General features: G+C 44.7%; 2 protein-coding genes across 2 annotated transcripts; one reads left to right on the top strand and one right to left on the bottom strand.

The window, feature by feature from the left end:
* The first annotated feature begins 15,382 nt into the window (after window positions 1-15,382).
* Window positions 15,383-42,146, top strand: LOC144609976 (nodal-like). The gene is given in 5 exon segments (XM_078428389.1): window positions 15,383-15,400; window positions 15,402-15,427; window positions 15,429-15,748; window positions 25,172-25,971; window positions 41,994-42,146. Coding segments are annotated over 5 exon segments (1,317 nt in total).
* Window positions 42,147-52,702: 10,556 nt separating this feature from the next.
* On the bottom strand, window positions 52,703-66,911 carry eif4ebp2 (eukaryotic translation initiation factor 4E binding protein 2). The gene is made up of 3 exons (XM_078428318.1): window positions 66,632-66,911; window positions 58,290-58,478; window positions 52,703-53,966 (listed from the first exon to the last, which is right to left on the bottom strand). Exons 1-3 carry the CDS (start codon window positions 66,762-66,764, stop codon window positions 53,935-53,937), a joined length of 354 nt encoding a protein of 117 aa, XP_078284444.1. The 5' UTR covers window positions 66,765-66,911; the 3' UTR covers window positions 52,703-53,934.
* Window positions 66,912-72,089: the final 5,178 nt, after the last annotated feature.

Below are 72,089 nucleotides of genomic sequence, written 5' to 3'. Positions count from 1 at the left end.
GTGAAGAAAGATCCCGACCCAAAACATCGCCCAGAAAATGTCCTCCAGAGATTTCAAAGAGAGGTGGAGGGTACTGGAAGGGAGAGAATAGTTAACAACATCAGTTAAAGTGGGGTTTCATGGATCATTGAGTGACTGGTTAAGCAGATGTTCCCGGAATGTCTGCAGATATTGGATAACTCTTTGAAGTTTTGCTCCGGTTCTGTGGAAGAATCAGCCTCATGCAGTGTTAACTGGCTATAATTAGTCAGCCTTTAGAAAACCACCTCACTCAGTTATCACGCTCCCCAGTGGCAGTGAAAGGATTATCTCTGAATGTTACAAGGTGCAAATTCAATTAACGCCTGTTTCGACTGAAGGACAGCAAAGCACTTCAAACAGATGCCAGCAGTCCCTTCTGCAAGAGTCCTTTCTATAACAACTGACCTATTGTCAGTCAAGGAATATCGTGAATTAACCAAACATTTCCCTCATCCGACATCTAAAACAGTACTGATACTTCATTGTAAAAGTAGTATGAGAAAATAACTGCAGATGCTGGTACAAATCGAAGGTATTTATTCACAAAATGCTGGAGTAACTCAGCAGGTCAGGCAGCATCTCAGGGGAGAAGGAATGGGTGACGTTTCGGGTCGAGACCCTTCTTCAGACTGATGTGTGTCATGGGCTCATTGAGTTGCATGATAATTTGTTTTAGGCAACGTAAAAAACAACCTTTTGCATTAACACAGCACCTTTAACTTTATCAAGGTGTTCCAGGTGATCATAACCAGATAAACGTTTTCACCTTTAAGCAGAGATATAGAAAAGGTTTGACGCAATAGATAAATTTTAAGGTGCATCTGAAAGGAAGAGAGACAGAACACCTAAGGGAGGTATAAGAAAATAACTGCAGATGCTGGTACAAATCGATTTATTCACAAAATCAGTTTAAGAATAAGGGGTAGGCCATTTAGAACATAGATGAGGAAAAACTTTTTTAGTCAGAGAGTTGTGAATCTGTGGAATTCTCTGCCTCAGAGGGCAGTGGAGGCCAATTCTCTGAATACATTCAAGAGAGAGCTAGATAGAGCTCTTAAGGATAGCGGAGTCAGGGGGTATGGGGAGAAAGCAGGATCGGGGTACTGATTGAGAATGATCAGCCATGATCACATTGAATGGCGGTGTTGGCTCGAAGGGCCGAATGGCCTACTCCTACACCTATTGTCTATTGTCTATTGTCTATAAAATGCTGGAGTAACTCAGCAGGTCAGGCAGCATCTCGGGAGAGAAGGAATGGGTGACGTTTCGGGTCGAGACCCTTCTTCAGTTCTTCAAACGTCACCCATTCCTTCTCTCCCGAGATGCTGCCTGACCTGCTGAGTTACTCCAGCATTTTGTGAATAAACCTAAGGGAGGTCATTGGAAATAGCCTCCCACCCCCACTCCACCCCCTCTCATTCCCCCACCTCCCCTTTCCCAACACCCCATCTCCCTGTAGCAATGGGTAAAACATCACCCATTCCTTCTCTCCAGAGAAGATGCCTGTCCCGCTGAATTACTCTACCATTTTGTGTATACCTTCAGCGTATTCGTTTAGTCAGTTTAGTTTAGTTTACTTTCGTTTATTGTCACTCACAACTGGATTTTTTAAGCATTGTTACAGGACAGAAAGAGATGATTTATTCCATTAAATCTATACTGACACTAATTAGAGCCATCTCCATAAATTCTCTCCCCTGCACAGTTCCCGTAACATTACAAATTATTCGATCTCAAGTACCTATTTAATTTCCTTCCATTGTTGATTCTGGTTCCACCATCCTTCAGACTGTGAATTCCAGTATGCAGTATATCCACAGTTCCCATTACTACGCTGGTCTTGCTATCTTTAGCCCAGACTGTCTTTGATCTTTGAAGCCTGAATCACCTGCTAACAGGTTATGTGAGCTTGTATCCATCGTTCCATCTCTTTTCAGCCGTCTTTGCTCTGAGTAGACAACCGCAGGTGCTCAGGTCTGTTCTCGCAGGGAGATGAAATTCCCACACTCTCGAAATAATCTCCTTTGGCTTTTGTCTCCTTTTCGCCTCCAGTCTTTATCACTGACTCCACCCACCTGCCTATCAAACCCCTCTCACCTGTATCCACCTATCACTTGTCAGACTTTGTCCTGCCCCATCTCTTTTTTCCAGCTTTCTCTCCCCTACTAAAATCAATCTGAAGAAAGGACCCAGCCCAAAACGTCGCTTACCCTCCATAGATGCCGCCTGTCCCACAGAAGTCCTCCAGCACTTCGTGTTTAGATCTAGATAGAGCGAGATAGAGCTCTTAAGGATAGCGGAGTCAGGGGGTATGGGGAGAAGGCAGGAACGGGGTACTGATTGAGAATGATCAGCCAGGATCACATTGAATGGTGGTGCTGGCTCGAAGGGCCGAATGGCCTCCTCCTGCACCTATTGTCTATTGTCTATCTTTTCTGAACCCTGTCTACATTCTTCAACATTTGATTGCCAGAATTATTGTATATACATTCAAAGGTATTTATTTTACAAAATGCTGGAGTAACTCAGCAGGTCAGGCAGCATCTCAGGAGAGAAGGAATGGGTGACGTTTCGGGTCGAGACCCTTCTTCAGACTGATGTCAGGAGGGCGGGACAAAGAAAGGATATAGGTGGAGACAGGAAGATAGAGGGAGAACTGGGAATATACATTCAACATACATTTTATATTTTTGTATATGATATAGCTCTGGTATGAATGCCAGATCAGATCCTATGCATTATGAACTTTTCAATGTTCAAGATTTCTGCACATATATACCAGGTACTTCTGCTCCTGTAGTACTTGAGCTCTGCCATTTAGTTGAGATTGTCTATTCTGGCATGTACTTCATCGTAAAGACACAAGAACATAAGAGCCAAAAGCAAGAGTAGGTCATTGAGTCCCGAGTGATTGCTCCATTACTTGAATTATTTACAAGATACTGCATTGAAACAGGACTATCAGTCCACCAAATCCGTGCTGACCATCGATCACCTGTTCACACTAGTTCTCTGTTGTCCCACTTTCGCAATCCCCTCCCAACGCATTAGGGCCAATTAACCTCCAAGCTCGCATGTCTTTGGGATGTGGGAGGAAACTGGAGCACCCGGAGGACAGGCGTATAGTAGTCACAAGGAGATAGGTACAAAAAGCTGGAGTAACTCAGCGGGACAGGCAGCATCTCTGGAGAGAAGGAATGGGTGACGTTTCGGGTCGAGACGTCTACCTGGTCATATGGAGAACATCCAAACTCCACGCAGACAGCACCTGAGGTCAGGATCTAACCTGGGTCTCTGACGCTGTGAGACAGCAGCACTACCAGCTGCATCACTGTGTTACCCTGTATGTGTTCAATAAGATCACAACTTATCTAAGACCACAGTACTAATCCAACGTGCGTTGAATCTCTTCATAGCTGTTGATCTTCGTCTTGAACACACTCAGCACATTTGTAAATTGAGTCGGCACAGAAATCCAAAGTTTATCCTCTGATTGACAAATGTGCCTCTCATTTCTGTCAGGAATTACCATCCTCTTCTGAAATTATAACCCCTGGTTTTGGACTCCTCCCCCAGTAGAAACATTTTCACTGCATCTACCCTATCAAACCCATTAAGAATTTTGCATATTTCCACAATATTGATTCTCGTTCTTCTAAACTCTGGGGAATATGGCCAGAGTTGGATTAATCTCTCAACACAAAGAAATCTCCCATCTCAGGGATCAACCAGGTGAATTTTCATTATAGAAGGTACACTGCACACGATGCACATAATATACCTAAAATATTCTTCCCAGAGTCAATCCTGGGAATGTGTGAATAAAACATTTATTACTACTCTGCTGATACTTAACTTTTAAGTATTAAGGCCTTACTTTTCTTAGTAGGAAAAAAAACTGCAGATGCTGGTCAAAATCGAAGGTAGACACAAAATGCTGGAGTAACTCACTAGTCTTCCTGCCTCCGACTAATTCTATCTTTGTCCCGCCCCTCCCCCTGACATCAGGCTGAAGAAGGGTCTCGACCCGAAACGTCACCCATTCCTTCTCTCCCGAGATGCTGCCTGACCTGCTGAGTTACTCCAGCATTTTGTGTCTACCTTACTTTTCCTAGCTGCTGTATTTTGAGAGACTATCAATGCTGTCCAATGCTATTGGGTTGCCCCAATACAAGGATGGATGTGAAGCTTTGGAGAGGGTGCAGAAGAGATTCACCAGAATGCTGCCTGCATTAGGGCGCGTTAGCTACAAGGAGACATTATTCAGTTTCCCCTGGAGGTTGAGGGGATACCTGATAGAAGTATATAACATTCTGAGAGGTATAGGTAGGGTTGACAATCAAACCTTATTACCCAGGTTGGAAATGTCAAAAACCCGAGGACATAGCGTTAAGGTAAAAGGGTCAACATTAGAGGAGATGTGCGGGACACGTTTTTTTACACAGAGTTTGGCGGTTGCCGGGTACGTGTTGCCAGGGGTTGTGGTGGGGGCAGATATAGTGGCATTTAAGAAGCCTTTAGATATTCACATAAATATGCAGGGAATGAAGGGACATGGATCATAAACGGACAGATGAGATTAGTTTACCTTGGCATCGTGCTTGGCATGGACATTGTGGGCCAGAGGGCCTGTTCCTGTGCTGTATTCTTCTATGTTTTAATGCCTGGACCCACCCACCGGATACCATGCTTGCCCCACCTCTTTCCCTCACCTCTCCCCACCAGTCGTCCCCCCCCTCTGCCCCACTCCAGTCTTGAAGAAGTGGCCCAACCAGAAACGTCCTCTGTCCAGTTCACTCACCGACGCTTTGATGCACGGGTTATTGATCGTGGATGATCAGCCGTGATCACAATGAATGGCGGTGCTGGCTCGAAGGGCCAAGTGGCCTCCTCCTGCACCTATTTTCTATGTTTCTGCGTTTCTACGCTGCGTGACTTGCTGAACTCCTCCAGTGGTTTATCATTTGCTCATGTATCGACGTTTGGCATGGTATAAGGGAAGTGGTCATTTTGGGGATTCCGTGGGAGGACTTCCTACGGGCCTGCGACTCCAGACTGTCAAAGCCGCCACAGCCGGACATAAAAACAGTTTTTTTTCCACGAGCAGCGGCTCTACTCAACAACAAAAAGTCTGCAGCCTCCTTTTGCTCTGGTACTTTATCTCATTTTTCACATGGTTAAATTATAATGTTTTATTCTTAATTGTTTACTGTATGTCGTGTTGTTACTTGCGAGCAAAGCACCAAGGCAAATTCCTTGTATGTACACCGATCAGCCACAACATTATGACCACTGACAGGCGAAGTGAATAACATTGGTTATCTTGTTACAATGGCACCTGTCAAGGGGTGGGATATATTAGGCAGCAAGTGAACAGTCAGTTCTTGAAGTTGATGTGTTGGATGCAGGAGAAATGGGCAGGAGTAAAGACCTGAGCGACTTTGACAAGGGCCAAATTGTTATGGCCAGACGACTGGGTCAGAGCATCTCTGAAACGGCAAGGCTTGTGGGGTGCTCCCGGTCAGCAGTGGTGAGTACCTACCGACAGTGGTCCGAGGAGGGACAAACCACAAACCGGCGACAGACAGGGTGTTGGGCGCCCAAGGCTCATTGATGTGCGAGGGCAACGAAGGTTATCCCGTCTGGTCCGAACCGACAGAAGGTCGACTGTGGCACAAGTCACAGAAAATTTTAATGGTGGTCACGGGAGGAATGTGTCACAATACACAGTGCATCGCACCCTGCTGCGTATGGGGCTGCACACGGAGGACCAACAGCATATTAGGCAGGTGGTCATAATGTTTTGGCTCTTCAGGTCATAATGTTTTGGCTGATCGGTGTATACATACTTGACTAATAAAATGTATTCAATTCAATTCTTTGCTCAGGCAAAGATGTGTACAGCGCAAGGGCGGCACGGTGGCGCAGCGGTAGAGTTGCTGCCTTACAGCGAATGCAGCGCTGGAGACTCAGGTTCGATCCTGACTACGGGCGCCGTCTGTACGGAGTTTGTACGTTCTTCCCGTGACCTGCGTGGGTTTTCTCCGAGATCTTCGGTTTCCTCCCACACTCCAAAGACATACAGGTAATGTAGGTTAATTGGCTGGCCAAATGTAAAAATTGTCCCTAGTGGGTGTAGGATAGTGTTAATGTGCGGGGATCGCTGGGCGGCGCGGACCCGGTGGGCCGAAGGGCCTGTTTCTGCGCTGTATCTCTAAATCTAAAGCCGGTGCTATATCATAAGGTTTCTTGCCATTTCACAAAATAAAGTCTTCTCATCATCCTGACCCATAAACAGCCTCCTCTATGGCGCACCCTGAAAAATCATCAGTAAACTTCAATACATTCAAAACTCCGCTGCCCGTCTACTCACCCACACTCCGATCCGTGACCATATCACCCCCGTCCTTTACAAACTCCACTGGCTCCCCATCCCCCAGAGAATCCAGTACAAAATCCTCCTCATAACCTACAAAGCCCTCCATAACCTGGCCCCATCCTACCTGACCGACCTCCTCCACAGGCACACTCCCACCTGCACCCTCCGCTCTGCTGCTGCCAATCTCCTATCCCCCCACATCCGGACCAAACTCAGATCCTGGGGGGACAGGGCTTTCTCCATCGCTGCTCCCACCCTATGGAACGCACTACCCCAAACCGTTAGAGACTCCTCCACACTCACCACATTCAAAACATCGCTGAAGTCTCACCTGTTCAGTACTGCCTTCAACCACTGAAGGTCACCTCACCTTCTGTCTCCTTTCTCTGTTCGTTTACTTATTTACTTATTTATCTATTTATTCATTTCCCTATGTTCTCAAAATCCCTGTAAAGCGTCTTTGAGTATATGAAAAGCGCTATATAAATGTAATTATTATGCATTATTATTATTATTATTATAAAGTACAACCCATAGCATCAACACAGTGGATTCTCAGAGGTTGTTTGAAAATGGTTGAGCTTTGATTCCAGCATTGTTTCACCTGGTGCAACCTGTTATTTACATTTTAAGAATCACACGCTTTGAACTTGGTAATGGTAAAGCTATAAATATGCAATAGTTTGTAAAATCTGACACTTAACAGCTAAATCTCTCCTTAGTCAAAACACTGGTGTTGTTTGTCCCTAGAATAAATAAATCAATGCAGCTGCACATTCCTTTTTGTCTGATGCAAACATTATTCAACCCCCTGCAGGTTCATAACCAGGCAGTAAAGCTTTGTTAGCATTCAATCCTTTAAGGTCTTATGATGCTGGTAATGCAGCCCTTAATAACCAATTTATCAATGCTTGTCATGGGTATCTCAGCTCTTATACAAAGATGTGTATTCTCTATATTTATGGGGGGGTTTTGTTGTGTATTTTGGACAGGGACAGAGAGGGAATCTTTCCCGTCAAAATATACGGCTGCTTGTGTCAGATGACTTCTTGTGGTTGTGACATACAAACTTTCACATTAAGAAGTGTTGGCCACACAATGCCTCAGCAAAGCCTGTTGAGCCATTGAATAAGAAGATCATGGGCTAAGTCAATGGTAATCTCAACTCTATATTCCCACCCACCTGTGACAACCTTTCACCCTCTGGTTTAGCGACAAAATAGGTACCTTAAAGGCTCTCCTTCCACCGTTCTTCGGCGAGGAGACCTCCGATGATACACAAGCCTCTGATAGATAAAATCCCACCTTCTGTCTTCAGTCTGAAGAAGGGTCTCGACCCGAAATGTCACCCATTCCTTCTCTCCCGAGATGCTGCCTGACCTGCTGAGTTACTCCAGCATTTTGTGAATAATAATAATAATAATAATAATAATGCATTACATTTATATAGCGCTTTTCTAACACTCAAAGATGCTTTACAGGGTTTACTAAAACATAAAAGAAAATAAATAGATAAATGAGTAAACGAAGAGAAAAGGAAAAAGAAGGTGAGGTTGAAGGCAGTGCTGAACAGATGAGACTTCAGTGTTGTTTTGAATGTGGTGAGTGAGGAGGAGTCTCTGATGGTTTGGGGTAGTGAGTTCCAGAGTGTGGGAGCAGCGATGGAGAAAGCCCTGTCCCCCCAGGATCTGAGTTTGGTCCGGATGGGGGGGGGGGGACAGGAGGTTAGCAGCAGCAGAGCGGAGGTTACGGGTGGGAGTGTGTCTGTGGAGGAGGTCAGTCAGGTAGGATGGGGCCAGGTTATGGAGGGCTTTGTATGTCATGAGGAGGATTTTGTACTGGATTCTCTGGGGGATGGGGAGCCAGTGGAGCTTGTAAAGGACGGGGGTGATATGGTCACGGATCGGGGAGTGGGTGAGTAGACGGGCAGCGGAGTTCTGGATGTGTTGGAGTTTGTTGATGATTTTTGAGGGTGAACCATAGAGGAGGCTGTTGCAGTAGTCCAGACGGGAGGTGATGAAGGCGTGGATGAGGGTTTCAGCAGCTGTGGAGGAGACGGACGGACGGAGACGGGCGATGTTTTTGAGGTGGAAGAAGGCTGTCTTGGTGATGTGTTTGATGTGTTTGTCGAAGGAGAGGGTTTGATCAAGGATGATTCCAAGATTCCGGATGTGAGGGGAGGTGGATACTGGGAAACCATCAATATTGAGGGTGAAGTTGTGGGTGGATTTGGTGAGGGTTTTTGGTCCAATGATGATGATTTCAGATTTGTTGCAATTGAGTTTGAGGAAATACCTTCTGTCTTCAATGATCGCTTCGTCTAGATTCTTGCAAAAGAGAGACACAAAATTTTCCTTATATTTTCAGTCATACAGTGTGGAAACAGGCCCTTCAGCCCAACTCACCCACACCGGCCAACATGTCCCAGCTACACTAGTCCCACTTGCCTGCGCTTGGTCCATATCCCTCCAAACCTGTCCTATCCATGTACCTGTCTAACTTTCTTAAACGATGAGATAGTCCCAGCCTCAACTATCTCCTCTGGCAGCTTGTTCCATACACCCACCACCCTTTGTGTGAAAAAGTTACCCCTCTGATTCCTATTAAATCTTTTCCACTTCACCTTGAACCTATGTCCTCTGGTCCTCGATTCCCCTACTCTAGGCAAAAGACTGTGTGCATCCACCCAATCTATTCCTTTCATGATTTTGATACCTCAATAAGGTCTCCCCTCATCCTGCGCTCCACTGAATAGAGACCCAGCCTACTCAACCTCTTCCTCTAGCTCACACCCTCTAGTCCTAGCAACATCCTTGTAAATCTTTTCTGGACCCTTTCAAGTTTGACAATATCTTTCCTATAGTCCTACGGAAACAGTCACGTTTTTTTATCAATCTCCTAAACTTCAGCAGGTAGAAACCTGTCTAACATTGCTCATGCCAGGTATCAGTTCAGTAAATCTTCCCGGAAATCTTCCTTAAAAAAGGAGACCCACATTATTAACAGCACAACAATGCCCTGTTTGAAACTTTATAAAGCACATGTCAGGCCACATTTAGATGTCAACTTATTTACATCAGCGAAACCAAGCGCAAGCTCGGCGATCACTTCGCTCAACACCTGCGCTCGGTCCGCATTGACCAAACTGATCTCCCGGTGGCTGAGCACTTCAACTCCCCCTCCCATTCCCAGTCTGACCTTCCTGTCATGGGCCTCCTCCAGTGCCACAGTGAGGCCCACCGGACATTGGAGGAACAGCACCTCATATTTCGCCTGGGCAGCTTGCAGCCCAGTGGTATGAACATCGACTTCTCCAACTTTAGATAGTTCCTCTGTCCCTCTCTTCCCCTCCTCCTTCCCAGATCTCCCTCTATCTTCCTGTCTCCACCTATATCCTTCCTTTGTCCTGCCCCCCTGACATCAGTCTGAAGAAGGGTCTCGACCCGAAACGTCACCCATTCCTTCTCCCCTGAGATGCTGCCTGACCTGCTGAGTTACTCCAGCATTTTGTGAATAAATACTTTAGAATAATATTGAGCAGTTTTAGGCCAATATCAGAGGAAAAATGTGCTGGCGTTGGAGAGGGTCCAGAAGAGGTTCATAAGAATGATCCCGGAGATGTTTGTGTTTACCTATGAGGAGCGTTTGATGGCTCAGGGCATGTACTTGCTAGAGTTTAGAAGGTTGAGGGGGAGTTTCATTGAAACTTACTGAATAATGAAAGGGCTAGATAGAATGGAGGGGGGGAGGGAGTTCCATTGAAATTGGAGTTATATTTTTAAAGTCATTCACATTTTAAAGTTTAAATCTATCTCCTAAGGGGGGGGAGGGAGGATAAGGGGGGTTGAGGGGGGTGGAGTGGGGGGGAGGGGAGGGGGATGAGGGCGTAGGGGGGTAGAAGGGAGGAGGAGGGAGAGGGGGAGAGGAGGGAGGGAGAGGGGGAGGGAGAGGGGGAGGGAGAGGGGGGGAGGGAGAGGTAGAGGGGGAAGGAGAGGGGGAGGGAGAGGGGGGGGGGAGAGGGGGTTGGGAGAGAGGGGGAGTTAGAGGAGGGGAGGGAGAGGTAGGGGGGAGGGAGAGGGGGAGAGGGGGGAGTGAGGGGGGAGTGAGGGGGAGGAAGATGGGGGAGGTAGAGGGGGGATGGAGGGGATGGAGTGGGAGGAGGGGAAGGGGATGGTGAGGGGAAGGGGAGGGGTGGAGGGAGGGAGAGGGGGGAGGGGAGGAGAGGGTGCTGCACCAATGCAGGAGAGTTTTGGGTCCAACAGGTCCACTTGGTCTAGTTATACATAAACCGTAAGACTGCCCAATATTCTTCCTTTAGTAAAGATGCAATGTATGCATTAACATTGACTCACTGGACAGCAAAATGTCAGAGGATTATTGGTTCCAATCCTGAATGAAAGATGTAATAATTAAACCCAACGTTCCACTTTAGAATCATTGTCTGAGATAATTGTTGATTAAAGTGAAAACCTATGGCAATGAGGGCCAAAATGTTGAGTGAATGAGGGAATGAATGAATGAATGAATGAATGAATGAATGAGTGAATGAATGAATGAATGAATGAATGAATGAATGAATGAATGAATGAATGAATGAATGAATGAATGAATGAATGAATGAATCAATGAATCAATGAATTAATGAATGAATGGCCACATGAAGGATTCTGGCAAAGTTACAGTATCCCATGCCAGGTCACCCTTTGTTTTCTCTCCCCCCTCCCTGCCCCCACACTGGCTCCCCTACATTGTTCTTGGCGGCGCGCCCATCCTCTGAGACTTACATGGCCCATCATTAACCGCCGGCCCCCTCAGAGACCGCCAACCTCATCCTATAATTGACGCAACCTTTACTTTTGCGAGCGTTGGAACGACCATGTGTGCTGGTTCCCTGTGTCCACTTAGAGATGATTGCTGGTGATCTGATTGATCAGGAGGTACAGGGGCTAATTTATCCACTTGCCTCAAGTGAAAAGAAAATGATCCTGAGGTTTCTGAAGGAAAATAACTGCAGATGCTGGTACAAATCGAAGGTATCACAAAAACCTGGAGTAACTCAGCGGGTCAGGCAGCATCTCAGGAGAGAAGGAATGGGTGACGTTTCGGGTCGAGGCCCTTCTTCAGATTGAGACCCCATCTCATCTTATATTCACTAAGATTCTCTGCTGACCTTGGTTTGGTTTCAGGTCCCAAATATATAACTACCTTTCATCTCTGAAGGTCCTTGTTAAAATGATACTTTCCTTAGTTATCCCTTTGGTCTTATTGTAGGAATAAAACACATAATACATGTTAGAACAAGGAAAGGCCCTTCAGCCCACAATGTCTCTGCTGACCCACAATATCTGTGCTGACATGTGTTCTTTCACTGTACCGGCCAGTTTTATTTTTCAAGCCTGTTTTCCCAATTTCTCTTTTAACTTCTCTCCTCACTTTCTATATTCGTCCAGGCTTCCTGCAGTAATGAAATCGCAATGTCTGATGTGACCAGGCTGGTGTGGGTCTTTGATGATGCTGGGTACCTTATTGAGCAGCACCTCCCATAGATCCCTTTAATGATGGAAATGTCAGTACCAGTGATGGATTGGGCAGTGTTCACCATTTTCTTGTGATCTCCTTCATTATAGACAATAGACAATAGTGGCAGGAGTGGGACATTCGGCCCTTCGAGCCAGCACCGCCATTCAACGTTATCACGGCTGATCATTCTCAATCAGTACCCCGTTCCTGCCTTCTCCCCATACCCCCTGACTCCGCTATCCTTAAGAGCTCTGTCTAGCTCTCTCTTGAATGCATTCAGAGAATTGGCCTCCACTGCCTTCTGAGGCAGAGAATTCCACAGATTCACAACTCTCTGACTGTAAAGGTTTTTCCTCATCTCCGTTCTAAATGGCCTACCCCTTATTCTTAAACTGTGGCCCCTGGTTCTGGACTCCCCCAACATTGGGAATATGTTTCCTGCCTCTAACGTGTCCAACCCATTAATAATCTTATATGTTTCGATAAGATCCCCTCTCATCCTTCTAAATTCCAGTGTATACAAGCCTAGTCGCTCCAGTCTTTCAACATATGACAGCCCCGCCATTCTGGGTATTAATCTAGTAATTAACCATTCTTGGGTATTCGAGTTGCCCAACCAGTCATGACACAACCAGTCAATATGCTCTCTGCCATGCACCTGTAGAAGTTCAAGAGAGTATTCATTAACAGACCAAACCTCCTCAATCTTCTAAAGAAGTAAAGGCATTGACAGGCTTTTGTTCTGATTCCATCAATGTGCTGGATCCTCAGGGATCACTACAGTTTAAGTCCTGCTTCTTAAACTCTTTCTTAACTCCTACGATTCTGCCTGCAGGACTTCATCTGCCGATGTTAATATAGACCACAATGTCTGGATGTTCATGCTGTATCTCATCTCCAGAATGACCACTAGCTGCCTGTTTATTCACAAAATGCTTGAGTAACTCAGCAGGTCAGGCAGCATCTCAGGAGAGAAGGAATGGGTGACGTTTCGGGTCGAGACCCTTCTTCAGTCTGGGTGGGGTCTTTCATAATGTTTTTGGCCTTGGTCAAAAGATAGTGAGGATTAGAAGGTATTATCTATAAGGAGAGATCAGGTTTTTTCCCCCCAGAACACTGGAGACTAAGGGGGGACCTGAGAGAAGTATACAAAAGTACGAGAGGCATAAACAGGATGGACAGTCGGAACCTTTTGCCCAGGATGCAACTACCAAAGAGTAGAGGGCACAGCTTTACGGTGATGGGGCAAAGCTTAAAGGAGGTGTGCACAACGGGCAAGATTTTTACACAGAGGGCGGTGGGTGCCTGTAAGCCACTGCCAAGGGTGGTGGTGGATGCAGGTACGATCGCTGCAGTTTGGATAAGCAAGGGTATGCAGGGAACGGAGGGATATGGATCAAGTGCAGGCAGAGGAGATTAGTTTTGATTAGTAAGGGAGTGAAAGGTTACAGGGAGAAGGCAGGAGAATGGGATTGACAGGGAAGAGTAGATCAGCCTTGATCAAATTGCAGAGCAGACTCGATGGGCCGAATGGCCTCCATCTGCCCTTATGTCTTATGATCAATGCTGAGAAGCTTAAACGTGCTTTGTCGGAGCTTACAATGTTCCTATTTATTTTGTTCTACCTAACGGGATTTGCAGAAAGAGACCATTTGGCTTAGAAGGCAATGATTGACCTTTCAAAGAGCTATATTCATTTGAAACCATTTCCTAGCTACCTCCCCCTCCACCCCCCCCCCCACCCCCCCCCCCCCCCCCACACCCCCACCACCCCCCCACCACACCCCCCCCACACCCACCCCCCCCACCCCCTCCCCCCCACCCCTCCCTGGACCTGCGACCATAAAATTATCTGATTTACCCAAATTTAAAATAAGATATATACATTTTTGTGACTTACGGAAATTAAGTAGTAATTTTACTTTCTTAAATAACTAAAATATTTTATTACATTCAAATTTTAAAATCACATTTTTTTTAAAAGGAAGTGCTAAAAATTGGCAGTGCAGTGTAATCATGACATTGCCAGATGGGTTTCCAAGAGCTTCTTGTTTCAATTCATCCCATGCAAACAAAATGGTCAAATTCTATTCTGTCAAACACTGTTTACTCCCAACACACAAAGGACGGCGGGTGTTTGGAAAGAGTTGCCAGAGCAGGTCGTCGCGGCAGGCACTGTGGCAACTTTTAAGCGATTAGACAGGTGGATGGATGGATAAGGCAGGTTGAGATGGATATGGCCAAACGCAGGGATTTTGGGACGAGTGCAGGTGGGACATGTTGGTCGGTGTGGGCAAGTTGGGCAGAAGGACCAGTTTCCACGCTGTATGGAAACATCAGTGACACGGTCAGGATTAATTTTGGGGGTACATGCTTCGATATTAGTTGCTAAATTTAACTGTTTGCAGTCCACATTAAAAAACAAAGATAGACACAAAGATTTTTTTCAAAAAAAGACTAATTCCAATGTCCGGTTGTTTCGGTTTATCACTGATTTTTCCAACGGTATAAATCCTTTTTAAACATGATTCTGTGATTTCAACGCAAAAAAAATAAATCCTGGGACATCGGTGGTGAACTTCATGCAGAATGTGTATTTTAGTGTGGGAATTAAGTGCCAATACTCTTAAATCACCAACCTGTGCATAAAATAGGTTTCCTCCAGAGGTTTTCTCCAGAGGTTTTCCCCAGAGGTTTTCTCCAGAGGTTTTCCCCAGAGATTTTCCCCAGAGATTTTCTCCAGAGGTTTTCTCCAGAGATTTTCTCCAGAGATTTTCTCCAGAGATTTTCCCCAGAGATTTTCTCCAGAGATTTTCTCCAGGGATGCTGTCTGACCCGCTAAATTACTCCAAGTTTTTGTGTCTATCCTCGGTTTAAATCAGATGCTGATTTAAACCGAGGATAGACACAAAAACCTGGAGTAATTTAGCAGGTCCGACAGCATCTCTGGAGAAACCTATTCCTTTTCTCCAGTCTGACCCGCTGAGTTACTCCAACTTTTTGTGTTAACCTGTGCATAAAACATTGTGTGTCGGGTTTGCAGCTGAGCCTCTGAGGGTCGATTACAACTGACCATGTCACGCAATGTAATTTCATCTGACCATGTCACGCAATGTAATTTCATCTGACCATGTCACGCAATGTAATTTCATCTCGTATCAAATCGATTTTGGTTCCTCGCGGTTGCAAATTGGCCCACAGTAACTCATTTTTTTCGCAAGAGTGCTATGTAGCAGTTTCGCGGCGTGTCTATCGCTTCTGCACTTCTAAGGCTCCATGAGAATTAAAACATCGAAACTCCCGAGTAACGCTGAATAATTGGACTGTCGGACAGACAAAAGAAACGGAGAGTACAAGTAACATTTCCCGTTGTCTTACAAAACTAATTACCACCTGTCATATTGATCGGGAATGGGCAGAATGAGTGAAATAATGACTTTCGATGTGTCTGGATGGGGCAGTATGTGGGTCGCTGCTCAGGGGAATGGTTCTGTATAAAGGGTGGGCCATCAAGCACATCAGTAGCCATGCAGTTGCCAAGCTCAGCGTTGCTGGCGGCTGTGATCATCTTACCAGCGGTGCTGGGCTACTCGCCCGCTAACTGGACCCGGCGGCTTGTGTTGGAGAGCAAAGCCGGCCCTCCGCCCACCAGGAGGGAAGTGGCGACTTTCATCCGCAGCCTGGAGGCTCGGAACATCAGCCTGAAGCTGCCCTCGCACATGATCAGCCTGTACCGCAGTTACAACTCGGGCAACTACACCGGACTCCCCACTCACGAGAGGCCCGTGCTGCCGGAGACCGACACCGTGCGCAGCCTGGTTGCGAAAAGTAAAGTATTTATCTTTCTGTAACTCCGTTCTTGGCGTGTAGTCTTTGGCGTGGCACGGGTTTCTATTTCAGTCGCCTTTTTCATGTGGCTGGCGAGATTGTGTCAAATCCCTCTCCCAGACACAGCCAATCTGATCCAATCCACATTGACGTTGTGATGGCTTTGATCAGGGATTGCCCCGGGGGGGTGGGTGGGTGGAGGCGAGTCGTGGTCTGGCTTGGAATGCACAATCTCTCCAATCTGTCTGTATTGCGGGGAAAACAAAATCCCAGCAATTGGCATTCCCCAATCCACATTCCAGTGAAAACCCCCTAACGCGATGAGGCCAGATTTGGTAACGAATTCCAGGTCCTATTGTGTTTGTTTGTTCTCCACAACCGCTTCTGAAAATGCAAAGCACTTCATTCAACCCGTGCTTTTTATAGGAAACTTCCATTTCTATAGAGCCATTCATACCCTCTGCTTTTGAAGTGCGTTTGAAGTATTGTTCCTGGTTAAATGTTCTCAATACTGCAACATGCTGGCGGCAAACAAACTCAGAGCGGGCTTGGCTGCCCGGTGTAACTTTGAAAGATGGTGCCTTTTGGGGGGATAGTATGGCGAGGAAGGGTTTGACGTTTCATATTACGTAGTGTAAGAAAATAACTGCAGATGCTGGTACAAATCGAAGGTATTTATTCACAAAATGCTGGAGTAACTCAGCAGGTCAGGCAGCATCTCAGGAGAGAAGGAATGGGTGAAACTTTCAGGTCGAGACCCTTCTGAAGGGTCTCGACCCGAAACGCCACCCATTCCTTCTCAGTCTGAAGAAGGGTCTCGACCCAAAACGTCACCCATTCCTTCTCTCCTGAGATGCTGCCTGACCTGCTGAGTTACTCCAGCATTTTGTTAATAAATACGTTTCATATTACGGTAAACTTGAAGAGCAGCCTGATTTTCATTGTGTGGGAAAATAACTGCAGATGCTGGTACAAATCGAAGGTATCACAAAATGCTGGAGTAACTTAGCAGGTCAGGCAGCGTCTCTGGAGAGAAGGAATGGGTGACGTTTCGGGCCGAGACCCTTCTTCAGACTGAAGAAGCGTCACCTATTCCTTCTCTCCAGAGATGCTGCCATTCTGTGACATCTGATTTTCATTTTTTCTCTTGTGAAAACTACTCCTAAATCTATCTCCATTTATCCGCTGGATTCGAATCCATTGGGTCCACCTACCTCCCACCCCGACCCACATCCCCGTCCTGAGTGTGTTCAAGGACAAGGGTTGCTGGAATATGTGGTCAGTTATGTGTTATCGTGTAGGAAGTTGCTGGTTTAAACCGTAGATAGACACACACAAAAAAAAACAGCTGGAGTAACTCAGCGGGTCAGGCAGCATCTCTGGAGAGAATGAACAGTTGGCGTTTCGGGTCGAGACCCTTCTTCATAAATCTGAAGCCTGAAGTCAGAAGCAATACTGGTCATATTGATCTAGTCACTAGACTCGTCTAGTCTGAAGAAGGGTCTCGACCCGAAACGTCGCCCTATTCCTTTCCTCCAGAGATGCTGCCTGACCCGCTGAGTTACTCCAGCGTTTCGTGTCTTATCTTTAGTTATGGGTTATTGTTGGGTTACAAGAGTGCAATTGTCCCTTCGGGAAAGGGAGTTGTTTACAGGAACAAATAACGCATGATCTCCATCCAGAGAGTGGTGAGTCTGTGGAGTTCTCTGCCACAGAAGGTAGTTGAGGCCAGTTCATTGGCTATATTTAAGAGGGAGTTAGATGTGGCCCTTGTGGCTAAAGGGATCAGGGGGTATGGAGAGAAGGCAGGTACAGGTTACTGAGCTGGATGATCAGCCATGATCATATTGAATGGCGGTGCAGGCTCGAAGGGCCGAATGGCCTCCTCCTGCACCTATTTTCTATGTTTTCTATGTCTATCCCACGAGTGAGAAATTGGGCCTCTTTTCAGTGTCGTTAGTAAAAGCGAAAAACTGTCCCTGGTGGGTGTGGGATAGTGTTAATGTGCGGGGATCGGTGGGCCGAAGGGCCTGTTTCCGCGCTGTATCTCTAAACCAAACTAACCAAGCTGCCTTGCCCGCTGAGTTACTTCAGCATTTCGTGTCTTCTTTTTAAACCAGTCTCTGTGGTTCCTTGTTTTGCAGATATTTCTCAATGTATGTTTGATAACATCAGTGACTTATTCTTGTGAGAGAAACTTAATGGAGCGCCTCCACCCTACCTAATGATGAGAACAAAACTGGTTGATAGATCTCTTAATGAGAGCTCTTAATGACAGTGGAGTCAGGGGGTATGGGGAGAGGGCAGGAACGGGGTACTGATTGTGGATGATCAGCCATGATCACATTGAATGGTGGTATTTATTCACAAAATGCTGGAGTAACTCAGCAGGTCAGGCAGCATCTCAGGAGAGAAGGGATGGGCGACGTTTCGGGCCGAGACCCTTCTTCAGACTGGATGGAGAGGGTAGGTGGGATTTGGTCATGCGAGATTTTTTTAAAGAAAGCATTCTTCCGATTTTCCTGAGTGTTTAGCAATTATAGAAGGGCGGATGGATCGTATAGGATAAAGGTAGCAAGGTTACATTAAAGTTTTTGATCGTACACCCTGCTGCCCAGAGGGAAAACAATCCGCTTACGAACAGAGACAGGCACCAGGAACTGAAAATGCCAGCTTACAGAAAAGGACTCAAAAGTGCTGGAGAAACTCAGCGGTCAGGCAGCATCTCCGGAGAACATGGATAGGTGACCTTTTCGGAAAGGGACGCTTCTTAGATCTGAAGAAGGGTCCCGACCCCAAACCGTCACCTACCCACATTCGTCAGAGATGCTGCCTGACCCTCTGAGTTTCTCCAGAACTTTGTGTCTTTTTTTCCCACTTAAAAAAGCTATCAATTGTCTTATTTAATGGGCAATATGAATACAACTTCTCAGAAACACGGTATAATTCCACAATGCGTTAACTGAATAGACAAGCGCTGTTCCTTTTACTTGCAAAGAGGCATTTCAAGTTCCTTTACTCCTGGTGAGACCATATCTGGAGTATTGTGTGCAGTTTTGGTCTCTTAATTTGTGGAAGGGCATCCTTGCTATTGAGAGAGTGCAACGTAGGTTCGCTAGGTTAATCCACCGGGATGGCGGGACTGTCAGATGAGGAAAGATTGGAAAGACTGGGCTTGTATTCACTGGAATTTACAAGGATGAGAAGGGATCTTACAGAAACATATACAATTAGAAAAGGACTGGACAAGCTAGATGCAGGAAAAATGTTCCCAATGTTGGGGGAGTGCAGAACCAGGGGCCACAGTCTAAGAATAAAGGAGAGGCCATTTAAAACTGAGATGAGAAAAAACCTTTCTCACCCAGAGAGTTGTGAATTTGTAGAATTCTCTGCCACAGAAGGCGGTGGAGGCCAAATTCACTGGATGGATTTAAACGATAGAGTTCCAGGGGCTAGCGGAATCAAGGGGTATGGGGAGAAGGCAGGCACGGGTTACTGATTGTGGATGATCAGCCATGATCACAATGAATGGCGGTGCTGGCTCGAAGGGCCGAATGGCCTCCTCCTGCAAGTATTCTCTATGTTTCTATGTTTCCAACTTCTACATTGCAGGGAAGAGCCTCTCGCGTTCTCTTCAATGATACACTAGAGTCTAGTATAAGAAAATAACTGCAGATGCTGGTACAAATAGACAATAGACAATAGAGAATAGGTGCAGGAGGAGGCCATTCGGACCTTCGAGCCAGCACCGCCATTCAATGTGATCATGGCTGATCATTCTCAATCAGTACCCCGTTCCTGCCTTCTCCCCATACCCCCTGACTCCGCTATCCTTAAGGGCTCTATCCAGCTCTCTCTTGAATGCATTCAGAGAATTGGCCTCCACTGCCTTCTGAGGCAGGTATCGAAGGTATTTATTCACAAAATGCTGGAGTAACTCAGCAGGTCAGGCAGCATCTCGGGAGAGAAGGAATGGGCGACGTTTCGGGTCGAGACCCTTCTTCAGACTAGACTAGAGTCTAGTGACTAGATCAACATGACCGGTAATCGATAACACTGCGTGCCTAGCCTAAAGTAAGGGTCAACCATTACTGAATTTGTTTGCCCAGCATTTACTCTATATGTTGTGAGCATTTCTTTCCCGAACGTATAGACGCGCAGAAACTGATTCCAGGCAAATCCGCGAGTTTATATTGAAACACAAATGGAAATGATGGAAGAGGTCTATTTTGCCAGTCCATGGCTGCTGCTTGACCATTGCTGGCATTTTCTAATTGTATTTCAGATTTACAGCATCAGTTTTTATTGACTTTTCATCCGCGTGTTTACATATACAGGAAGTTACAGCAATGATTAATCCATTGCGTACAGTTTTGGTCTCCTAATCTGAGGAAATACATTCTTGCCATAGAGGGAGTACAGAGAAGGTTCACCAGATTGATTCCTGGGATGGCAGGACTTTCATATGAAGAAAGACTGGATAGACTCGGCTTGTACTCGCTGGAATTTAGAAGACTGAGGGGGGATCTTATAGAAACTTACAAAATTCTTAAGGGGTTGGACAGGCTAGATACAGGAAGATTGTTCCCGATGTTGGGGAAGTCCAGAACCAGGGGTCACAGTTTAAGGATAAGGGGGGAGTCTTTTAGGACCGAGATGAGAAAGTTTTTTTTCACACAGAGAGTGGTGAATCTGTGGAATTCTCTGCCACAGAAGGTAGTTGAGGCCAGTTCATTGGCTATATTTAAGAGGGAGTTAGATGTGGCCCTTGTGGCTAAAGGGATCAGGGGGTTATGGAGAGAAGGCAGGTACCTGTTACTGAGTTGGATGATCAGCCATGATCATATTGAATGGCGATGCAGGCTCGAAGGGCCGAATGGCCTACTCCTGCACCTATTTTCTATGTTTCTATGTTTCTATATTGGCCTTAACCGTTCGTGTGTGGGAAGGAACTGCAGATGCTTCGATTACACCGAAGATAGACACAAAATACTGGAGTAACTCAGCAGGACAGGCAGCAACAAAGAAACTCGCCGCCGTTCGTGTATTCCGCAGGATTGGGCAGCCCGGACAAAATTTCACAAAAAAAAAAGCAACCGGATAACGAGCCTGAAGTGTCCCGACGGGGAACGTGCCCTGTCAGTTTCCCTCCACAGATGCTGCCCGACCCCGCTGAGTTACTCCAGTATTTTGTGTCTTATCTTCGCTGTAATCCGGCATCTGCAGTTCCTTCCTGCACACCTGAACGGTTAATAGAGTCATAGAGTCCTACAGCACAGAGAGGCCCTTCGGCCCATCGTGTCCGTGCCGCCCGTTACCAAGCACAGTCTAATTTTAATCCCATTTTCCCGCATTTGGACCGTAGCCCTGAATGTTGTAGCATTTCAAGTGCCCATCCAAATGCCTCTTAAACGTTGTGCGTGTTCCCGCCTCCACCACCACCCCAGGCAGTGAGTTCCAGACTCCAACCACCCTCTGGGTGAAAAAGTTCTTTCTCACATCCCCCTGAAACCAATATTTAAGGCCAATATGTAATGGATTAATCAATGTAATGCAATGGATCTTCCAGCACTTTTGGTGTTTTGCATCACGACCTAAAAAACTGGTTTGGTGGCGCGTTAGAGAATAAATACTGGGCAGGAAATTGTTCCAAGGTCGCTGCCTCTTCTGGGAGAATTGGGAAATCTTTCCGCTATTTGAGCACTCAGGTGGTTGTGATGGTCTCCTCGACATCTCAACCCAGGCCACGGCGCTCTGCTGCCTGGAGTGGTCGTTGACCCAGGACTAGTCCTTTATAGCTCATGGGACCGAGCATAATCTGCAGCCGAGCAGCGAAATTTCCGGGCACTGTCTCTGGAAGCGAGCCTTAAACAGAGTTCACACACACAAGTTTTCCTGACATTGTTATATGCAGTTTTAGGTTAGTTTATTGTCACGCGTACCGAAGTACAGTGAAGATATTGTTCTTGCGCGCTATCCAGTCTGCGAAGATAAACAAAGTGCCGGGGATATTCAGCGGGTCAGAAACGTATAAGATTATTAAGATTATTAAGGGGTTGGACACGTTAGAGGCAGGAAACAAGTTCCCAATGTTGGGGGAGTCCAGAACAAGGGGCCACCGTTTAAGAATAAGGGGTAGGCCATTTAGAACTGAGATGAGGAAAAACTTTTTTTAGTCAGAGAGTTGTGACCCTGTGGAATTCTCTGCCTCAGAAGGCAGTGGAGGCCAATTCTCTGAATGCATTCAAGAGAGAGCTAGATAGAGCTCTTAAGGATAGCGGAGTCAGGGGGTATGGGGAGAAGGCAGGAACGGGGTACTGATTGAGAATGATCAGCCATGATCACATTGAATGGCGGTGCTGGCTCGAAGGGCCGAATGGCCTCCTCCTGCACCTATTGTCCATTGTTTATTGTCTATCTCTGGAGCCAGAGTCAGACAGTATGGAAGCAGGCTCCTCTGGCCATTCCCGACCCATCTATACCAGTCCCATCTACATTCATCCCACTTGTCCACATTTGGTCCACATTTGGTCTGCATATCAAAACCATCCCTATCCGTGTACCTGTCCAAATGTATTTTCAATGTAGTGAAAAGGCGCAGTCCTCTTTCTTACAGTTTGTCTTTCTGCCCAAACAATTGTTCAAGCACTTTTGATTGCAACATGCCCTTAATTTAGTTCAACATAGAAACTGACAAGTTACTAAAGAACTGCCTCAACTACCACCTCTGACAGCTCATGCCATCTCCCCATCTCTCTGGAGGTCCTGGATAGGTGATTTTCGGGTCGGGACTCTTCAGGTAAATAGACAATAGGTGCAGGGAGGAGGCCATTCGGCCCTTTGAGCCAGCACCACCATTCAATGTGATCATGGCTGATCATTCTCAATCAGTACCCCGTTCCTGCCTTCTCCCCATACCCCCTGACTCCGCTATCCTTAAGAGCTCTATCTAGTTCTCTCTTGAATGCATTCAGAGAATTGGCCTCCACTGCCTTCTGAGGCAGAGAATTCCACAGATTCACAACTCTCTGACTGAAAAAGTTTTTCCTCATCTCAGTTCTAAATGGCCTACCCCTTATTCTTAAACTGTGGTCCCTTGTTCTGGACTCCCCCAACATTGGGAACACGTTTCCTGCCTCTAACGTGTCCAACCCCTTAATAATCTTGTAAGTTTCGATAAACTAATGAGGAAGGATATTCTTGCTATGGAGGGCGTGCAGCGTAGGTTCACTAGGTTAATTCCCGGAATGGCGGGACTGTCGTATGTTGAAAGGCTGGAGCGATTGGGCTTGTATACACTGGAATTTAGAAGGATGAGGGGGGATCTTATTGAAACATATAAGATAATTAGGGGATTGGACACATTAGAGGCAGGAAACATGTTCCCAATGTTGGGGGAGTCCAGAACAAGGGGCCACAGTTTAAGAATAAGGGGTAGGCCATTTAGAACGGAGATGAGGAAGAACTTTTTCAGTCAGAGAGTGGTGAAGGTGTGGAATTCTCTGCCTCAGAAGGCAGTGGAGGCCAGTTCGTTGGATGCTTTCAAGAGAGAGCTGGATAGAGCTCTTAAGGATAGCGGAGTGAGGGGGTATGGGGAGAAGGCAGGAACGGGGTACTGATTGAGAGTGATCAGCCATGATCGCATTGAATGGCGGTGCTGGCTCGAAGGGCTGAATGGCCTACTCCTGCACCTATTGTCTATTGTCTATTGTCTATCTGTTTGTTCATGATCCATATTCCCCCATTCTCTGCATGTCATGTGTCTGTTTAAAAGCCTCTTAAAAAAGCTACTGTCGTATTTTTCGCCACCACCCCTGGTATCGCGTTCCTGGCATTCACCGTCGTCTGCCCGCGCAACTCCATTTAGAAACAAGGAGCCACAGGTACTGGTAGGTATCACAAAAAACTGGAATAACTCAGTGGGTCTCGACCCGAAACGTCACCCATTCCTTCCCTCCTGAGATGCTGCCTGACCCGCTGAGTTACTCCAGCTTTTATGTGATACCTTCGATTTGTACCGGCATCTGCAGTTATTTTCCTACAGATGCTGGAGTATCTCAGTGGGTTGGGCAGCATGTGTAGGAAAGAACTGAACCATCCCATCACCAACTAGAGAGCGGCCCCGAGCTACCGTCTAACTCATTGGAGAGGGAAAAGAGAACTGCAGATGCTGGTTAAAATCGAAGGTAGACACAAAATGCTGGGGTAACTCAGTGGGACAGGCAGCGTCTCTGGAGAAAAGGAATGGGCGATGTTTCGGGTCGTGACCCTTCTTCAGACAGGGTCTCCAATGAGTTAAAGGTAGACACAAAATGCTGGAGTAACTCAGCGGGCCAGGCAGCATCTCGGGAGAGAAGGAATGGGTAATATTTCGGGTCTGAAGAAGGGTGTCGACCCGAAACGTCACCCATTCCTTCTCTCCCGAGATGCTGCCTGACCCACTGAGTTACTCCAGCATTTTGTGTCTACCTTCGATTTTAACCAGCATCTGCAGTTCTCTTTTCCCTCTCCAATGAGTTAGACGGTAGCTCGGGGCCGCTCTCTAGTTGGTGATGGGATGGTTCAGTTGCCTGATAACAGCTGGGAAGAACCTGTTCCTGAATCTGGAGGGAGGTGCGCGTATCCTTTAGGAACCTCTGTAATCGCTGTATTTATTCACAAAATGCTGGAGTAACTCAACAGGTTAGGCAGCATCTCAGGAGAGATGGGTGACGTTTCGGGTCGAGACCCTTCTTCAGACTGATGTCAGGGGGGTGGGACAAAGGAAGGATATAGGTGGAGACAGGAAGACAGAGGGAGATCTGGGAAGGAGGAGGGGAAGAGAGGGACAGAGGAACTATCTAAAGTTGGAGAAGTCGATGTTCATACCACTGGGCTGCAAACTGCCCAGGTGAAATATGAGGTGCTGTTCCTCCAATTTCCGGTGGGCCTCACTATGGCACTGGAGGAGGCCCATGACAGAAAGGTCAGACTGGGAATGGGAGGGGGAGTTGAAGTGCTCGGCCACCGGGAGGTCAGTTTGGTCAATGCGGACCGAGCGCAGGTGTTGAGCAAAGCGATCGCCGAGCCTGCGCTTGGTTTTGCCGATGTAAATAAGTTGACATCTAGAGCAGCGGATGCAATAGATGAGGTTGGAGGAGGTGCAGGTGGACCTTTGTCTCACCTGGAAAGACTGTTTGGGTCCTTGGATGGAGTTGAGGGGGGAGGTAAAGGGACAGGTGTTGCATCTCGTGCGGTTGCAGGGGAAAGTGCCCGGGGTTGGGGTGGTTTGGGTAGGAAGAGACGAGTGGACCAGGGAGTTATGGAGGGAACGGTCTCTGTAACAGAGGGAACAGACTGAAGTCAGGGGGGTGGGACAAAGGGAGGATATAGGTGGAGGACAGGTAGTATAAGAAAATAACGGCTGTTGTTCACCTTTCGCAGGTCTCAGTCACACGGGGAACCGCTGGGTTGTCACCTTTGACATGTCGACCCTCGCCCACAACGAGCAGCTTCAGTTCGCCGAGCTGAGGGTCAGGCTGCCCGGCTTGGCCGAGTCCTGCTCGCTGCTGGAGATCCGCCACCGCTCCCAGCGCCCGTGTGGCCCGGGCGCCTGCAGAGACCAGGTGGTGGTGGGATCCCTGCCCCCGGACTCTGCGCTGGAGGACTCGGCCGGCTGCTCGGTGTACAACGTTACAAACATCCTGCGGCGCTGGGTGCACCGTGGCCGGGCTGGGGAGGACGGCCAGGCCCCGAGGGCGGAGAGCCCGGTGTGCAAGAGGAGGAGGTCGCTGCCGGGGCCCTTCGCCCCGCCCAAGCCGGGCACCAAGGAGGTGGCCCTGCTGTTGGTGTTCACCCGCAGGGCAGGGCGCGGTTGCTCTGGGACGTCCTCGCTGCTGAAGGACGCCAGGGGGTCCAGGAGAGTGCGGGGGCCCCGCAGAAGGAAAGGGGGTCGGCCAAAGCAGAGCAGCAAGACTGGCCGGGGCAGGGGCAAGGGTAGAGACAGGGGCAAGGGTAAGGACAAGGGCAGAGCTGGGCGCAGCCACCGCCACCCCCGCCACCAAGCCAAGACGCCGGGCAGCTCCACTCTCTGCCGCAGGGTCAAGTTTGAGATTAAATTCGGCCGCATCGGCTGGGGCGCCTGGGTCATCTTCCCCAAGATGTACAACGCTTTCCGCTGCGAGGGCGACTGCCCGATTCCCACTGGAGAGGACGTCAAGCCCACCAATCATGCGTACATGCAGGTAAGCCCTCTAATAAACACCCACCTTAAACAAAAGCCGTTTTAGAGATACAACGCGAACACTGTCTTAGGCTTGTACACACTGGTCACCCATTCCTTCTCTCCTGAGCCTGACCTGCTGAGTTACTCCAGCATTTTGTGAATAAATACCTGGAATTTAGAAGGATGAGAGGGGATCTTATCGAAACGTATCAATATTATCAAGATTATTAAGGGGTTGGACACGTTAGAGGTAGGAAACATGTTCCCAATGTTGGGGGAAGTCCAGAACCAGGGGCCACAGTTTAAGAATAAGGGGTAGGCCATTTAGAACGGAGATGGGGAAAAACCTTTTCAGTCAGAGAGTTGTGAATCTGTGGAATTCTCTGCCTCAGAAGGCAGCGGAGGCCAATTCTCTGAATGCATTCAAGAGAGAGCTGGATAGAGCTCTTAAGGATAGCGGAGTCAGGGGGTATGGGGAGAAGGCAGGAACGGGGTACTGATTGAGAATGATCAGCCATGATCACATTGAATGGCGGTGCTGGCTCGAAGGGCCGAATGGCCTACTCCTGCACCTATTGTCTATTGTCTAAGAAAACGTCCCTGAATCTGGAAGTGCGCGTATTCCTTCAGGAATCCTCCTTTAGGAACTAGGATTAGCGATCCCCGCACAGCAACAATGTCCCCCACACACACACTTGGGACAATTTACAAATTCACTAATTGTCGTCAATTAGCCGACAAACCTCTAGGTCTTTGGGGAATGTGGGAGGAAACTGGAGCACCCGGAGAAACCCATGCTGGTCACTGGGCGAACGTACAAACTCCATAGTCGGGATCGAACCCGCCTCTCATAGGCCATAGATTCGGCCCATCCAGTCTATTCCGCCATTCATTCGTGGCTCATCCATCTCTCCCTCCTAACCCCATTCTCCCCAGAACCCCTGACACCCGTACTAATCAGGAATCTATCTCTGCCTTAAAGTATCCATTGACACGGCCTCCACATCCTTCTGTGGCAAAGAATTCCACAGATTCACCACCCTCTGACCAAAGAAATTCCTCCTCATCTCCTTCATAAAGGAACTTCCTTTGATACTGAGGCTGTGACCTCTAGTCTTAGACTCTCCCGCTAGTGGAAGCATACTCTCCACATCCACTCCATCCAAGTCTCTGGCGCTGTAAGGCAGCAACTCTACCGCTGCGCCGCCTTGACGTCCAACCACAGGTGCCAGCCGCACTTTGATGCGACTTTAGGAGGCTGAGCTTGTTGTGACTATCAACAGCAGCGGGCCTTGTATCAAGGCAGAGTATTCCACACAGTTCTGGATTCGCAAAAGACCAGAACCGTTTTTTACAAGTTTCCTGAAAACAAAAACCATGTAAAGTTTGGGGGAGGGGGGGGGGGGGGGGGGGGGGAGGATGCAAGAAGGGAAGCTGCAATAAAAGGTTATACTCATTGAAGATTAAATATAGAAACATAGAAAATAGGTGCAGGAGTAGGCCATTCGGCCCTTCGAGCCTGCACCGCCATTCAATATGATCATGGCTGATCATCCAACTCAGTATCCCGTACCTGCCTTCTCTCCATACCCCCTGATCTCTTTAGCCACAAGGGCCACATCTAACTCCCTCTTAAATATAGCCAATGGACTGGCCTCAACTACCTTCTGTGGCAGAGAATTCCACAGATTCTGGAAAGGCTAGAAAAGAGGCCGAGAGGTGGCTTAACGCAAGTATTTACAAAGATGAAGAACAATGATGGGCAGATGTAGTAATTAGACCGTTAGTGTCCAAAGCTAGAGATTGCAAATGTATGAAGGCCACTAGCGGCCAACAAGAGATTTAGAAGAACCTTTATCCAGTTGAGTCACACAGCAGCAAAACAAAGTGCTGGTGAAACTCAGTGGGCCAGGCAGCACCTGTGGAGGGAATTGGCCGGCGATATTTCGGGTCAGGACCCTTCTTCAGACTGGGATCCTGACACTAAACACCCTCTGTCATGGACCTCGAAAGATGCTGCCTGGCTGGCTGATGTTCTCCAACACTTGGGGTATTGCTTAAGATTCTAACATGTGTCAGAGGTTAATGAGGTTAGGAGGGAGAGATAGATTAGTCATGATTGATTGGCAGAGTAGGCCTAATTGTACTCCTATCACTTATTATCTTATGATCTGCAGTTCCTTGTGCCTCCATTCAATTGTACTATAGGACGTGCAGAGCGGGTGCATTAAACGTTAAGAGACACAGTATGGGAACAAGTCCATCCGCCCACCGGGTCCACGCCGACCACTGATCCTTCTCCATTCACACCAGTTCCATATTATCCCACTTTCTCAATCCATTCCCGACACACTGGGGGGGCAATTAAACTAGAAAACCGCACAACCCTGGGATGGGAGCAGCCGGAAACCCCCCGCACAGTCACAGGTAGAACGTGCAAACTCTACACAGACAGCACCCGAGGTCAGGATCGAATGCAAAACGGTGGCACCGTGAGGCAGCAGCTCTACCAGTTCCGATTGTGACTTTCTTCAACTCTTGTTGACTGTGAAGGTGCCCACTTTCTGTAACCGCCAAAGTGATATTGATGCAGAAGTGATATTGGTGCAGAACAAAGATGTTCTTTATTCATATATATATATATATAGACGGCATACACGTAACAAATATGTGACCATGCCAGGTCTTCAACTGGAGCTTTCACTTTTAATCTCATTTCCCTTTCCCATATACTTTTGTATCCTGTCTTTTCAAAATTACATCCAGTTCTTTAAAAATGCAGTCCATGGCCCAGTGTTCATAAGTTCATACATAAGTCATAGGAGCAGAATTAGGCCATTCGGCCCATCGAATCTACTCTACGTGCGGCACGGTGGCGCAGCGGTAGAGTTGCTGCCTTACAGCGAATGCAGCGCCGGAGACTCAGGTTCGATCCTGACTACGGGCGCCGTCTGTACGGAGTTTGTACGTTCTCCCCGTGACCTGCGTGGGTTTTCTCCGAGATCTTCGGTTTCCTCCCGCACTCCCAAGACGTACAGGTATGTAGGTTAATTGGCTGGGCAAATGTAAAAATTGTCCCTAGTGGGTGTAGGATAGTGTTAGTGTGCGGGGATCGCTGGGCGGCGCAGACCCGTTGGGCCGAAGGGCCTGTTTCTGAGCTGTATCTCTAAAAAAATCTACTCCGCCATTCAATCATGGCTGTTCTATCTTTCCCTCTCAACTCAATTTTCCTGCCTTCTCCCCATAACCCTTTACACCCCAACTAATCAAGAATCTGCCAATCTCCAAAAATCCCAATGCGAGAGCAAAAAAAGCCCAAAGACCTGGTGCAGTTCATTCATCTAACCCAGGGTACAGCAACTTATTCTGGCTTCCAGTTATGTAGTTGCAAACTTTTCTTCAAAGAATTTGTGGCTTCACCCCTCATTATCTCTTTTAACTAATTGTAGTCCTAACTCCTTTAGTTCAAGCCTTTTGCATCCTTTTCATTCTTATTCCTAATGGCAGTGCCCTCTGCCTGGTCGAGTATCAGCTTCCAGATTCTCTTCCTAAACATTTTACCTTTAAACAAACCAACAAGGTCTTCAGTCGCCCATCCTGTAAGCCCTGTGCTAGTTGTTTGAGCTTTCATTTTTCTAAACATTCTAATAATCGTAAATAAATAGGTAAACGCTTGACCTTTTAATAAATGTTACTGAATATCAGAAACGTTGAGCTATTGGCAGCTACAATGTGGGCTGGGTTTGTTCTCAGCAACAGTTTGGAGGTCATGTTATGGTTGGATAAGAAGAAATAGGGTGCGGCACGGTGGCGCAGCGGTAGAGTTGCTGCCTTACAGCGAATGCAGCGCCGGAGACTCAGGTTCGATCCTGACTATGGGCGCCGTCTGTACGGAGTTTGTACATTCTCCCAGTGACCTGCGTGGGTTTTCTCCGAGATCTTCGGTTTCCTCCCACACTCCAAAGACGTACAGGTTTGTAGGTTAATTGACTGGGTAATATGTAAAAATTGTCCCTAGTGGGTGTAGGATAGTGTTAATGTGCGGGGATCGCTGGGCGGCGCGGACTCGGTGGGCCGAAGGGCCTGTTTCCGCGCTGTATCTCTAAATCTAAAAAAATCTAATTCTAAAGGACAGACTTGGCGAGGCAGCCACTGTTGTGGCGCCACCTGGTGGAGGCTACATCTAAGAGTATTGTGTTCAGTTTTGGTCACCCTGTTGTAAGAAAGATATTGTTAAGCTGAAAAGGGGTGCAGAGAAGTTTTACAAGGATGTTGCCAGGTCACGTGGGCCTGAGCTGTAGGGAGAGGTTGAATTGGTTAGGATTTTATTTCTTGGAGCGCAGGAGGATGAGGGGTATCTTATAGAGAGTGTGTAAGATCAAGAGAGGAATAAGTAGGGTAAATTTTACTCAGAATAGGATATAGTTTTAAGGTGAGGGTGGAAAAGATTTAATAAACCCGAGGGTCAACATTTTTTACACAAAGAGTGGTAGGTGGATGGAATGAGCTTCCAGAGGAGGTAGTTGAGGCAGGTAAAATCACAAAGTTTAAAAAACATTTGGACAGGTAAATAGCGGTAGAACTGCTCCCTCACAGTGCCAGAGACCCGGGTTTAATCTTGACCTTGGCTGTTGTTTGTGTGGGGTTTTGTACGTTCTCCCTGTGACAGTGTGGGTTTTCTCCGGGTGCTCCGGTTTCCTCCCACGCTCCAAATACGCGCAGGTTTGGAGGTTAATTGGCTTTTGTACATTGTTTCTCGTGCATAGGATAAAACTAGTGTATGGGTGACAATAGACAATAGACAATAGACAATAGGTGCAGGAGTAGGCCATTCAGCCCTTCGAGCCAGCACCGCCATTCAATGCGATCATGGCTGATCACTCTCAATCAGTACCCCGTTCCTGCCTTCTCCCCATACCCCCTCACTCCGCTATCCTTAAGAGCTCTATCCAGCTCTCTCTTGAAAGCATCCAACGAACTGGCCTCCACTGCCTTCTGAGGCAGAGAATTCCACACCTTCACCACTCTCTGACTGAAAAAGTTCTTCCTCATCTCCGTTCCAAATGGCCTACCCCTTATTCTTAAACTGTGGCCCCTTGTTCTGGACTCCCCCAACATTGGGAACATGTTTCCTGCCTCTAATGTGTCCAATCCCCTAATTATCTTATATGTTTCAATAAGATCCCCCCTCATCCTTCTAAATTCCAGTGTATACAAGCCCAATCGCTCCAGCCTTTCAACATACGACAGTCCCTCCATTCCGGGAGCCCAATCGCTCCAGCCTTTCAACATACGACAGTCCCGTCATTCCGGGAATTAACCTAGTGAACCTGGTTGGTTGGCATGATAGCTGGTTGGCATGGACTCGGTGGGCTGAAGGGCCTATTTCCACGCCGTATCATTAAATTAAATTCCCTCCAGCATGTGTAGAGTATGATCCCATCCCATGCCTCGAGGCCTGTCCGTGAATGATGGAGCTTGGTTCTTCCCACCAGTTTCTGCTGGAGTAACAGCAAGAGTTCAATATGCACTGTTTTCATCGGTCATCGGTGACCCCAAATGGCTCACCACTGACCACAACTTCCAGCCCAACTGCTTGAGGTTCATTCTTATCTGATTGCAGTTCAGCCACATGATGTGTGTCATTTTTGAGGTTATTCACTTTGGAAGTAAGAATAGAAAGGCAGATTATTATCTGAATGGTGTCAAGTTAGGAAGAGGGGATGTTCAACGAGATCTGGGTGTCCTAGTGCATCAGTCACTGAAAGGAAGCATGCAGGTACAGCAGGCAGTGAAGAAAGCCAATGGAATGTTGGCCTTCATAACAAGAGGAGTTGAGTATAGGAACAAAGAGGTCCTTCTACAGTTGTACTGGGCCCTGGTGAGACCGCACCTGGAGTACTGTGTGCAGTTTTGGTCTCCAAATTTGAGGAAGGATATTCTTGCTATTGAGGGCGTGCAGCGTAGGTTCACTAGGTTAATTCCCGGAATGGCGGGACTGTCGTATGTTGAAAGGCTGGAGCAATTAGGCTTGTATACACTGGAATTTAGAAGGATGAGGGGGGATCTTATTTATTTATTTTTAAAAAAAATATTTTATTTCAGTTTTAACAGAACTCATACATTTTAAATTTCATAATAAACAATAATAACTACATTATAAATTCGATTATACACGTATTGTTCTGTCTTTTCTCCCCTCCCCCACCCCCCCCCTTCCCACCACCCCCCAGTTAAAAAGAAAGAAAAAGAAAAAGAAAGAGAGAAAGAGAGGAACCTGGAGTCCCGAGGGAGTCACTTCCGAGTACTTTCTTATTAAATTCTTATTAAAGTTAACAAAACAATCCTGAATTTAAATATTTCCAATTCTTAATCCTAGCTTTAAAATGAATGGGTTCCACACCTTCAAGAAGAAGTCATATCTATTTCTCAGATTATACGTTGCTTTTTCTAATGGGATACAACTACGCATTTCTGCATACCATCTTTCAAATCTTATTTCATTTTGATCTTTCCAAGTGACCGCTACACATTTTTTTGCTACTGCTATTGATATTTTGAGAAATCTTTCCTGATGTTTATCTAAAATTAGCTTTGGTACTATTCCTTTTGTGTCTCCCAATAAAAACAACCTTGAATCCATTGGTATGATCTTATTCATTAATTGTTCCAAATTTTTTTTTAGGTCTTTCCAAAAAGGAGTTACCTTCTGACATGCCCATGTAGCGTGTAAAAAATTACCCACGTCTTGGTTGCATCTAAAACAACTTTCAGATGAGTTTGGTTTAAAATTGTGTAATTTTTCCGGGGTTAAATATAGTTGATGTAGAAAGTTATATTGTACTAAACTATATCTCACATTAATAGTATTTTTCATACTATCTAAACACAGTCTTTCCCAACTTGGTTCATCAATAATAATATTAAGATCTGTTTCCCATCTTTGTCTTGATTTTTGAATTCCTATCTTCGGACTAGATTTTTGTAATAATTTATACATTGATGATATAATTTTTTTTATTCCCTTGCCCTGAGTCAAGGATTCCATTCCTTTAATCTGAAATAGAGACATTGAATTACCTAACTTTTCCCTTAAAAAAGATTGTAATTGATAATAGAAAAAAATACTATTCCCTGGAATTTGATATTTATTTCTCAATTGGGAAAATGTCAAAAATTTATTTCCTTCATAGCAATCTCCTATATTTTTAATACCCTTCTGTTCCCAGAGTTCTAGTATTTGATTATTCCAAGCAAACGGCAATAATCCATTTTTTACTAATGGAGTTTTAGCTGTTAAAAAAAATCTTTTATCATTAACTTTAACTGTTTTCAACAATGTATTAATTAAATGTTTTAGCAAAGGTGACTCTTTATCCTTAACTAATAGCTTCGTTTCCCATTTATATATAAATTCTTCTGGACATAACTCTTTTATTTTATCCATTTCAATTTTAACCCATGCTGTTTTTCCACCCTCTTGATAAAAGGATGAAATAAAACTCATTTGTGCTGCCAGATAGTAATTTTTAAAATTTGGTAATTGCAATCCACCTAATTCAAATTTCCATGTTAATTTTTCCAGAGACATTCTTGGCATTTTACCTTTCCAAAGAAAATTCCTCACAATTTTGTTCAATTCTTGAAAAAAATTATTTGGCAAAGGTATAGGCAGTGTTGAAAATAAATACTGTATCCTCGGAAAAATATTCATCTTAATACAATTCACTCTCCCTATCAATGTAATTGGAAGATTCATCCATTTCTTCAGGTCCTCATCTATTTTTTTCATTAGTGGTTTATAATTTAAGTTATACAAATTATTTAACTTATTATCTACTTTAACTCCTAAGAACTTAATGCCTTCTTTTTGCCATTTAAACTGACTTTCTCTTTTACATTGATCATAATTGCCTTCAAAGAGGCATTATTTCCGTTTTATCTTTATTAATTTTATATCCTGATACATTCCCATATTCTTCCAATCTGAAATATAATTTTCTTAAGGATTCCAATGGTCTAGTAAGACAAATTAAGACATCATCTGCAAATAAAGTAATTTTGTGATCTTCCTGATTAACTTTAAATCCTTTAATGTCTAAATCTGATCTTATTAGCTCTGCCAGAGGTTCAATGGCCAATACAAATAAAGCCGGTGACAAGGGACATCCCTGTCTACTAGATCTTTCCAAATTAAATGATTGAGAAGATTGGCCATTTGTCACCACTTTGGCTTTAGGTTGTTTATAAAGAGCTTTTACCCAGTTAATGAAACCATTTCCTAATCCGTACTTCTCTAATACTTTAAATAAAAAATCCCATTCTAACCTGTCAAACGCCTTTTCAGCATCTAAAGCAACTGCTACGCTCAATTCCTTTCTTTTCTGTGCTAAATGTAAAATACTTATAAATCTTGCTACATTATCAGATATTTTCCTTTTTTTGACAAATCCAGTTTGGTCCTCTTTAACCAGCTTCGGTAAATATTCTGCCAATCTCCTTGCCAAAAGTTTAGCAACTATTTTATAATCTGCATTCAACAATGATATTGGTCTATAAGAAGATGCATTTAAAGGGTCTTTCCCTTTTTTTAAAATTACGGTTATAATTGCCAGTGAGAAGGATTCTGGTAATGTAGAAGTTTTTTCCGCTTGATGTATCACTTCCATAAATAGTGGTAACAACAAATCTTTACATTTTTTATAGAACTCAGGCGGGAAACCATCTTCCCCTGGAGATTTATTACTTGGTAAAGAATATAATACTTCCTCCACCTCTCTCAAAGTAAAGGAGGCATTTAGTCCCATCTGCTCCTCATTAGATATTGTTGGTAATTGTATCTTGGATAAAAAATTATTTATCTTAATTTCATCCTTTTCAGATTCAGAATGGTACAGATTAGTGTAGAATTGCTTAAATACCTCATTGATTTCTCTAGGTTTATAAGTAATAATGTTTTGATCTGTTCTAATTGAATTTATTGTTCTTGATATTTGTTCTTCTTTCAGTTGCCATGCCAATACCTTGTGCGCTCTTTCTCCTAATTCATAATATCTTTGGTTAGTTCGTAATATTAGTTTTTCTGTTCTGTAAGTATGTAAAGTATTGTATTGAAATTTTTTATTTGCAAGTTGTGTTTTTTTCCTATCTGAAGAAGTTTTCTGTAAGTCTTTTTCTAATACGGTGATTTCTTTTTCTAGTCTTTCAGATTCCTTCCTATAGTCTTTCTTTATCTTAGATGAGTAGCTTATAATTTGGCCTCTCAAATAAGCCTTCATTGCATCCCATACAATAAATTTATCATCAACTGAATTTAAATTTGTTTCCAAATATAATTCAATTTGTCCTTGAATGAAATCACAAAAGTCTTGCCTTTTCAATAGTAAAGAGTTGAGTCTCCATCTATACACTGACTGTTCTTTATCTGGCATCGTAATTTTCATTAATAATGGTGAGTGATCCGATAACAATCTAGCCTTGTAATCTATTTGTATTATTCTACCCCTTAATTGAGCTGAAATCAAAAATAGATCTATTCTAGAATATGTATCATGTCTATTGGAATAAAAAGAGTAATCTCTTTCCTTGGGATGGCTTTTCCTCCAAACATCTATTAAATTTAAATTTTCCATTAAATTCAAGGTTGTCTTTGCTGCTCTTGTCCTTGTCGTTGTCCTTGATGATCTATCCATTTCTGGATCTAAACAAAAATTGAAATCTCCCCCTATCAATATATTTTCATGTGCTTCCGCTAGATTTAGAAAAGTATCCTGCACAAACTTCTCATCATCTGTGTTTGGTACATATATATTCATTAAAGTCCACAATTCTGAGAAAATTTGACAATGTACAATTATAAATCTACCTACTGGGTCACTTACAATATTTTGTATCTTAATTGGTAGCGTTTTCTTAAATAGGATAGCAACCCCTCTTGCTTTTGAATTAAAAGAAGATGCTACCATACTTCCTACCCAGTCTCTCTTTAACTTTTGATGTTCTTTTTCCGTTAGATGTGTTTCTTGTAAGAAAGCTATATCCACTTCCAATTTTTTCATCTGTGTTACAATTCTCTTCCTTTTTATCGGTCCATTTAACCCATTAACATTAAAACTCAAAAAGTTCAGTAATTTAACCATTATTCTTAACCAAATTACTCCTATCTATAACATTACTTAACACCTCGTTTCTCATGGTTCTTTGGGGAGTTTCCTTAAAATTCACCATGTTGCTGTACACCCCCCCCCCCCCCACCCCCCCAACATCCAGGCTAAAAGAAGAAAAAAAAGAAAAAGAAATAGTTAAAGAAACCCAAAATAACCCCCTACTAATGCTGTTTATAAAAAAGAAAACAGCATTACCTCCCTCCATTTTACGGGTCATGGCGCACGCCATGAATACACACATGAATCCCGCAGTCATCAATTGGTGGTTCTCCACCCCCCCCGAACTAGCATAACCTTTTCTCCCAATCATTATTCATTAAATCTTTACATTTCATATCCTTTATCTTCTCTCCGTTCATATCCGTTTCAATCCATGTCTCCTTGTCGTTCTTCTTGTATCTGTTGAGCCTTTGGAAGTTTTAAAGCAAATTCCTCAGCTTCCTGGTGATTAGTAAAAAATTTGTTTCCTTCTTTTTCTATAAAAATTTTCAATGTTGCAGGGTATCGCAGGTAAAATCGATAACCTTTTTGCCACAGGGCTTTTTTCGCAGGGTTGAATTCCTTCCTTCTCTTCAAAAGCTCATAACTTATATCAGGATAGAAAAAAAGTTTATTCTCTCCACTTTTCAGAGGAGTAGAATTCTTTTTGCATTGTGCAGCCGCCTTCAAAATTCTTTCTTTATCTTGATATCTCAATAATTTTATGAGAATTGATCTCGGAAACTGCCCCTGTTTTGGACTTGGTCTTAATGCCCTATGTGCCCTTTCAATTTCAATTTCACTTTTTTCCATTCCCAAAATATTCGGAATCCACTTTCGAAAGAATTCTATTGAGTCTTCTCCCTCTGCGCGTTCTTCAAGAACAACAATCTTTATATTGTTTCGTCTACTAGTATTCTCCAACAAGGCCAGTTTTTCAAATATCTGTTTCCTTTCTGTTATCCACGCAGTTACGTTGTCTTCGATCTTATTCACTCTTTCAATAGTATCTTCAGTCTTAACTTCCAGTTTTTTAACTTTTTTATCCAATTTATCCATTTTTTTTAAACTTCTGTTAATAGCGATGGTATTATTTTTTAATTGTTCACATACTTCTTGTAAGATCTCTTCCATACTTCCCCTATATTTTTTACTTTCAATTTTACCTTTAGGTCTATCAGGTAGGCAAGGTTCACCTTCTGATGAATCTTCTTGATCGTCTGTATGTTCTTGGTCCTGGTCCTGGTCGATGTCACTATCTGTGGCAGAGGCCTCCTGGGATTGTAGTTTCTTTAACTTCCCTTGTGACATTTCGCACATGCGCGGTTCCCCTTGTTCGCGCATGCGCGGTTCCCCGTATTCACGCGAGGGGGAATCTTATTGAAACATATAAGATAATTAGGGGATTGGACACATTAGAGGCAGGAAACATGTTCCCAATCATCATATCATATCATATATATACAGCCGGAAACAGGCCTTTTTGGCCCACCAAGTCCGTGCCGCCCAGCGATCCCCGTACATTAACACTATCCTACACCCACTAGGGACAATTTTTACATTTACCCAGCCAATTAACCTACATACCTGTACGTCTTTGGAGTGTGGGAGGAAACCGAAGATCTCGGAGAAAACCCACGCAGGTCACGGGGAGAACGTACAAACTCCGTACAGACAGCGCCCGTAGTCAGGATCGAACCTTGGGGGAGTCCAGAACAAGGGGCCACAGTTTAAGAATAAGGGGTAGGCCATTTAGAACGGAGATGAGGAAGAACTTTTTCAGTCAGAGAGTGGTGAAGGTGTGGAATTCTCTGCCTCAGAAGGCAGTGGAGGCCAGTTCGTTGGATGCTTTCAAGAGAGAGCTGGATAGAGCTCTTAAGGATAGCGGAGTGAGGGGGTATGGGGAGAAGGCAGGAACGGGGTACTGATTGAGAGTGATCAGCCATGATCACATTGAATGGTGGTGCTGGCTCGAAGGGCTGCATGGCCTACTCCTGCACCTATTGTCTATTGTCTATTTTTCTAAGTAAAGGTAGAAATAGTTTTGTGTAACCTCAGCTATGAGGATACTGTGCAGAATCTGGACATGGTGTGGAAGCATACTTGCGCATTGCTTTACACTAGGGGTGCCAACTATCTCATTCCCAAATACGGGACAAAGTGACGTCATTGCCCCGCGCCCCACATGACCTCACCCAGCCAGCAGCCACGTGCTCCCGCTCCACCAATGGTGGCCACCCGGGCTGGGAGGCGGGTTGCTACGCAACCTCTGTTAGGCGGCGCCCGGGCCTCCGGACCTAGACTGTGCGGAGCTAAAATGTCGGAAACCTACAGTGTCAGGACCTAAACTGTCATGGCCGACAGCGTCCGGGCCTACAGCGGGACAAGGGCGGTCCAGTACGGGACAAACCAATTTAGCCCAAAATAGCCCAGATAATATGGTAACCCTACTTTTACACTGATACAACATTATATATAACTCATTTATTAATACACGGCAGGCCCTTTAGCTCATTAGATTTTAGATTTAGATTTAGAGATACAGCGCAGAAACAGGCCCTTCGGCCCACTGGGTCCGCGCCGCCCAGCGGTCCCCGCACATTAACACTATCCTACACCCACTAGGGACAATTTTTACATTTTACCCAGCCAATTAACCTACATACCTGTACGTCTTTGGAGTGTGGGAGGAAACCGAAGATCTCGGAGATCTGTGCTGGTCAATAAAGAGCTACCACATTCTAATAACTCCCTGTAACCATGGTAATGAAACCTCCGTTTCTTTAAATGTGATGAAAATCTTCATCTTTGCCTCATTTCAGGTTGTAAATTCCAGATCACTATCATTCTTTAGGATCGCAAAACATTTTGTCAGTCTGAAGAAGGCTGCCAATCCGAAATGTCACCTATCGATGTTCTCCAGAGATGCTGCCCCACTTGCTGAGTTACTCCACCACTTTCGTGTCCTTTGCCTGACTTTAACTCCTCTGGTAAACTGCGCCCTTCATAGTTTTATGCACCATTAAGATTCCTTCCAGTCTCTACTGTGTCAAAGAAAACAACGCTGGCATTTCCAATCTTTCCACATAACAACAGCTTTCCAAGTCCTGCTGACATCCTCCAAAATCTTTCATGCAACATCATCAGTTTCTGTAAAGTTGTGACCAGAAATTCCTCCATCATAAAAGTGATACAGGGCAGCCCAGTGGCGGAAGAGTTGCTGCCTTACAGCGCCAGAGACCCGGATTCGATCCTGACTATGGATGCTGTCTGTATGGATTTTGTACGTTTTCCCTGTGACTGCGTGGGTTTTCTCCAGGTGCTCCAGTTTCCTCCCACTCCCCAAAGACAATTGGCTTCTGTAAATTGTCCTTAGCGTGTAGAATAGAACTAGTGTATGGGTGATCGCTGATCGGTGCTGACTTGGTGGGCCTAAGGGCCTGTTGCCACGCTGTATCTCTGAACTAACTAAAATCATAAGACCATAAGATGGTAGGAACAGAATTAAGCCATTTAGCCCATTGAGTCTGCTCTGCCATTCGATCATGGCTGAGCTATTTTCCCTCTCATCCCCATTCTCCTGCTTTCTTCCCCATAACTCTTGATACCCTGTTGAAGCAAGGACCTATTAATCCCCACTTTAAAAGTACCCAAAGACGGCCTCCACAGATTCACCACTCTTTACTGAAGAAATTATTCTTCATCTCCATTCTAAAGGTAGGTCCTTGTATTCTGTGGCAGTGCCCTCTGGTGTTAGATTCTCACACTACTGGAAACATACACTCCCACATGCTCTCCACATCCACACTATCTGGGCTTTTCATCATTCGGTAGGTTTCAATGAGATCACCCCCTTCATTTAGTTGCCAACTGTCCCGTATTAGCCGGGACATCCCGTATATTGGGCTAAATGGGTTTGTCCCATACGGGACCGCCCTTGTCCCGTATTAGGCCCAGGGGGCGCTGTAGGCCCGGACACTGTAGGCCCAGGGGTCACTCTAGAGGCCCGGGTGCCGCCTAACGTATGTTGCATAGCAACCATCCCAGCCCAGGCGGCCGCTATTGGTGGAGCGGAAGCACGTGGCCGCTGGCTGGGCGAGGTCAACGCGGGGCACTGGGCGGTGACATCACATTTTGTCCCTTATTTGAGAGTGAGAAAGTTGGCAACCCTACCCTCATTCCAATAGCTACAGTGGCAAGGACTTGGTATTTGACTTTGAGTAGGTCTAAGCATTGATGCTGAATGCTTCAATGAGTATATTTTACATGCCTGGAGGTATTGATACAACGATAGCAGTTATGCTTATTCCAGTGTTTCTTATTTCTGTACCTGAATAACTACTCTGATAGCATAAACATTCTCACATGAACTGCAAAGGTGACAGGTTTAAAGTGGATATTTTAACAGCATGGGACCCTAATTGTCTTATACACCATAAAAATAAATATCATAATGGTACTATAAGCATTATCAATTCATTAAATAGAACTGCTCAAGAAAATCAGGTACAGCATTGTGCAACAACTCAGCTGTGACCCAAGTATCACTGAATAGGGCCCTAGTGAGACCGCACCTGGAGTACTGTGTGCAGTTTTGGTCTCCAAATTTGAGGAAGGATATTCTTGCTATTGAGGGCGTGCAGCGTAGGTTTACTAGGTTAATTCTCGGGATGGCGGGACTATCATATGTTGAAAGACTGGAGCGACTAGGCTTGTATACACTGGAATTTAGAAGGATGAGAGCAGATCTTATCGAAACGTATAAGATTATTAAGGGGTTGGACACATTAGAGGCAGGAAACATGTTCCTAATGTTGGGGTAGTCCAGAACAAGGGGCCACAGTTTAAGAATAAGGGGTAGGCCATTTAGAACTGAGATGAGGAAAAACTTTTTCAGTCAGAGAGTTGTGAATCTGTGGAATTCTCTGCCTCAGAAGGCAGTGGAGACCAATTCTCTGAATGCATTCAAGAGAGAGCTAGATAGAGCTCTTAAGGATAGCAGAGTCAGGGGGTATGGGGAGAAGGCAGGAACGGGGTACTGATTGAGAATGATCAGCCATGATCACATTGAATGGCGGTCGGTGCTGGCTCGAAGGGCCGAATGGCCTCCTCCTGCACCTATTGTCTATTGAATAGATTCACTCTGCAGAAAATGGCTTGTGAATTGCCCTTTGAGAATCAAGCTCTACCCAATTCAGGCAGACAGGATAAACATCGCCTAACTTTGGACATATACTTTTAGCAAAATGCTGGAAGAGAAATTATCTCCGGAGATGATGCCTAATCCGGTGAGTTACACCAGCATTTTGTGCTATCAGCCAATTTAGCTTTGTGCTGGATAAATTGTAGGGGCAGGTTTAATAGGGTACTATCCAATATTATGCAGGAACATGGGCACTTTAGGCTGCATTGTGATGATCCTTACATTTCAAATGTGTCCCAATGTTTCTTTGCTTTGGTTCATATGCGCATAAAATTGCTGCTGCAAATCTAAAGCTGTGCCATGCCATGCACTGAATCTGAACTGCAGGATGCATTGACACAGCGATCGGTGTTAAAGTCAATATGTAACTAAAATTTAAAATAATTAAAAAGGACATTAAAGTGCTGGAGCAACTCCATGGTTTTAGCACGATCCCACGAGTTACTCCACCACTTGTGTAGAAAGGAACTGCAGATGCTGACTTAAACCAAGATCAGACAGTCTGAAAAGGGTCTCGACCTGAAACGTCACCTGTTCCTATCCCCCAGTCTGACCCGCTGAGTTGCCCCTGTCTTACTCCACCACTTTGTGTCTTTTTGTAAGCCAGCATCTGCAGTTCCTTGTTTCTATATTTGAAAATGTAACCGGTATTTTAAGATTTTTTTTTAACCATGTGTCTTTTTTTCCCCCCAGAGCTTGCTCAAATTCCATCATCCAACGCTGGTGCCTCCCCCTTGTTGTGTCCCCACGAAAATGAGTCCAACGAGCATGCTGTACATAGAGAAGGGCGAGGTGGTGTTACGCCATCATGAGAACATGGTGGTCCGAGAGTGTGGATGTCGTTGACTTACCCCCCCGCACTAACCTCATGTGTTAAGACAGAAGCCCGCGTAGTATCGATCACATCGAATGGCGGTGCTGGCTCGAAGGGCCGAATGGCCTCCTCCTGCACCTATTGTCTATTGATCCGAGTGGCTGCATTTAACCAGATTACTCTGCAGTCATGGCACCCACAGTTGAACAGCGAGCCGGCCAAGCAGTCCTGGACACCGACCGGTGGGAGGAGTAAACGGGAGTAACCTTTCGTGGAAGTTCAAAGTGCGTGGGTGCAAGTGGCTTCAGCAGACAAATAATCAACAGACGTTGGCGAATGATAGTGAAACTGCATCCTGATGAACATTGGTGTCACAAAGTGCTGGAGTAACTCAGCGGGTCAGGCAGCATCTCTGGAGAGAAGGAATGTGTGACGTTTCGGGCCGAGACCCTTCCTCAGACTTGTTGCGTGGCAACCCTCCCAGCCTGAAGAAGGGTCTCGACCCGAAACGTCACACATTCCTTCTCTCCAGAGATGCTGCCTGACCCGCTGGGTTACTCCAGCATTTTGTGATGCCTTCGATTGTGTGTAGTTATTTTCCTACACAATCCTGATAAACATTGATGCCTCCTAAGGAAGATTTGCAAAGCAGATGCAAAGGGCAAGCAAATGCAAAACAAAAGTTAAAGCTGCAACGTTGTATATTATCCACATTGGAAAATGTTCCTGATTATATTTTTATATGACTGTACAATCAGCAAACTATTTATATTAAAAATCTTATCCATACTGTAGTTGCATCTTGTATTATGTATTTGGTTTTCTTTTAAAAGCTGCACATTTTCTTTGATAATCCCAGTGATAAGGGCAGCATGCAATTGATTAAAGACAACAGAAGCTCAAGTTGAGTCAAGTTTAACTTGTGTGGCCTTTACACCCGGAGTGAGAGAAAGTAATCAGTCAGGAGCGCCACTCGTGATATTTGTCCAGCATGCTTATATATTGTAAAGTTAAAGTTTATAAATACACACACATGAAAATTCACATCTATGATCCTTTGTATTAAACGTTATGGGGCGCGGCTTAAGTTGCATCATAGGGCGGGACTATGTACTTGTTAGGGCGGAGCTCCTCGGATTGTCATGGGAGTCTTCAGAAGAGATGATGTTGTTCTCGACGCTGCTGAGAACCATTCGGCATAAAACCCAAGGTTGTGGATGATTCTTTCACAGCCTTTGAGCACTATTGATTTATAACGATGTACCAAATGGAGAAACTGGTTTCGTAAGGGGACAGGGGATTCGGAGGCTGCACTGGCTTTCAGATGAAGCCTCCAAACTCAAACTGGACGATCTAACAGTCCAACTCCTCCCCCTTCTGTCGTGGGGTAGACAGAGACCGACACCCTCCTCCCCAATCCTTTCCACTCGTCACTTTAATTTCGTGTATTTTGTGTTTTTATGACTGTTGGCAGATCAATTTCCCTCCTGGGATAATTAGGGGTCAGAAAGGGGCCCAGCCCAGTCCATGTTCTCCAGGGATGCGTTGGAGGCTGAGGGAAGACCTGAGAGAAACTTATGACATGATGAGAGGTATGGGTAGGGTAGACAGTCAGAAGCTTTTAACCTCCAGGGTGAAAATGTCAAAGACTGGATGGCACAATCTAAGGTCAGAGGGGGAAAGTTTAACGTGATACATTGTGAGGGGAAGGCGTGGAAGCAGATATGGCAGTGTCATTTGAGTGGGTGTTAGATGGATACATGAATATGCAGGAAATGGAGGGATATTGAGCACATGCAAGCACCAGACGTGCGGGGATCGCTGGTTGACCCGGTGGACCAAAGGGCCCGTTTCCACGTTGTATCACTAAACTAAACTAAAAAATAAAATAACTACTCAGTCTGAAGAAAGGTTTCGACCCAAAATATCACCCATTCCCTCTCCCCTAGATGCTGCCTGACCTGCTGAGTTACTCCAGCATTTTGCGACACCTTCGATTTGTACCAGCATCTGCAGTTTTTTCCTACTCACTACCTTCAGTCATCAATAGTTCCTTTGACAGGTTGGACACAATGGACAGGGCCGCAAAGTGACAGGAGCACTTAGTGAGCGGCAGGGCACGTAACACGAGGGCTGGAAATGCATGTGTCACAATGGGCCTGGTGACACCGTTGGCTTCATATTCTTAAACAATTGAGCACATTCTACATGCAATAAAGGAAGAGCAGGTCACGAAGAAAGACCAGTAATTGCCCTTGAGGAGGTGAAGAACTAGGAAACCCAGTGAATTACGAACGTGGCCTTATCACCCAACTGGTGGAAATCAAAGAACCCGTTGAAACAGTTCCAGATCCTGATCCATCGTTGGCTGCTGCAAAGAACCAGATCAAGAATCTCACCTATAAGAGCCACAAAGTTCTATCCTGAGTGCAGTTCCGCAACAGGTAGGCACTGGGGGAAATCATCCAGGAGAATGGAGCTCAATCTGGAAAAGGAGAGAACGTGTTTCTTTGTGGATGGAGCACAAGGGCAGGAAAGGTGAATACACAATCCTGTGGGAGAGATGTGCACTACCTTCAAGCCCTAATGCAAGAGGCTTCACAAGAGCATTCAGATCATATTTATCACTGAGCCACATAATATTAAAAACATGATTACTTTAAAGAATGGCTTACACATAGATAGAAGGTGGCAAGCTGCTGGAAAGAAAATGTCAGAGCTTAGGGGTCAGAAAGAATCCTTAGTTTTGAGAACTTACATTTGGAACCATTTCTTTTCACCAGTGAATGACAAGCCCAACAAAAGGGAGGATAATTCTAGTTAATTTTGATTAATAAAATTAGGCTTGATTTCACTGGAGTTTAGAAGGATGAGAGGGGATCTTATAGAAAACATATAAAATTATAAAAGGACTGGACAAGCTAGATGCAGGAAAAATGTTCCCAATGTTGTGCAAGTGCAGAACCAGGGGCCAGTCTTTGAATAAAGGGGAGGCCATTTAACACTGAGGTGAGAAGGAACTTTTTCACCCAGAGAGTTGTGAATTTGTGGAATTCTCTGCCACAGAGGGCAGTGGAGGCCAAATCATTGGATGGATTTAAGAGAGAGTTAGATATAGCTCTAGGGGCTAGTGGAATCAAGGGAATGGGGAGAAGGCAGGCAGGGGTTATTGATTGTGGACGATCAGCCATGATCACAATGAATGGCATTGCTGGCTCGAAAGGCCAAATGGCCTCCTGCACCTATTTTCTATGTTTCTATATTTCTAAGTCTATGTTAAAATTGGATGCATATAATGACAATCGAGAAATTTTCACTGTAGTGGTCCAGCCATGGTTAAATTTGGCCAAAGATAAAACAGTAAAGGTCAGCTTTACAAGGCTGAGCAGTGGCAGCAAAATTGAACTGGAAACATCTACCCGAATAATGTGTTGAAGAAAAACAGGCTTTCACGAAAAAGTGTAGACCTCCAAATCTAGAAGCTTCTAAATCAGTGAACATTGAGCAGTGGATAAATCAAAGAAAAATAAAGCTCAAAACACGTATCAACAACTAAATACATGAATAAACTAGAAGTTCACCGAGGTAATTCAGAGGAAAATTAGGAACGTAAAAGATAGGTCACACAAAAATATTGTCTGATGAAAGCAAGGAAAATCCAAGGATCTTTATAAGTGCATTAAAAACAAGAGTCAGCTAAGGAGACGACGGGGCCTATCAGGCAATGAATAAGTGACCAATGCATAAACGTGAAGGATGTGAGCAACAATCTTCATGGATACTGGGTACGAAAGGGTTAAAAGTGGATAAATCTCCAAGATCAGACGGTACATGTCATAGACAGCGTCCCACAGCGTGAAACAGGCTCTTCAGCCCAACTTGCCCCTGCTAACCCATCTACACTAGTCCCACCTGCCTACATTTAGCAATATCCCTCTAAACCCATCCTATCCATGTACCTGTCTAAATGTTTCTTAAAACGTTGTGATGGTATTTGCCTCCACTACTTCCTCCGGCAGCTCATTCCATACACCCACCATCCTTTGTATAAAAAAAAAAGTTGACCCTAAGGTTCCTATTAAATCCCCCTGGCCATAAACCTGTGACCCCTGGTTCTCTATTCCAATCGAGCATGTCCGAAGTTGGCAAAAGAAAGGAGATTGCAGTGGCTTTGAGCATCATTTTACAACCTACGTGGTTATCTCAGTGATGCCAGGGCACTGGAGAACAGCTAACATTGTTTAAAAGGGAAGAATAAAAGGTTAAACTAAATAATTACTGGCCAATTAGTTTAACTTTAATTCTGAAGGAGAATATAAATCTTCATTTTGGAAGGCACCGAATAACCAGGGACAGTTGACGTGGATTTGTTAAAGGAAGGTTATGTTTAAATTGACTGATCTTTTTGAGAGTGTAACAAGAAGAGCCTGAAATCAATGCTGTGGATGTAATATGTGTGTATTTTAGCCAGGTATCTGACAAGGTCCCACATAACAGGTAGGTCGAAAAGATCCCCATACGACTAAACTCTACTCAACAGGTAGTATAAGACAATAACTGCAGATGCTGGTACAAATCGAAGGTATTCATTCACAAAATGCTGGAGTAACTCAGCAGGTCAGGCAGCATCTCAGGAGAGAAGGAATGGGTGACGTTTCGGGTCGAGACCCTTCTTCAGACTGATGTCAGGGGACGACGACAAAGGAAGGATATAGGTGGAGACAGGAAGATAGAGGGAGAACTGGGAAAGGGGGAGGCCCACCTATATCCTTCCTATGTCCCTCCCCCCTGACATTAGTCAGAAGGGTCTCGACCCGAAACGTCACCCATTCCTTCTCTCCTGAGATGCTGCCTGACCTGCTGAGTTACTCCAGCATTTTGTGAATAAACTCTACTCAACAATCTCTAAACGGAAACTGATCAAGATGGCGGCAGCGCTATGCACTGAAAAGGTTATCAACCACTCACCCACCCCACCTGCCATTCATTCTCAAAGATTCAGTGAGATCACTGGTCTCGGTGTGTGTGGGTTTGATAAAAGTGAGACACTTAACATGACCTGTTATTTTCATCGTGATGGTACCACAAAATAATTGTAGGAAAAAAAACTGCAGATGCTGGTAATAAATTGAAGGTAGACACAAAATGCTGGAGTAACTTAGCGGGTCAGGCAGCATCTCGGGAGAGAAGGAATGGGTGACTTTTCGGGTCGAGACCCTTCTTCAGACTTAATTGTTAACTTAATCAGACTTAAAATAATTGTTGTCAACATTCATTTTTGTTAATCCAGCTACGTCCATGTTGTTGCACCCTGTTTAATCTTTTACCAAGAGAAATCTCTTAAGCGCTCACAATCTATTTCCCTCTCCAACCAGCATTTCAACTTCCACATGTATAAATATCAGCAGCAATCAAACAGGGATAATCATGGTCTGTGTGGTTCATTGTCCTGTTTATGGTGCATGGCCTAATGAAATCCATTGGCAGGCTATGCAGCAGGTTGTACAGTATGTCACAATGCATTCGGGAGATGTGTACACCAAGACAGGCACATTTATCCTGCTAGCACCAGTTGTCACTGCGTCTCTTTAGATCAACATTTCTCCACCGGGGTTCCCAGGAGAGGTCGCTAAGGGTTCCAGGAGAAATAGTGATTGATTAGTAGGACTAGATGTTACAATCCCTAAGGTTTGCACTACAATTGACTGGTGTTGTTCTTGGGGGTGACCACTAGGTGATGTTGCTACCATTCAGACACATCTTCAGTTGTGTACCTCAACGTCACTGGGTGTTTCGGCCTTTTATCACAAGACACCCTCAGTCGAGGCAGGGTGATCAGACCTGGGTGTGTGTCTTATTGTTAGCCTCTAGATGGTCACGTGGCAGCCCAGACAGTATCTTTTCTTTTCAGCTACAGCCAGTGACTGCTCCGTTTGGCGGCATTTGCAATTTCTTTGATTGCCCTACTTTGGGCCTGCCCTCTGACTCCAACTTCCCTCAGGAGCCTTGCAGTGGAACTGGCTACAAAGCCTCTCCACTGGACACACCCTTACACTCCAACCTCGCCCCTCTGCCTCTACTGCAAGATTGGAATGTAAATGCATTTTTGAGTCAATTTTTGTGTTTTGCATTGTCAATAAACTTGAGAAAAACACAAGTTATTTTTTGCTTAAACCAGCTATCAGAAAAACATATATTATGTTTGCCTTATGAACTTTAAGTTTATGAAAGAGAAAGAAAGAGATTAATAAAGATATATAATAATTTTTACATTGGGGATCCCCGAGACATGAAAATTATTTCAAGGGTTTTGCAAGGGTAAACAGGTTGGGAAACGCTGCTTTAGATTATAAGCACCAATTGTTTGAAGATAATACCCAACAGACTGGCATCAGGCCAAAGCAAGAGTACTTGCAGTACTCCGATCTTATTTAAAACTTCTTGGAAAGATGAAATGCTCAGTGACCCCAGCCATGTTTCAAGCCAAAGATACTTGGGCGTTCAATCAATTCGCTTGATCAATGGTATATTTTAAATAACATGCTAAATGTCTTAACACCCCAAAATGTTGAAAAATATGAAACTGGACTACAGTTCAAAATACAATACAAAAGGATAAAGTTTATTTTTTTTGGAATTATTATTCCATACAAAGATTTTTCTTTTCCATTGATGGCAATTCCAGGTTGCATCAACATACCCATAAGCACCAGTTTGCCAACAGATTTGAGAGGATTAGAATGATAAAGCTACCACCATCAAAATGAGAGGGTGGTACTTTTCACACATTGGCCATCAATTCAATGGTTGCATGAAGCTGTCGAGGAAGCTAGGTAGGTGGTAATCCAATAACCTCTTGTTGACTTCTGGGATTACAAATCCCCCAGAACTGCCCTGGACTGCCCAAGAAATGAAGATTTAAGTAAAGATACCATTGGAGCAACCCAGGAAAAAAAATTAGAGTCAAAGAGAGATATAGCATGGAAACAGGCCCTTCAGCCGTGAATCTATGCTGATCACCAACCCCAATTTACACTAATCCTACATTAATCTTTTTTTATTCTCATCAACTCTTCCCCAGATTACTGGGTCAACGAAAGAATCGTTTTATTTTAAATCTGCTTTGAACAATTTTGTGTGATACGAAAGTTGTTTTTTTTTACCAAGACCAAGAAATTATCCATTTCCGGGATGTGCAAACTATCCGCTTTCCAACCAGTGTGGCAATTCAAAGTGGTCCGCCATGTTACGATATCTCCAGGACTATGCCAGATCTGAAGTGGGATAGAATCCAACTCTGCTCCTGATCATGTTAAGTGACACGCGCAACAATGATGCAAGATTTATGCTTTAAAGAAATTGCAGATATCCAGTGTGGACTCAGACTCGATCTGATTATAAACTGCAATGGAGTGAAATGAAGTAAACAGAAATGTTAAACGTGCCACCCAGGCAGTTTCCCTTGCTGTCACTGGAATAACTTGTCCTCTACCAGTCCAAACTACTCCTACCATCATAGAACCTAGCTTTGAAAAACAAGGCCCGGCATATACACAATACAGAAGGTGATAATCATATTCATTCAGCTAATGCACTGTCAGTACCGCAGGTACATTGCATGTTAAATGCTGTGGCAGTTTTTGTTCTTTCAAACTATTCTTCACAAAGAAAGCGAGATTCCTCTGGTGTAGGAAGGAACTGCAGATGCTGGTTTAAATCGAAGGTAAACAAAATGCTGGAGTAACTCAGCGGGGCAGGTAGCATCTCTGGAGAGAAAGAATGGGTGACGTTTCGGGTCGAGACTCTTCTTCAGACATTTTGAGATTCCTCTGGTGTTCACGTGCAACGTTACCTAAAGAATCCTCAAATGTACAAACCAGCAAGGAATCTGCTGCGACTTTACATACATTTTTAATTCTCACGCTGAGAGTTGTCAAGTCTCAGTCCTACCCCCTTCAAAGTTAGTCCAGGACCATCAATGTTGGGTATGGGTCCCAAAATGATCGCTATCATATTGGAGGGCAGCTTAACTCTCTACTGCATTTGGAATACAATAATTCCTTACATCACAGGAGGCCATTCAGCCCATCGAGTTCATGCCAGATCTCAGGGCAATCCCATTACCCCACATACCTCTCTAACATTCTCTCTCACATAAACTCCCCCCTTCCGTCCCCAATTCCTTTGTACCCACCAACACTGTGGGCAATTTGCAAAAGCCAATGAACTCGGAAAAGCATGCAATCAAATTTGATTCGTTTTTCCGATATGCACAGAGAAGTGGACTACATTCACATTGAAGGGAAAAATAGGACATTTCTGGGCCAAAAGACGTCAGATGTAAAGAGTTGAACTTTAAGAGTGTGAGCCAAGGACTTTAGTCTCTGCTCAGTAATGCTGGACAATAGAGGTTCTCTTATATGGCTTCAATGAGGCAAAAGTTAAAATACAAACAATCTTATTGATCTAACTACAGAGGCATGACATTAGAAGACTGCAGTTTGCATGAAGGATCTGGAATGGATGCCATTAGAGAAACTAGAATCAGATGAGTCAATGCTTGCAGGATGGCAATGGGTTAGAAATACAAACATCAGACATCTTTAAGAATTATAAGGGGCCACAGTTTAAGAATAAGGGGTAGGCCATTTAGAACGGAGATGAGGAAGAACTTTTTCAGTCAGAGAGTGGTGAAGGTGTGGAATTCTCTGCCTCAGAAGGCAGTGGAGGCCAGTTCGTTGGATGCTTTCAAGAGAGAGCTGGATAGAGCTCTTAAGGATAGCGGAGTGAGGGGGTATGGGGAGAAGGCAGGAACGGGGTACTGATTGAGAGTGATCAGCCATGATCGCATTGAATGGTGTTGCTGGCTCGAAGGGCTGAATGGCCTACTCCTGCACCTATTGTCTATTGTCTATTGCCTATAACAGCATTGCCCACATTGGTTTTGTGGGTTCTGAGATGACTGCGACCAATGTGAGATGAACTCTCCTTGATTCAAAGCAACTGCCCAAGAAAAAATACACAAAGTTCTGGATTCACTTAAGGTCAGGCAGCAACTGTGGAGGGAATGGAATGGCGATGTTTTGGGTCGGGACCCTTCTTCAGACTACTAGTTGTGGGAGAAAGCTGGAAAAGAGAGGCAAGGGTAGAATCGATTTATTCACAAAATGCTGGAGTAACTCAGCAGGTCAGGCAGCATCTCGGGAGAGAAGGAATGGGTGACGTTTCGGCAAGGGTAGAATAATGCCTGGCATTGATAGGTGGACACAGGTGGGGAGAGGGGTAATTGGTGGACGGGTGGAGTAATTAACAAGGCTAGGGATAAAAAGACAAAAGGGTGTTCGATAAAAAGAGAAAAATATAAAGCCAGAGGGAGAGATATAGATGGAAAGGGACAAGGAGGTTAGTGAGGTTCTCTCAAAGATGCTGCCTGACCTGCACTCTGTGTTGCTCAAGATTCCAGCATCTGCAGTTTCTTGTATCTACCCAAAGGTAGACAACAATTAACCCCACATCAAGAGGACAGAGAGTGGTGTGGAGTAAGGATACAATCTGGTGACTGTCACCTTGCGTCTCAGAAAGGCAAAGCTGAAAATTGGCAAAGACATCAATCATTATGGCCTGGCCTCAGACTCCAGCTTCCAGGTGGTGAAGTCAGTGCGATCTACAAACCATACTGGGCTCCTCCCTCGCTCTACGTTAAGACACGATATCCACTCTGTGCCACAGTTGGTGACTTGAGCCATCGTGGCAACAGTGGCACTAAAGATGGATCCATGCAGGCAGTGTGTGAGGTGGGGGGGAGAAAAGGCAGTAGGAAGGTGACATAAAGCTAACCTCAGCGCCAAACTCCAAAAGATAAGCCACACAATTTTGTGCTCAACTTTCCTATGAATGTTTCTTTACAATCAGCTGATACTTACTTGTGTTTGTGTCAAACCCGTTGTCTGTGCAGGTGCATTAAACGCCAGATTATATGTAATAATAGGTCTCTATTTAAAAAAAGACAAGCACCATTTCCATACTAAGTAATCGTTGTTTTCCAGTAAGTGTCAGAACCCTGTACTGTAGTTATTGGAGCACCATTCCACCCACTCCAACAAATAATAAAAACCACAACCAGATGCAACGATTTTTCTTGTCGTGTGAAGCTTGCCACCAGATTGGAAATAACTGAGCGGCAGATTTTATTTATCCAGAGTATAAAGTAATTAATACGGAAACCATTCAGTATTACTTTGCTATGAACCCGTTCAAAATAAATCCCCATAAATCACAATAAACATTAGAAATACAGTGCAACGGTAAAAAATAGAAAGATGATCAAACATCCTTCAACGGAGGAATCAGATTATGATGTGGAATTCCCTTCTACACACCACTGGCTGAGCATATTACTTTTTGTTTTTAAAAAGTATGTGTTTAAAAAAATGTGGCCGCAGGTGAGAAAAGTGGGTTGGACAAAAAACTTGTTGCAGTAATAAAGGTCGAAGGAGACTTGATGGGTTGAATGGCCTATTTTGGTATTGTAGCATTCCTAGCCAAGGACTTCAAAGCAGAGCCCCCTTTCCCCCCCCCCCCCCCCAGATCAACAGTTAATCTATTAACTTGCTGTGTTTTTCCAGCTCTCTTCCAAGTTTTAAATCAAGAATTAGCTTCAGCATATCCTAGCAGCCTCCGTAGGGCTATGCCAAGTCAATACTACATCTTCCAAAGCTGGCCTCTTACCCATTGGAATCAGCACCACAGGACCAAGTTTCAGACCACTGTCCCCAACATCAAATTTAATAATAAACATTAAAACTCATCAACTTAAACAGTTAAATGTGAAAAATGTTACATAAAAAACTCTTCAGCAAAAAGACATACTACTCTCCACAGACTCTTGGATCTGACCAGCCTGGTAGTACAGTCAACCATCCCAAGGCAAGCAACCACAATATCTGACTATGCCCACTACATACATACATACAAGACAGGCCCATTCATTTTCATTCCAACAAAAATGGTTTTCAAATCTAGTGTAACTTCAGTTTCTGGCGATTGGATAACATAATCATAAGCTTGGCCAAACACATAGATCCATGCACTTGCAACTCAGATCCAAGACACTTGCTTAATTCCTCTGCCTATCGCTATTGACAACAGTGAAATGTACTGGGGCAAGTTCTACCCAAACCAAATATGAAGATAGAGAAGGGAAAGAAAGCCTGAAGGCAGCAGAAATCATCAATGAAACAGTGCTTTCATTGACAAAAATAAAAATGACTCAGGAATTCAATGGATTGTATTTAAAATAGTTAAGCAATGAACTTACTGAGAGTTCTTGCCGACCTCAACATGACATTCCACAATGTTCCAAAAATAAGTGAGTACAATTATGGCTATGTACCAAAATTGCTTTTGAACTCAATTAATAATGCAACACATCGTAGCTGTTGGATATACCGAGTGTTACATATAATGGGGATTGCTTCAAGATTGCTTTGAGTACAAAGAGTTTTAAAAATAGCTCGTGTTTGTCCATTGAACAAAATGTTATCTTTCCTGTTCTGAAAAGGATGATTAAAAAAAAAAAAAAAAATTTTAAATTGGGACCCACTTATATTGCTGCTAAAACATGATTTAAGGTCATAGACAAAGTGTAAATGTTCAGGATTGACCAAAGGCAAAAAAATAATCTGTATTAACTTTTTTTTTTTTTGTGGCAGATTTCTGGAGAACTGGTGTACCAAGGCAGAGAGAGGCCTGTGCGTTTGGATCCACAAGCCAGGTCGTCGAAGCCTTGAGAAGCGGAGTCTGCAGTCACACGTGGAAAGCTTAGATGTCCATCTCAAATTGAGCTTCATCTCCTGGAGAAAGAAAGAGTCAGCTGTCAACATTCCGGTGCGTAGATCTTCAGTAAGGTCATAGGAGGTATGTGTTGAGTCAAAGGGTAGGAGAATGCATTAGCCTTAAAGATTAAACTTATGCTCCCAAAAAGACCGAATCAGCTGAAATCCAACAACTCCCCTCACTCATTGCTAGCAGGACAGTGCCCCAATAGACAATAGGTGCAGTAGAACTTTTGGCCCTTCGAGCCAGCACCGCCATTCAATGTGATCATGGCTGATCATTCTCAATCAGTCCCCCGTTCCTGCCTTCTCCCCATACCCCCTGACTCCGCTATCTTTAAGAGCTCTATCTAGCTCTCTCTTGAATGCATTCAGAGAATTGGCCTCCATTGCCTTCTGAGGCAGAGAATTCCCCATGTTAAGGGGGTGGGTACTCTGGGTAAAAGACTGAGCATTCAACACATCTATTCTCCCCATGATCTCATACACCTTTGTACGATCACCCCTCACCCTCCTGTGATCCAAGGAATAAAGTCCTTGTCTGCCCAACCTCTCCCTTTAGCTGAGACCCTCGGGTCCTTGCAACACGTGAAAGGGGTGCCTATTAAATTTATGAATTTCATTAAGCAACCACAATATCCTCTAGCAATAAATCCTATCATAATGTGATTTGTTAAAGCTCAATGGTTAATGGGAGAAGGCAGGAGAATGGGGTTGAGAGGGAAAGATACATCAGCCATGATTGATTGGTGCAGTAAACTCGATGGGCCGAATGGCCTAATTCTGCTCCTATCAATTATAAACATGATCTTATTATGCTAGCTGAGGAATTTAAAAAAAATTGCTGGGGTATTGATGGAACTCCCCTGCTCTTCAGTAAGTGGCATGGGATCTTTTCATTCCAAAGTAGCAACCGTTAAGCTCAATTAAGGAAGTCATCTTTCACACTGCAATGCTACATCGGTATTCCCACTGAAGTGTCAGCCAAGGTTTGTGTATTCATTGTGCAGGAAGGAACTGCAGATGCTGGTTTAAACCAAAGATATACACAAAAAGCTGGAGTAACTCAGCGGGTCAGGCAGCATGTCTGTAAAAAGTAAATAGCTGACATTTCGGGTCGAGCCACTTCTTCATACCGAGTCAGGGGAAAGGAAAACGAGAGATTCTATCTCTCTCTCTATATATACACACATCTCTATATATACACACATATATATATATACACACATATATATATATATATATACATATATACATACACATATATATATATATATATATATATACATACACATATATATATATATATATATATACATATATATACACACCACCATCTATACCTCTTGTTTCCCATTCCCCTGACTCTCAGTCTGAAGAAGGGTCTCGACCCAAAACGTCACCTATTCCTTTTCTCCAGAGATGCTGCCTGACCCATTGAGTTACTCCAGCTTTTTTTGTGTCTGTCTTTGTGCATTCGTATCGGGAGTGAAATTCCAGACTCAACGCGATTGAAGGCTGGATCCTTAGGGGCATCTGGTTCAAAGGATTCAGAAAGGAGGACCAAGAAGTAGGGCTGAACGTGTTCCCTTTAATACGGGGGACAGGGAGTTGAGCACTTGGGCAGGGAAGAGGGTGTGGTGATGGCGACAGAATTTTCTTTATTTTTAAAAAGTGCTTGGTCAGCTTGGCATTTTCCATTGAAAGACGAGAACCAGTTAAACACAATTCCTACTGCAGCCCAGACACACAGGCCAGGTCAGCACCAGGTCACGTGTCATTAACTGGCAACAGCTGCGGCAAAACTATGAGCAGGGTTCAAATTACTGGAGTGACAAGTTACTAACCCAAAGACATGAGTTTAACTGGCAGCTGGGGGCATTAAATTTAAGAAAATAAATGCATTAAAACAAGTTATCATGCTGTTCACAGGCAAGCAGTGAATAATGACAGTAAACGTCGTGCCAGCAAAATCCATGCTACCCAAACATAATACAACTTCCAACAGTGTCAGATGGGAGTCTTCAGTGTATCTTGACCAAGATTCATTTCAATAACTGCATCTCACATTTCCACAGCAGTTGCTGGGCAAAAATCAAGGCTGGGTCAAAGGTGTTGGCTGGTCTTGGGAAACTCCCTCATGGTGGTGGAAAGAGTGCACAATTAATTGATGCAGGGCCAGAGTACTCAGTCTGCACACTGGTAGCCCAAGAAGTCTGCACTACAGAGAAGTCTTCACTACAGAACCCCGTCAGTGTGGCCATACAATCTATTAGTGCTTCTCATGAAATGCACAAGTTCATTTAAGGACCAAAGTGCCAGGAGAAGTCAACTCAAAGAAAATTCTTGGCACCTTCGATGTTGCACTGGTTGGATACACTGCTCTCTCGCCTACAACTTTCCTGCTCCTTCATCTAACGGAGAAGGACAAGACAAACTGGCTGTGGAAAATGCCAGGCAGATCAGCCTTGTAAATGAATTAGAGGAATAACTACACAGCAGACAAGGGAACGAGAGTGGGTACTGACGGAGAAAGAGTGGGAAAAATGCACAGGATATTCATAAGATCTTTGCAGAGTCTGCACGCATTTCCTGGTGGAATTTCAGCAGTTGGGAAATTAGACCAGGCATTTCCTGTTGTGATTCACCTTAAAGCAGTCCCAATTTCCCCACATAATTATCTTATCACTACTTGCAAAGAGATTTACTTTACAACATAAACTGGATTAAAAGATTGTGATTTAAACCATGTGTAGTCAGTACACTGTTCAAAGAGAAATCCACCGTATTGAAAGTAACGAAACCAATGCAATTTACAGGGAATCACTGGATTATCACTATTTCCAATTCTCTGAAACTTTTGTTTTAAAATGTAACCCACTCTTAACACGGGAGAAGCAGCCGTGGTTCCATCTGATACCCTAACCCAGTGTTTCTTAAACTATTTCAGTGTCATTCACCCTTGAGTCTTTATCACAAAATTTCATTCACTCTCCACTAAATTTTCTTATGTTTTTTGGTCATTTTCGCCTTGTGTATAATTTTATATATATTAAGTCATTCACCTTTCATTCACCCCTCTAGTTTCATTCACCCCAAAGTAATTTCATTCACCCTTGGATGAACCTTTCACCAGTTTAAGAAGCACTGCCCTTACCCCCCAGCCTGACCACCCAACCCCACCACCCCCATGTACTGACTTCATAGCTCGACGATCTTTCTCCCAATTTTAAAAGCCTCAGCCCCTCATTCTCCCCCCTATTTCCCTACTGTTTCTTGCCTCTTCCATTCTATTTCCCTCATCTATTTAGCAGAATTAACCAATATCCAAAAGATCTGCATATGAAGGCTGCCTCTGCATAATACTTGGGTTTGACTTTGAAATCTCTTAAAGAACTCAAATTACATGAACAATTTCTGAAAGCAGATTCCCAATTTTCCTTTACCTGCAACATCCCTTTTAGTGTTAGCTTCAGCACATGTATAGGACTGACACATGCACAATGCATCTTCTAGCCAAGTGTTGCCAACATGGTTGCCAAAGGGCGACACGGTGGCGCAGCGGTAGAGTTGCTGCCTTACTGCGAATGCAGCACCGGAGACTCAGGTTCGATCCTGACTATGAGCGCTGTACTGTACGGAGTTTGTACGTTCTCCCCATGACCTGCGTGGGTTTTCTCCGAGATCTTCGGTTTCCTCCCACACTCCAAAGACGTACAGGTTTGTAGGTTAATTGGCTGGACAAATGTAAAAATTGTCCCTAGTGGGTGTAGGATAGTGTTAGTGTGCGGGGATCGCTGGGCGGCGAGGATCCGATGGGCCGAATGGCCTGTTTCTGCGCTGTATCTCTAAATCTAAAAATAAAATCATACCACTATTACAATGACTGTAACCACAATCATTATTGTGCCTTGCTGCTACTAATCCATTCTGATCTATCGGGAGGCAGACCGTGATGCAGCCGGAGTTGCTGCCTTTCAGCACCAGAGACCCGGTTTCAATTTGACTGCAGGTACTATCTGTACGGAGTTTGTACATTCTCCCTGTGACCGCGTCTATTTTCTCCGGGTGCGCCAGTTTCCTCCAACACTCCAAAGACGTGTGCGTTCGGAGGTTAATTTGCTTTCGTAACCTGTAAACTTGTCCCTAGTGTGTGTAGGCGAGTGTGCGTGGTGATCGCTGGTCACCGCGGACTCGATGGGCCAAAGGGCCCGTTTCTGCGCTGCATCTTTAAGGTCTAAATCACTTATCACCTTTAATATAATATATACCTATGAATAAAAGAGAAAAATGTCCCTAAGCCTAGTTTTGCCCCCAAGGATTTAAATTGCCGAATCTCACCAGTAGATGATTTTCCCTCACGGTTGATTCCACCGCTCTGAGCAGCGTCATTTGCTTCTGCCTTCGTGTCTTCAGCAATGCCTGGGGTTGTCACACCTGGGATATGTGGGAGGTAACGGGGTGGAGTCTTTGCAATCGGAGAATGACGGCAGTCCATCAGAAACTTCCGATCGTAAATAATCCGAGTGCCTGAAATAGCAAGTCAAAGTTTGCATTTAAAAAGGTTCCACATATCTACTCAGAAGAAAGAACGTTGAAAAATAAAGCGTTGTCTTTTAAAAACCTGTGGCATCATATCTCAATCATGAAGAACAGAGTGGGGGATAACTAGGGTGGCATCAGTAATGAGCGAATTCTGTCATGTGCAGATACGGGGGAAGCTGGGTAGTGTCCTTAGATTAGAGGTTTCAAGAGTTTTGTTAGGCGTTCACAACTATAAAAGGGGTTTGACACGAGTAAAAATATTTCCTCTCACAGGGGAGATAAATTCAAAGCACGGATTGAAGGTGAATTGTTAAAGTAGATGAGAGATGTGGAGAATTTTCTTTTAAAGAAAGAAAGGGCAGCGGTAGAGTTGCTGCCTCACAGCGAATGCAGCGCCGGAGACTCAGGTTCGATCCTGACTACGGGCGCCGTCTGTACGGAGTTTGTACGTTCTCCCCGTGACCTGCGTGGGTTTTATTCCCGAGATCTTCGGTTTCCTCCCACACTCCAAAGACGTACAGGTATGTAGGTTAATTGACTGGGTAAATGTAAAAATTGTGTGTAGGATAGTGTAGGATAGTGTTAATGTGCGGGGATCGCTGGGCGGCGCGGACTCGGTGGGCCGAAGGGCCTGTTTCCACGCTGTATCTCTAAATCTAAAAAATCTAAATCTAAATATACAGAAATGGAATGTATTATGTTAAGATTTTAATTTGAAGGAAGTTGGATAAATGCACAAAGAAAATTAATTGTGCTATGATGAAAGGGGGAGAGGAATGGGACTTTTTGCATAAGTTGTCAAAAGAGCAGACAAAGGCATTATGGAATAAATTGCAAAAGGTGGAACTAAGGAACTGTACATGCTTGTCTACAAAAAAAGACAAAGTGCTGGTGTAACAAAGCAGGTGAGGTAGTATCTGTGGAGACTATGGATGGGTCTGAAGAAGGGACCGGGCCCGAAACATCTACTATCCATGTTCTCCAGAGATGCTGCCTCACCTGTTGAGTTACTCCAGTACTTTGTGTCTTTTTATGGAATAAATGGCCTTCTCCTGTGCTGTGGGATTCTATAATAATGCCAGGGTTGCCAACTTTCTCACTCCCAGGCAGCCACCGTTGGTGGAGCGGGAGCACGTGGCCGCTGGCTGAGTGAGGTCACGTGGGGCGCGGGGCGGCGACGTCACCCATTAGCCCTTATTTGTGAGTGAGGAAGTTGGCAACCCTACTAATACAGGACAAGGGCGGTCCCGTACGGGACAAACCAATTTAGCCCAAAATACGGGATGTCCTGGCTAATACGGGACAGTTGGCAACCTTAAATAATGCCCAGTTTTCACCAGACTCACCCAGACCTACACATGGCAATGTTCAATAGAAAAATCATCAACGAATTACAGCCAAGGCAATATCTATTCACACCCACTCATTTTAGTTGAATAATAATCCGTGCACAATGGAGCTTGCACATCTACATGTGTTTAACATCTAAAGCATTCAGTGATCACTGAAGGTCAACAAATACTCTCAACATGCTCCCATGTAGCAACGCCTCTGTTGAAAGCAATTTTTTTTCAAAAGTGTTCAATCCAACAAAGGCACTGAAAGTTTAAAAATTCACACACACTCGCTGTGCAGGTACAATTCACACGTCTATTTTGCTAATCAGAAGTGCAATTTATAAGATCTGGGCAGCGATCTGCTTATTGGATAACACTGACTGTAATAAGGCAGCACAGTAGGGGTGACATTTGTGACTCCATGATCTGCCTAGCTCTAGAATGCCAGGGAATGCCATGATCTGCCTTGTTCTAGAATGGCAGGGAATGCATTCATCCGTTCAAAATTAAATTCATGATTCTTTTCAGCCACTGGATCTTGAAAGCAACAACTGGTAATATGTATTTCATAATAAAAGGCTGCAAACTCTGGAAAGAAAATGGGTTTCACAATACTGCCATCTTACATCTCCACTCTGAAATAAATGGGCAGTCACAAGGCATTCAGTACCTCGTGTGCTGTTGACACCTTCGATGGAAATAAATACTAGGATTGGAGCAGTTCGCCCAATTGCGGCAGAATCATGCCCCAATTTTGCAATAAACACACATAGTGATTTGTGTTGTGTAATGATACAGAACCTCACTTCCAAACAGCAAGAACAACCTTTGTAACCCGAAGCAAAAAAAACCCCACATGTTTATTAACCTGCTCTCATTTCATACAAATTATCATGCAAAATCAGCAGTTTATCTGGAAGTAGGAATCTGCAAAATGTAACTGCAGAAGACCAGTTTCTGGCTGTGCAACTTAAAATTTAAAACAAGGAAGCAATCAAGGGGGGAAAAAAAGTCCAAAACAAACGTGTCTCTGAACTAGGGTTGCCAACTGTCCCGTATTAGCCGGGACATCCCGTATTTTGGGCTAAATTGGTTTGTCCCATATGGGACCGCCCTTGTCCCGTATTAGGCCCAGGGGGCGCTGTAGGCCTGGACAGCGTAGGCCCAGAGACCGCCAAACGGAGGTTGCGTAGCAACCCACCTCTCAGCCCGAGCGGCCGCCATTGGTTGAGCAGGAGCTGGGTGGGTGAGGTCACATGGGGCATGGGGCAGTGACATCATCTTGTCCCTTATTTGGGAGTGAGGTAGTTGACACCCCTACTCTTAACACAACTTGTCAAAGCTGAATTTTAACCACAAGATTGAGATTATCTTTAGATTACATATACCATGCCATATTCGTTGAGAATAAACTTATTTTGCTTGCGGATACCAATACACAAAGAAGGTAGCTGTGAGCTTAAACTTCAATCAGTTTTAAAACAAACAGTTCTTTGGCAGAGTAGGACTTGACTATTGAACGGTCAGGTGATCATATGGGAGAGAATGGAACCAGCCGGAATCAGATTAGTTGAAGGTAACGCCTATCTCTCTCCACATCCAGTCAAGCCACATCCAGTCAAGCTGTCAGAATCACAAGCATTTCCCACAGACTCAGAAGAATTTTTACAATTTGTAATATTCCAGCCAAATAGTTGACTGGGGATCCCAGGTTTGAGTTCACTGAAAATTAGATCTGGCTTCTTCAAGGGGAAGTATGCGAACAGGCTAAAGTGTGACTGGTGACAAAAGCCACATTGCCCACACAGTGGCTTTCACCAGAGATGCAATTGCAGAAAGGAGCAGGCTCATCATCACACATCCAACACACACACACAATCAAAGTCTTCATCTCTTTGCATTCGCCCACAATGTAAAGGATAACAAGAACTATACAGATAGGAAAGGTTCAGAGGGATATGGGCCAAACGCTGGTGGGACTAGCGTAGATAGGGCATCTTGTTTGGCATGGGCAAGTTGGACTTGAAGGGCCTGTTTCTGTGCTGTATGACTGTAACAGCACCCTTAAAACAACCCCCTATCCTGATATAACTACAAAGTCACCCACTTTGCCAAAAGTGACGTTACAGAAGGTGTGATAAGTTTGATAAGCTTTTCTATGGCAGTTAGATGGGCACATTTGGGCTTCTACCTCAATAGTCGTTTCTCTCGTCCTCTTGAAAGATTGCTCTGAGATTTTGTTTGCTTGACGAGTCAATACGATGGCATTAAAAGAGTGATAGATTTCTTCTCAACACGCCTGCCAGAGCACTTAAAATTTTCCAGAGCTTGGAATTAAAACTGCAAATTGATTTGAGATGTGTTGCTCATTGCCATTCTCATTGCAAAGGACAATTTAGGTCATTACCACAAGAAAAAGAAAATCACTGGGCTTGGTTTCATTCTGTAATTTGGAAATGGTGTTTGTTTTATGGTTTATAATTGCCACGTGTACAAAATTACAGTGTAAAACTTTGTTTTGCACACTATCGAGTCAAGTTATACCAGATACAAATACAATCAAGCCATACATGAGAAGCAACAGATGGTGCAAAGAGAGAAAGTAAACAGTGCAGAACATAATGTTACAGCTGCAATGAAAGTGCAGATAACAAAACTGTGCAAGGGCTGTGCCAAGGTAGATTGGAAGATCAGAAGCACACCCTTAGCAAACGTCCATTCAAAAGTCTGATAACTGCAGAGAAGCATTTCTTGAATTGCTTCTAGAAATTTTACACTGACCATGTGGTGTCTCTAATGGTACATTATTGATTAGTTAAGGCTTGCATAACCGACGGGAAACAAGTCAGCTCTTGTTGCCTATCTTTGCACAATACATTTCCAATCAAAAGATTGTGCTGCATAATTATTTTAGTTTTCAGGTCAAATAAAATTATAGGCATCCAAAAGGGTATTGTATTGATGTATTTATTTAATAAAAATTGAAGCACGAATGTTACAAGTAGTCACAGTGGGCCTGTTTCACCATTTATTTATATATATACTAGACCAAGTTGGGCCCAAACCTCTCCTGCATTTGTGCAGCACCCTCTCCTTCCTCCCCCCCCCCCCCCCCCCCGGAGACAGATTTAAATTTTAAAATACAAATAACTATAAAAATATAACTTCAATTAAAAATGAAACTTCTTCCATTAGCACCAAAGGGACGACGGTGAGTAAGGTGGGCCTAAAATTGTCGGGCTATCATGTACCGTTTTGGCTGTAGTCCAGGAACAAACAAACGAGAGTTTTAGTATATAGATATATAGGTATCCATTAGTCCTGTGTCCCTTAATCCCTTTTCACGCTAGAAAAATCTATTAATCTTAAATCTCGTAAATGTCAATTTGTCTGCAGTACATACTGTCCTTTAGCCCCACGGGCCTTAACAACTCACGTAAACACAAAGCAGGGATGGTCCATCACCAAAAACAAACATCTAACCAGATATTTCAAGAAATTTGAATTTGGAAACATCCAGCAGGCTGATTATTATCTAAAGAAATAAGACAGATCCACATTTTGCTTAGACCATGCATCACTCTCATTTTGTTTCTGGCCATCATCCTTATATCTTGAGTAAAAAAAGCCAAGAGAATTCAATTAAGTTTAATTAACATAATTATGTCAGCATACTTCCAATTTACATAAACTCTGCCCATCTCTGGGCAAGTAGTAACAGGAGAAATAAAAGGTATTTATTTCACAAAATGCTGGAGTAACTCAGCAGGTCAAGCAGCATCTCAGGAGAGAAGGAATGGGTGACGTTTTGGGTCGAGACCCTTCTTCAGTCAGAAACGTCACCCATTCCTCTCTCCTGAGATGCTGCCTGACCTGCTGAGTTACTCCAGCATTTTGTGAAATAAATACCTTCTATTTGTACCAGCATCAGCAGTTATTTTCTTACACTAACAGGAGAAATAGAATGATTATAAGTAGTATTAGGAGCCTACATTTCCATTCAAAACAATGGCTGTTCCCAACTCCCCAATATACCTTCCAACCACATATTCGTGTCCTCTGAAAGATCGGGGCAGAAACTTTGAGAATTTTATCCTCTTTGGCTTAAAACCAAGGGAATCTGCATGCCACAGAATTGTCTGTTGCTCACCGTGTTAAAAAGTTACCAGAATACATAGGGCTCATCCTCCAGACAAAAAAAATCTGCAAACTTTCCTTTGATAGGAATTCTTCACCCACACTTCCAACAAACCGTACTAAGTTCCCTTGCCAATTCACTCTTGCCCAATTCTGTCATCACCCATCTCAATCATCATTAGTGATCCGTTGAAAACGTTGCAACACTATTTATGCGGAAACAGGCAACTAAGAGAGAGATAACAATGTTGAAGGGTCCCAACCCAAAACGTCAACCCATATTTATCCCATGTTCTTCAGGGATGCTGCCTGACCCGATGAGTTACACTAGATGTGTCTTATTTGGGGCTAAATCTAGCCCCCTTTAGTAATGGCGAGGATCACTTCTGCTATAAAAGGGATCACAGACCAATAATTTATCCTGAAAGAAATTTACTTTTCCTGTTTAGTCCTCCCTCCATTTGGAGCTTTGAACATCTTTTAACACTGTACAGTGACGCAATTCTTACACATCGATAACAGCTATGGAAGTCACTTCAAATCAAATCCCACCCAACTGCAGTGGGTCAAATATAATACAGCACCTAGGAAGTGGTGCAGAGTGATCTTTAAGGAGCACTTTTAAACTGATATCCAGCTTCCCTCTCGGGCAGTTGCAAATGAGTGCGGTTAATATTTTTCTGTATTCATGTCATGCAAAAGAAGTAGTAGAAACAAGGAACTACAGATACTGGTTTAAAAAAAATAAAGCACTGGAGTAAATAAAGGGTCCCAACACAAAACATCATCTATCCATCGATGGACACAAAATGCTGGAATAACTCAGTGGGACAGACAGCAACTCTAGAGAAGGAATGGGTGATGTTTCGGGTCGAGACCCTCTTATTCCTTCGCTCCAGAGATGCTGCTTGTCCCGCCCACCGAGTTACTCCAGCATTTTGTGTCTTATCTTCGGTTTAAACCAGCATCCTCAGTTCCTTCCTGCACACAACATCTATCCATGTTCTCCAGGGAAGCTGCCTGACCTGCTGAGTTACTCCAGCATTCGATTTTTTAAAAAAAATCACAAATGCAAATAAATATTCTGATGAAGGTACATGAACTGTGTATCATTGCACAGATGCCGCCTGACCAGCTGAGATTTTTGCAGCATTGTACGAGTTTATTTAATTAAACCCTATTATTTGTCCCAATCACATTGTGTGTGCAAGTCTGCAGTGTCCATATTGGCTGCTGTATTCCACACATTACAACCACAACAAAAAATGAAATCCACCTCATTGGCCAGAAAATTGCTTGGGACATCCTCTGCTCAGGGAAAACACCAATGAAGCACACAGTTACCATCACCTGATTAAGTTAGAAAAATTCTTTTGTTGTGTCTTGGTTTGGTTTGGTGGGACCTGCTGCATTTTTATTCCATTTATTTGAACCATCCTGAAACCAAATTGAGAAACCTTCTGTTCTGTCTGTGCTCGAATGCTCCCTTAAAGCAGTTCTCTGCGTGATTCAGGCAAATGGCAGAGACTGGGGAGGAATTCATGGGCAGGCAAGGCTTTGGAGGGAGAGGCGGGTGTTGCTGACAAGCTTTATACGCGACAGGATCACGAGTGCAAGACATGCAATCCAACCTGGGGTTGGGGTGGGGGAGCAAAAATAAATGCATGCACGTTCATTTTCCCCTTGCAGAAGCAAAAATAAATCAAGTAACCCGCATTAAAAACACTCATTGAGTTTACAGACCAAAAACAAATTCATGCACGTTCATTTTCCCTTTGCAGAAGCAAAAATATATCAAATAACCCACATTAAAAACACTCATTGAGTTTACAGACCAAATACAAATGCATGCACGTTCATTTCCCCACTGCAGAAGCAAAAATAAATCAAATAACCCACATTAAAAACACTCATTGAGTTTACAGACCAAAAATAAATGCATGCACGTTCATTTCCCCCCTGCAGAAGCAAAAATAAATCAAATAACCCACATTAAAAACACTCATTGAGTTAACAGACTCGAATGTTTGCAACAAACAGGACATCAACCCAAAAATTCGAGAGTTCCTGACTCGAAAAAGATACTTTGGTGTCTCTGATTTGGGAGTCCTGAAAATGTGCAATTCAAAATAAAGCTGTTTAATGCAAGGAATTGTGTGCAGCATTGTGGCAGAGCTGCATTAATTGTGATTTCACCACGGTACACTTCCATTTTGCAAGTGTGGGGGGGTGGGGGAGGAAAAAAATCCCCATGCAAGGCTGTGTGTGTGTGTGTGTGAAAAGTTAACTCAGGCAGGCTCTCTGCAACACGAGGTGCATGAACTGAAGGCTGTTGTTGCCAAATCCGCCTGTGTGTGTGTGTGTGTGTGCACTCTCTGGCTTGTTGTTTTTTGTTCCATTATGAGAGCAAAATTCGGTGCAACAGCAGCCAACGTTAAGCAAACCAAGCTCTACAATGTTCACCACAAACACAGTGTGCTAAGTTTCTTTGTGCAAACCCTTTTAGCTTCTCCACCCACTTTTTTTTTTGTTGTGTTTTTAACAAGACGCAGATTTAAAGGGAAGTGCTCGGGCCAGGCCCATGTGTGTGTCTATCTGCCTGACTTATTGAAGACATAAAACCCAAAGCACAGTTGCATTACAGATTGCCAGCAATGTATTTACCTCCAGGAGTGGTGGAGAAGAGGGTCCCGCCTGGTGTAGTGCAATAATCTTGAGGTAGTTGTGTTGCATCGTTGAGAACCACTCTCCTGGTGGGGATCACTCGACACTGACTTTGCTGGCAACTTGCAGACATCTTTTCCTTTTAAAATATGGTTGCTATTTTTTTTTTTTAATCAAAAAAACAAAAGTTGCACGCTTCTTAAAACCTCCCCTGTGTTTCAGCCTCCAGCTCTCAGCTAAACCAACTCCAGGCAGCAGTAGCACCAGCACCAGCACCGCCTACCTGCAGTGAGAGGGGAGGGAAGTCGCTACACACACACAACAAATCTTCATCTGTGCTCATGCAGTACAGCCCCCGCATCAGTGTGATCTTTAAAGGGGCCCTTCTCTCTCTCCATAACCATTTCCTCCACCAGTGCAATCATTTCATTGCAACGTGAGATGGGAGTCAAGGAAATTCTGGAGACGATTTTTCAACCAGATGTTGAATTTGGAACCCAAAATTATACCAAACAGTGGACAATAAATCGACAATAGGTGCAGGAGGAGGCCATTCTGCCCTTCGAGCCAGCACCGCCATTCAATGTGATCATGGCTGATCATTCTCAATCAGTACCCCGTTCCAGCCTTCTCCCCATAAACCCCTGACTCCGCTATCCTTAAGAGCTCTATCTGTCTCTCTCTTGAAAACCTCTCCTGCATTGGTCTAGCGCCCTTCCCTCCCCACTCCCCACCTCCCCCCCTCACTCCCCACCTCCCCCTCACTCCCCACTCTTCCCCTCGCCCCCCACTCTTCCCCTCCCCCCTCTTCCCCTCTTCCCCTCCCCCCTCTTCCCCTCCCACCCTCTTCCCCTCTCCCTCTCTTCCCCTCTCCCTCTTCCCCTCCCCCCTCTTCCCCTCCCCCCTCTTCCCCTCCCCCCTTCTTCCCCTCTCCCCTCTTCCCCTCCCCCCTCCTTCCCCTCCCCCCATCTTCCCCTCCCCCCATCTTCCCCTCCCCCTCCCCATCTTCCCCTCCCCCCTACTCACCCGCTCCATCCCCTATCAACCCCCCTTATCCCCCTAGCCCCCTCAACCCACTCCCCTCCCCTCAACCCCCCCTTATCCCCCCTAGCCCCCCACACCCACTTCAGCCCCCCTTATCCCCCCTTCCCTATCCTCCCTGAACCCACCCCCCCCCCCCCCGGCCGCTCGCACAATTGCAAAGTTGAAATATCGTAAGTCAAAGCATCGTAAGTTGGGGAACATCTGTATTAGATCAACGGGCCCCAAGTGCGCAGGTGCGGACCCGTTGGGTTCTCATCGTGACGTCAAACACGGCGGTATTACTGCACAGGCGCGGCTGACAGGCAGGGCAAGTGGAAAATGGATTCATTAAAGTTTAAAAAGTGAATAACTTTAAAAATATAACAAACATTTCAACCGCAGGCCAATGGCGAGTGAGGTGGGCCTAAAATTGTTGCGCTATCGTGTTCCATTTTGGCTGTATTTCGGGTACGTACAAACAAACAGCCAAACAAACACACAAGATGAGAGTTCTAGTAATGTACTAGACCAAGTGGACCCGTTGGGCCCAAACCCCTCCTGCATTGGTGCAACACCCTGTTCTCCCCCCCCTCCCCTCTCCCTTCTCCCCCACTCCCCCCTTCCCTCCTCTCTCCTCCCCTCCCCCTCCCCTCCTTTTAAACTTTAAAATGTGAATAATTTAAAAAATATAACACCGATTTCAATAAAACTACTTGCATTATCACTAAAGTGACAATGGTGAGTAAGGTGGGCCTAAAATTGTCGCGCTATCGTGCACCGTTTTGGCTGAAGTTCAGTCACAAACAAGATAACAAACGAGAGTTTTAGTATATAGATACAGATAAACCACAATACTAATGTAAAAAAAAGCCACAGCCCCCAGTGCAATCAAATACAGTCCACAGAGGTACATAATTAGTGCAGGAAGGAAATGCAAATGCTGGTTTACAGCGAAGAGAGACACAAAATGCTAGAGTAACCCAAAGGGTCAGGCAGCATCTCTGGAGAAAAGGAACTACATAGTGTTCAGTGTTCAAGAGCATTATGGTTGTCGGGAAGAAACTGTTCTTGAACCTGGTAGTCATGGTTTTCAGATCCTTCCTTTCGATGGTCGGAGCAAAACGAGAGTGCGGTCAAAACCATGTGGGCCTTTGATGATTTTATCTGCCTTTTTGAGGCAGAGATTCCTATAGATCCTTTTGATGGTGGGGAAGTCAGTATCGGTGATGGACGGGGCTGGGTCTGCCACTCTCTGCAATCTCCTTTGTGTTCCTCATATCAGACAGCATCCCTGTCTCTGGCATCCGCCCACCTGCGGGAGATGGTGGTGCGGCTTGGCATTGTCCTGCTTGGAGAGGGGGATTTTACATTTCCTCACTGTGCCCAGCAAGGATGAGGTGTCCTCCCCATTTGATTTGGCCGCTGAGCCTGGGCAGGTGAATGGGAATACAAACATGCCCAGCATCTGCATTCCCCTCCCGACCTGATAGGCTTATTCCAGAGGCTGCTACGTCTTGTATACTTGTATACACTGGAATTTAGAAGAAGGAGAGGAGATCTTATCGAAACGTACAAGATTATTAAGGGGTTGGACACGTTAGAGGCAGGAAACATGTTCCCAATGTTGGGGGAGTCCAGAACAAGGGGCCACAGTTTAAGAATAAGGGGTAGGCCATTTAGAACTGAGATGAGGAAAAACTTTTTCAGTCAGAGAGTTGTGAATCTGTGGAATTCTCTGCCTCAGAAGGCAGTGGAGGCCAATTCTCTGAATGCATTCGAGGGAGAGCTGGATAGAGCTCTTAAGGATAGCGGAGTCAGGGGGTATGGGGAGAAGGCAGGAACGGGGTACTGATTGAGAATGATCAGTCATGATCACATTGAATGGCGTTGCTGGCTCGAAGGGCCGAATGGCCTCCTCCTGCACCTATTGTCTATTGTCTACTGTCTATTGTCTGGGGCCTATGCGGTTGCAGGAGTTGCCAGAAGGCGGACGCACGAGGGATCAGCCGACCGTCTCTCGGGATGCCAGCTCCAGTGCCTTTGGCCCTCCTGAGCCTTACCCACAAGGCATCGGGGCACTATTTAACCCATAGTTGGGGCCTGGTTGATGGGCGTCAGGACGTGTACACACTCCGGTGGGCCTGCACATCGCATCTCTGGGGGACAGAGTTCCTCTGAGATCCCCACGCAGGGAAGTGGACATGAGCTATGGTTAGTATAGTAAGACCCGAGTAATCTCCTGGACAAGTTTCGATCGCCTAGCTTGGGGTCGGAGAGGAATTTCCCGGATTTGTTTCCCAAATTGGCCTGGGTTTTTATCCGGTTTTTCGCCTCTCCCAGGAAGAAGGGCGATAGTGGGAAGGGGGTTGGGGTAGGATCAGCCATGATCGTATTGAATGGTGGAGTGGGCTCGAGGGGCCGGTTGGCCTACTCCTGCTCCTATTTTCTTGTGTTCTTGTGTTCTTGTGTTGTGACAATAGGTGCAGGGGTAGGCCATTCGGCCTTCGAGCCAGCACCGCCATTCAATGTGATCATGATCCTTAAGAGCTCTATCTAGCTCTCTCTTGAATGCATTCAGAGAATTGGCCTCCACTGCCTTCTGAGGCAGAGAATTCCACAGATTTACAACTCTCTGACTGAAAAAGTTTTTCCTCATCTCCATTCTAAATGGCCTACCCCTTATTCTTAAACTGTGGCCCCTTGTTCTGGACTCCCCCAACATTGGGAACATGTTTCCTGCCTCTAACGTGTCCAACCCCTTAATAATCTTATACGTTTCGATAAGATCCCCTCTCATCCTTCTAAATTCCAGTGTATACAAGCCTAGTCGCTCCAGTCTTTCAACATATGACAGTCAGATGCTGCCTGTTCCGCTGAGTTACTCCAGCATTTTGTGTCTATCGTAATAAATCCAAAGATACTGCTTGAAAAAGGGAGGGCAGTTTTGCAGGCCAATATTTATCCCTCTACCAACTTCTCTAAAAGAAAATAGGTTCAATTATTTTATCATTGTCCATGTGAACTTGTCCTGTGAAGATTACCTGTTCCATGTCACACATTACAACAGTGACTATATTTCAGTATCTCCTGGCTGCACTGTGATGTGGGATATCTTGAATAATGATACTTGCCATATCAGACTCCCAATACTACACAAGGCAACGTCCTAAATTAATCTGGAGGGAAAATTAATTAAGTTATCAGCTAAATTTCAGCATATCCAAAATGGATCTTAATGTCAAAGTTCGTAATCTATATACTAAAACTCCCGTTTGTTTGTTTGTGTGTTCCTGAACTACAGCCAAAACGCTACACGATAGCGCGACACTTTTAGGCCCACCTTAGTCACCGTCATCCCTTTGGTGCTAATGGAAGAATTTTCATTGAAATCGGTGTCGTATTTTTAAAGTTATTCACATTTTAAAGTTTAAATCTATCTCCTAGGGAGGGAGGGGGATGGAGGGAGGGGATGGAGGGAGGGGGTGGAGGGAAGGGGGGGAGGGATGGAGGGGGAAGGAGGAAGGGTAAGGGGGGTTGAGGGGGATGTAGTGGGGGGGAGGGGAAGGGGAGGGGAGGGGGAGGGGAGAGAGAGGGGGGAGGGGGAAGGGGGGAGGAGAGTGTGCTGCACCAATGCAGGAGCGGTTTGGGCCTAACGGGTCCACTTGGTCAAGTTTCTTAATGATAACCAAGTGGTGCACTGAACTATGATAGCTTCATTGCAAAAATGCCAAAGTGATTGATTCAAATGCAGTGCTATCTACAGTTTTTTGTACAAGCTTGATCTCAACTGCTCTAATATTGCTTTACATAGCTTTGCCAATTTTTATTTGATAATACTACTCTGAAGTGAGTAATACATTTATTTGATAATGAAATGAAAGTACCACTTTAATGCAAGTTGTTTTTCTTAGAGTGTCTGGGCAGAAAGGATGAGTTTGGAAGACAAACTTGGCTGGCAAGGATTACACTGAAAGAGTTCATTCCATAGTTTCATTTGGTTTAGAGATACAGTGCGGAAACAGGCCCTTCGGTCCACCGAGTCCGAGTTGACCAGTGATCCCTGCACATTAACACCATCCTACACACACAAGGAACAATTGACATTTATACTATGCCTTCAGTCTGAAGAAGGGTCTCGACCCGAAACGTCGCCCATTCCTTCTCTCCTGAGATGCTACCTGACCTGCTGAGTTACTCCAGCATTTTGTGAATAAATACCTTCGATTTGTACCAGCATCTGCAGTTATTTTCTTACACTCTTACGCCAATTAACCTACAAACCTGTACATCTTTGGAGTGTGGGAGGAAACAAAAATCTTGGAGAAAAACCCACATGGTCAAAGGGAAAATGTACAAAGTCCATACAGACAGAACCCATAGTCAGGATTGAACCCGGGTCTCTGGCACTGCAAGGCAGCAACTCTACCGCTGCGCC

Source organism: Rhinoraja longicauda, chromosome 35 (genome assembly GCF_053455715.1).
Source record: "Rhinoraja longicauda isolate Sanriku21f chromosome 35, sRhiLon1.1, whole genome shotgun sequence".
Classification (NCBI taxonomy): domain Eukaryota; kingdom Metazoa; phylum Chordata; class Chondrichthyes; order Rajiformes; family Arhynchobatidae; genus Rhinoraja; species Rhinoraja longicauda.
Note: the sequence above shows the minus strand (reverse complement) of the source record. Positions and strands in the feature narration are given on the sequence as shown.

Coding starts and splice junctions, on each gene's coding strand:
- eif4ebp2 (XM_078428318.1), bottom strand. CDS start 66,764: ATGTCTGCAAGTTGCCAGCAAAGTCAGTGTCGAGTGATCCCCACCAGG. Junction 58,479..66,631: donor CTTCTCCACCACTCCTGGAG/GTAAATACATTG, acceptor TTGCTATTTCAG/GCACTCGGATTATTTACGAT. Junction 53,967..58,289: donor TGAGGGAAAATCATCTACTG/GTGAGATTCGGC, acceptor TTCTTTCTCCAG/GAGATGAAGCTCAATTTGAG.